General features: G+C 48.8%; 11 non-coding genes across 11 annotated transcripts; 3 read left to right on the top strand and 8 right to left on the bottom strand.

Moving 5' to 3' along the window:
* Window positions 1-47,461: 47,461 nt before the first annotated feature.
* Window positions 47,462-47,533, bottom strand: trnaq-uug (transfer RNA glutamine (anticodon UUG)). Its single transcript has one exon. It is a non-coding gene; the product is annotated as a tRNA-Gln (tRNA).
* Window positions 47,534-47,801: 268 nt separating this feature from the next.
* Window positions 47,802-47,873, bottom strand: trnaq-cug (transfer RNA glutamine (anticodon CUG)). The gene has a single exon. It is a non-coding gene; the product is annotated as a tRNA-Gln (tRNA).
* Window positions 47,874-49,932: 2,059 nt separating this feature from the next.
* On the top strand, window positions 49,933-50,004 carry trnae-cuc (transfer RNA glutamic acid (anticodon CUC)). Its single transcript has one exon. It is a non-coding gene; the product is annotated as a tRNA-Glu (tRNA).
* A 1,133-nt stretch (window positions 50,005-51,137) lies between these two features.
* On the top strand, window positions 51,138-51,209 carry trnae-cuc (transfer RNA glutamic acid (anticodon CUC)). The gene has a single exon. It is a non-coding gene; the product is annotated as a tRNA-Glu (tRNA).
* Window positions 51,210-51,955: 746 nt separating this feature from the next.
* On the top strand, window positions 51,956-52,027 carry trnae-cuc (transfer RNA glutamic acid (anticodon CUC)). Its single transcript has one exon. It is a non-coding gene; the product is annotated as a tRNA-Glu (tRNA).
* Window positions 52,028-53,452: 1,425 nt separating this feature from the next.
* trnae-cuc (transfer RNA glutamic acid (anticodon CUC)) lies at window positions 53,453-53,524 on the bottom strand. Its single transcript has one exon. It is a non-coding gene; the product is annotated as a tRNA-Glu (tRNA).
* Window positions 53,525-55,775: 2,251 nt separating this feature from the next.
* trnae-cuc (transfer RNA glutamic acid (anticodon CUC)) lies at window positions 55,776-55,847 on the bottom strand. The gene has a single exon. It is a non-coding gene; the product is annotated as a tRNA-Glu (tRNA).
* Window positions 55,848-58,463: 2,616 nt separating this feature from the next.
* Window positions 58,464-58,535, bottom strand: trnae-cuc (transfer RNA glutamic acid (anticodon CUC)). The gene has a single exon. It is a non-coding gene; the product is annotated as a tRNA-Glu (tRNA).
* Window positions 58,536-60,767: 2,232 nt separating this feature from the next.
* Window positions 60,768-60,839, bottom strand: trnae-cuc (transfer RNA glutamic acid (anticodon CUC)). The gene has a single exon. It is a non-coding gene; the product is annotated as a tRNA-Glu (tRNA).
* Window positions 60,840-63,486: 2,647 nt separating this feature from the next.
* trnae-cuc (transfer RNA glutamic acid (anticodon CUC)) lies at window positions 63,487-63,558 on the bottom strand. Its single transcript has one exon. It is a non-coding gene; the product is annotated as a tRNA-Glu (tRNA).
* A 1,969-nt stretch (window positions 63,559-65,527) lies between these two features.
* trnae-cuc (transfer RNA glutamic acid (anticodon CUC)) lies at window positions 65,528-65,599 on the bottom strand. The gene has a single exon. It is a non-coding gene; the product is annotated as a tRNA-Glu (tRNA).
* Window positions 65,600-71,266: the final 5,667 nt, after the last annotated feature.

Genomic DNA, 71,266 nt, shown 5'->3' with positions numbered 1-71,266 from the left:
CACCCCTCAGTCTCCTACGCTCCAAGGAATAAAGTCGCATCCTGTCCAACCTCTCCCTGTAACTCATTCCCTCAAGTCCTGGCAACATTTTCTTTGTTGCAACGTCTCTTTTCTGAGGCAACAAGTCTCTTTTTAACAACTTGTCAAGTGTTTTTCCAGGGTTTGGAAGAAAATAGAGAATAAGCTGAGTGGGAATATATTTACCATAACCAACAGTACCTGTCCCATAGCCTGTGGAAGAAACAGATCAGGGTCAGTATTGTTTGCAGAAAATAATTCTGAAGTACAGTTTTCACGCAACTAGATGCTGTTGACTTGTTCCAAACATTTCCTCCAATTTTGCCCTTGTGGCACTCGGCACCAATCAATGAGCAACGGCTCCCCTCCAATTGCAGCTCCCTCCGCTGCTGCACATCCTGGGAGGGAGGTGGGGTGCGGGAGGGGGTTGGGAGTGAATCATTTTTCTTGTTGCAATATACACACTCGTGCTTTGATGGCTCACGGGCTTTTGCCTCGGGCCTTTAGTTCACACATCAGATGGTGGGAATTTCAAAGTATTTCCCTCTGTTGGGTGCCCTGAGTGGGATCGGTGATCCAGTGAGCGTGGAGAAGTTGAACATTTTTGCAGTTAGAATAACAAAGATCGCGCCTCCATTTATTTGCATTCTTCAGGGGGTTGGAAGAACAAATTCATTGAAAAAAATACTTACTGGAGCTTTTGTAAGGCCAATTATCTGTGGACGTAACAGATCAGTGTCAGTATGGTTTGGATTGAGCTTTGTATCTTAGCTTTTCTTTCCCCTGTACCCAAAGTCAGAGGGTCATAGAGATTTGTAGCACAGAAATAAACCCTTCTGTCCAACAGGTCCATGTCGACCAAGATGCTCTATGCAAGCTGAGACTGTTTGCCAGCGTTTGACCCATAACCGTCTCAACCTTCCCAATCTTCCAAATCCCAATTACAATGATATTAGTGAGACTTAGTTGCAGGAGGGGCAGGCCTTGCAGCTTAATGTTCGGCTGTTCCGTTGTTTCAAACGTGATGGACGGGGAGGGATGAAAGAGGGAGGAGTGACATTACTAGTCAGGGAAAATATCACAGCTGTGCCTAGACAGGTCAGCCTGGAGGGCTCCTCTACAGAGGCCATATGGGTGGAGCTGAGGAACAGGAAAGCTTTGACCACACTAAAAGGGTTGTACTATAGACTGCCCAATAGTCAGAGAGAATTGGAGGAACAAATCTGTAGAGATATAGCAGACCGATTTAAGAAACTGAACGTTGTAAGAGTAGGGGATTTTAACTTTCCACATATTGACTGGAACTCCCAACCTGTGAAAGGGCTGGATGGCTTGGAGTTTGTCAAATGTGTTCAGAGAGTGTTCTAAATCAATATATAGAGGTACCAACGAGAGAGGATGCAATACTTGATCTCCTATTGGGGAACCAGACAGGTCAGGTGACAGAAGTATGTGTAAGTGAACATTTTGAGTCCAGTGTCCATAATGTTATTCCTTTCAAGTTAATTATAGATAAGGATAGATCTGGTTCCCGAGTTGAGGTTCTAAATTGGAGAAAGGCCAATTTTGTGGAAATGTGAATGGATCTCGGAAGAGTGGATTGGAATCAGTTGTTTGCTGGCAAGGATGTGTTCAGTAAGTGGAAGGCCTTCAAAGGCTAAATTTTGAGAGTGCAGATTTTCCATGTACCTGCCAGGATTAAAGGCAAAGTTAACAAGCATAGGGAATCTTGGTTTTCAAGGGATATTGGCGATCGGGTTAAGAAAAAGTGAGAGGTGTATAGCAGGTATAGGCAACTAGGAACAAATGAGGTACCTGAAGAGTATAGAAAATGTAAGAAAATACTAAAGAAGGAAATCAGGAAGGCAAAAAGAAGACATGAGGTTGCCTTGGCAAATAGTATGATGGTAAACCCGAAGGGTTTCTAAAGTATATTAAAAGTAAAAGGATAGGAAGGGACAAAATTGGTCCCCTAAAAGATCAGAGTGGTCGTCTATGTGCGGAGCCTCAAGACATGGGGGAAATGTTAAACAGTTTCTTTTGCATCAGTATTTACTCAGGAAACTGGCAGAGTCTATATGGAAAGAAGGGAAACAAGCAATAGTGTCTTGGAACACATAGAGATTAAAGATGAGGAGGTGCTTGCGGCCTTACAGCGAATGAAGGTAGATAAATCCCTTGGGTCTGAGAAGATCTTTCCTCAGACCTTGAGAGAGTTTAGAAATTTCAGGGGCCCTGGCAGATATACTTTAAATGTCCTTAGCCACGGGTGCGGTGCCGGAGGACTGGAAGATAGCTCATGTTGTTCCGTTGTTTAAAAAAAGCTTTAAAAGTAAACCAGGTTTTTACAGGCCGGTGAGCCTGACATCAGTGGCAGGTAAATTATTGGAAGGTGTTCCAAGAGACGGGATATACAAGTTTTTGGAGGGCTGACTGAGGATAGTCAGCATGGCTTTGTGCGTGGTAGATCGTGTTTAACTAATATTGTAGAGTTTTTCGTGGAGGTTACCAAGAACGTAGATGAAGGAAAGGCTGTGGATGTTGTCTACATGGACTTTTGTAAGGCCTTTGACAAGGTCCCACCTGGGAGGTTAGTTCAGAAGGGTCAGACACGAGGTATCCATGGAGAGGTTGTAAACTGGATTCGAAATTGACTGTGTTGGAGAGAGCGGTAGTGGATGCTTGTTTGTCAGACTGGAGGCCTGTGACTAGTGGTGTGTCTCAGGGATCCTGTGCTGGGACTATTGTTGTTTGTTGACTATATCAATGATCTAGATGATAATGTGTTAAATTGGATCAGCACGTTTGCTGATGACACTAAGATTGGGGGCGTTGTGGACAGCGAGGAAGACTTTCAGAGCTTGCAGAGGGATCTGGAACAACTGGCAAAATGGGCCAGAAAATGGCAGATGGAATTTAATGCAGACGAGTGTGAGGTGTTGCATTTTGGAAGGACAAATCAAGGTAGGACATACACAGTAAATGGTAGGGCACTGAGGACTGTGGAGCTGAAAGGGATCTGGGAGTTCAGATATATAATTTCCTGAAAGTAGAGTCACAGGTAGACAGGGTTGTAAAGAAGGCTTTTGGCATTCTGGCATTCATAAATCAAAGTCTTGAGTACAGGAGTTGGGATTGTACGGGTGAGGTTGTAGAAGACATTGCTGAGGCCACATTTGGAGTATATTTTGCAGTTCTGGTCACCTAACTATAGGAAGGATATCAGTAAGATTGAAAGAGTGCAGAGGAGATTTACTAAAATGTTGCCGGGTCTTCAGGGAAAGATTGAACAGGTTAGGACTTTATTCCTTAGAGCGTAGAAAAATGCGGGGTGATTTCATAGATATTTACAAAGTTATGAGGGGTATAGACAGAGTAAATGCGAGCAGGCACTTTCTACCTAGATTAGGGAAGATAGGTACGAGAGGACATGGCTTTAGGGTGAAAGGGGAAAGGTTTAGGGGGACCATTAGGGCAACTTCACTCAGAGTGTGGTGGGAGTGTGGAACGGGCTGCCATCTGATGTGGTAAATGCGGGCTCACTCTTAGGTTTTAAGGATAAATTGGATAGATACATGGACGGGAGAAGTCTGGAGGGTTATAGACTGGGTGCAGGAAAATTGGACTAGCGAAATAAAGTTTCGGCACAGAGATGGGCCTATACTATTGTTATGGTTCAATGCTTCTAATCCATGTACCTTTCCTACTGCCTTTTAAATCTTGTTATTGTACCTGCCTCAACCATTTCCTCTGGCAGCTGATTCCACATAGTTACCGTTACCCCACAAGGCTTCGTCCTCAGCCCTCTACTCTACTCCCTATACACTCATGACTGTGTGGCCAGATTCTGCTCTAACTCCATCTACAAGTTTGCAGATAATACCACTGTTGTGGGCCGTATCACTAAGAGCGACTCGTCGGAGTGCAGGAAGGAGATAGAGAGCTTGGTGGAATGGTGTCATGACAACAACCTTTCCCTCAATCACAACAAAACAAAAGAGCTACTCATTGACTTCAGGAAAGGGGGCGGTGTACATGCACCTGCCTACATTAACGGTGCAGATGTCGAAGGGTTGAGAGCTTCAAGTTCCTGGGAGTGAACATCACCAACAGCCTGTCCTGGTCAAACCACGTAGATGTCACGACCAAGAAAGATCACCAGCGCCTCTACTTCCTCAGGAGGCTAAAGAAATTTGGTTTGTCCCCTTTAACTCCAACCAACCTTTACCGATGCACCATAGAAAGCATCCTATCTGAATGTATCATGGCTTGGTATGGCAACAGCTCTGCCCAGGAAGGCAAGACACTGAAGAGAGTTGCAGACACAGCCCAGCGCATCACAGACACCAGCCTCCCCTCTTTGGACTCTGTCTTTAACTTTCGTTGTCTTGGTGTAGAAGCCAGCATTTTCAGAAACCTCACCTACCCAGGTCATTCTCTCCTCTCTCTTCTTCCATCGGGTAGAAGATACAGGAACCTGAGGGCATCTACCACCAGACCTAAGGACATCTTCTACTCCACTGTGATAAGATTATTGAAGGGTTCCCCTATAAAATGAGATAGACTATGACCTCAGGATCTACCTTCTTGTGATCTTGTACCTTTTTGCACTGCACTTTCTCTACTGTTACTCTGCTGTAAAGATTTGTGTCTCTTTACTCTCTACTGTTATTGTTTTTACCTGCTCTTCATCAATGTGCTGTGTACTAACACAATGTAACTGCACTGTGCAATAAATTGACCTGTACGAGCGGTGTGCAAGACAAATTTTTCATTGTACCTCGGTACAAGTGACAATAATAAACCAATACCAATGCCAACACTAATCCACTGGGTAAAAAAAAGTTCTTATATCCCCAACACCAGGAAAAAGTCTGAGTGCATTCACCCTATCTCTGCCCCTCATGAATTCATACACCTCGATAAAATCACCCCTCAGTCTCCAACGCTCCAAGAAATAAAGTCACAGCCCGTCCAACCTCTCCCTTATGTCCCAGCAACACCTTATAAACACTTTCCGCACTCTTTCCAGTTTAATTACAACATTTCTACACCAAGGCAACCAACATTGAACGCAATTCTCCAAGTGCGGCCTCCCCAGCACTCTGTACAATGCACCGTGACCTCACAACTTTAATTACATAAGATAAGATAAGGTATCTTTATTCGTCACGTGTACATCGAAACACAGTGAAATGCATCTTTTGTGCAGTGCTCTAGGGGCAGCCCGCTTGTGTCGCCACGCTTCCGACACCAACATAGCATGCCATCAACTTCCTAACCAGTACGTCTTTGGAATGTGGATACAAACCTGCTGAGTACTTCCTGCATTTTCTGTCTGTTGTTAACAATTTGTCAAGTGTTGCTCAGAGTTTTGGAAGAAATGGGAGAACAAATTCATTGAAAAAAATACTTACTGTAGCTGTTAAAATAAGGCCAAGGCCAATTGTCTGTGGAAGAAACAGATAAGTGTCAGTATGGTTTGTATTGTACTTTGTTTCTGAGAATTGCTTTGTCCCTGTACCCAGAGTCAGAGAGTCAGAGAGTTTTGTAGCACCAAAATAGGCCCTTCGGCCCAACAGGTCTATGCCGACCAAGATGCTCCATGTAAGCTGGGCCCATTTGTCAGCGTTTGTCCCATAACCGTCTCAACCTTCCCAATCCATGGACCTGTCCAACTGTCTTTTAACAGTTGTTACGGAGCCTGCCTCCACCACTTCCTCTGGCAGCTGATTCCATAGTTACTATCCTCAGGGTAAAAAACTTGCCCCTCAAATTTCACCTCTCACATTAAATCTGTCCCCTCTAGTTCTTTTGTCCCCAACCCCAGGAAAAAGTCTAAGTGCATTCACCCTATCTGTGCCCCTCATGAATTCATACACCTCGATAAAATCACCCCTCAGTCTTCTACGCTCCAAGGAATAAAATCCCAGCCTGTCCAACCTCTCACCGTAACTCATTCCTTCAAGTCCTGACAACACCTTGTAAACACTTACTGCAGTCTTTCCAGTTTAATAACAAAATTTCTACACCGAGGCAACCAAAACTGAACACAATTCTTCAAGTGCCGCCTTCCCAGCACTCTGTACAATACACTGTGACCTCCCAACTTTTATTAGATAAGATAAGATAAGATAAGATAAGGAATCTTTATTAGTCACATTTCCATCGAAACACAGTGAAATGCATCTTTTGCTTAGTGCTCGGGGGGCAGCCCGCAAGTGTCGCCACGCTTCCGCCACCAACATAGCATGCCATCAACTTCCTCACCCATACGTCTTTGGAATGTGGGAGCCAACCGGAATACCCGAGGAAACTCACGCAGACACGGGGAGAACGGACAAACTCGTTACAGACTGCCGCTGGTTTTGAACCTGTGTTGATAGCGCAGTAAAACGTTGGGCTAACCGCTGCACTACCGTGCCTGCCTTTTGTACTCAGTACCCTCTCTGATGAAGGCCAGCGTGCCAAAGCTTTCTTCACCAGTCTACCTGTGACTTCACGTTCAATGAACCATGTATTTGTACCTCAAGTTCCCTCTGATTGTTCTACACCACTCCCCAGCGCACTGCTGTTCACTTGGAAAGTCCGGCCTGCATTGAACTGTACAAGTATAACACCTCGCACCAATCCGAATTAAACTCCATGTGTCATTCTTCGGCCCGCTTTCTGCGCTCATCAAGATGCCTTTGTAATTATTGATAACTTTCTTCATTGCCCACTATACCACCTATTTTAGGATCAATTCTAAACTTACCCGCCATGCCTTGTACATTCTGATCCAAATCGTTGATGTAGGCTACAAACAACAATAGGCCCAGCACCAACCCTGAGGCACATCACCAGTCACCGGAATCCCGTCCGAGAAACAACCTTCCACCATAGTCGTGGAAGCCTTCTTACAGAATGGCGGGGGGGGGGGGGGGGTGGTGGGGGGGTGGGGATGGGGCAAAACGAAAATTAAATCCTCTGTTTAAGAAAGGAGGGAGAGGGAATGAGACACGCTCGCTTTACCTTGAAGGAATCCTTCTCCTCTCACTGACTGGTTTCCATTCGGCCCATTTTACCTTGCCTATCCCGATTGTTGATAAAAGCATTTCGACATCAAACATTATTCTGTGTGTCTGGCCTGCTGAGTATTTCCTGCATTTGCTGTCTGTTGTTATTAATTTGTCAAGTGTTCTTAAAGGCCAGTCAGCAGTGGCAGCGCTTACGTGATATAACGGGCTCCAAAATGAAGTCGGTCAGCATAGTAAAGAACAGTGATGAACAAACTTCCTGATGAGCTTAACGCATTCTATGCGCGTTTTGAACGGAAGGGAAATGAATTGTCACCATCCACCCTGACAGCCTCTGATGCAACTGAACCCGTGGTTACCATCGAGGAGGTAACATCAGTTTTCTGGAGTGTGAACCCGAGGAAAACATCGGGCCCAGATGGCTTCCTTGGCCGAGTGCACAGATCTTGTGTTGATCAGCTGGTGGGAATATTTGCAGACATATTTAACCTCTTCGTGATTGAATCTCAGGTTTCTATATGTTTTAAGAAGACCACTATCATCCCAGTACTGAAGAAAAACAAGGTAACATGCCTCAATGACTACCGACCGGTGGCTCTGACATCCACCATCATGAAGTGTTTTGAGAGGTTGGTCATGGCACGCATCAACTCCAGTCTCCCAGACAACCTCGACCCACTGCAATTCGCCTCCCGCCGTAACAGGTCTGCAGTGGACGCCATCTCCCTGGCCCTACACTCAGCTCTGGAGCATCTGGACAGTAAAGACACCTACATAAGACTTTTGTTTATTGACTCCAGTTCCGCCTTCAATACTATAATTCCAAGCAAACTCATCACCAAACTCCGAGACCTGGGACTCAATACCTCCCTCTGTAACTGGATCCTTGACTTTCTGACCAACAGACCACAATCAGTAAGGACAGGCAGCAACACCTCCAGCACACTTTTTCTCAACACTGGTGCCCCACAAGGCTGCATCCTCAGCCCTCTAACTCCCTATATACTCAAGACTGAGTGGGCAGATACTGCTCTCACTCCATCTACAAGTTTGCAATTGATACCATTGTAGTGGGCCATATCTCAAATAACGATGAGTCAGAGTACAGGAGGGAGATAGAGAGCTTAGTGACATGGTGTCAAGACAACAACCTTCCTTCAATGTCAGAAAAACAAAAGAGCTGTTTATTGTCTTCAGGAAAGGGGAGGTATACATGCACCTGTCTACATCAACGGTGCTGAGGTCGAGAGGGTTGAGAGCTTCAAGTTACTGGAAGTGAGCATCACCAATAGCATGGCCTGGTCCAACCACGTAGACGCCACAGCCAAGAAAGCTCACCAGCGCCTCTACATCCTCAGGAGGCTAAAGAAATTTGGCATGTCCCCTTTGACACTCACCAATTTTTATGGATTCACCATAGAAGGCATCCGACCTCAATGCATCACGGCTTGGTACGGCAACTGTTCTGCCAGCACCGCAAAAAACTGCAGAGGGTTGTGGACACAGCTCAGCACATCACGGAAACCATCCTCCCATCCATGGACTCTCTTTACCTCTCGCTGCCTTGGTGAAGTAGCCAGCATAACCAAAGACCTCAACCACCTGGGTCATTCTCTCTTCTTCCCTCTCCCCTCAGGCAGAAGATACAGGAGCCTCAGGGCACATACCACCAGGCTCAAGGACAGCTTCTGTGATGAGACTATTGAACGGTTCCCTAATACAATGAGATGGACTCTTGACCTCACAATCTACATTGTTTGACCATGCACCTTATTGTCTACCTGCAATGCACTTCCCTGTAGCTGTGACACTTTACTCTGTAGTGTTATTGTTCTTACCCTGTACTAGCTCAATGTATCTGTACTGTGTCATGAATTGATCTGTATGAACATTATGCAAGACAAGTTTTTCACTGTACCTCGGTACAAGTGACAATAATAAACCAACACCAACACCAATACCAACACCAATACCAAGTGTTTGGAAGAAAAGGGAAAACAACTTCAGTGGGTCAAAGTATTTACCATAGTCATGAGACGAAGTCGAACCTCCTGTGGAAGAAACAGATCAGTGTCAGTATTGTTTGCAGAAAATAATTCGGAAGTCGGCAGTTGTCAGTCAACTGGATGCAGTTCATAAAATCGGAGAATCAGAGAATCGTACAGCAGGGAAACAGGCCATTCGGCCCAACTTCTCCACACCGAGCAGTTGGCATCCTTCCGTATTCATCCCATCGCCCAGCACTTGGTCCATGTCCCTCGATGCCTCAGTGATTTGTTCACGTTCTTATCTGGGCACTTCTTAAATGCTTTCAGTGACCCAACTTCAACCCCTCTCTCAGGACCTGCATTCCAGGTACTTACCGCTCTCTGGGTGAAGAAGGTCCCCCTCAGATCCTCTACAAATATTTTACCCCTGGCGCTGACCCTATTTCCTCGAGGTTTATCTGCTCTGAAGTGGGGAGAGGTTTCCTGCAGTCTACACTGACTAAACCCCCCATAACTTTATGTACCTCAGTCATGTCCCCTCTTAAACTCACATCCTTCCCATCGCATGGTGACCAGAACTGCAGCAGTGCTCCAGCTGAGGTCTGTCCAAGGTTTTATAAAGTGGGAGCACACTTCCCGGCTCAATGATGTGCCGGGGATGTTGAAATGGATTGTGAATATTTGGTGACAAGTTATTTATCTTTCCCCTCCCCACCCATTCACCCTGCCCTGCAACGCCTGGAACAGAATGAACATGCTGAGAACAAGTTCAGGCAGTGAAACACGACTTCCGTTCATTCTCTCTGGGGAAGGAGCAGTTCATTCAATTGAAATGGGGCCGTGAATAACCTGAAATGGAATAAAATGGGATATTCGTTGAAGTCTCACATATTTCCTAAATTTGACGCATCTTAGCCTGGCAGTTGAACGACAACAGACAGTAGTTTTCCACTTTCCATGTCTATTTCCCTTAAATTCTGTTGCATGGCGATCGGTGAATGGAAGCCTTGTCCATTGAGTGGACAACTGAGGAATGTGTTGCAGCATCGAACATTCATGGATCTCAGTGACACTACTGAAAGCTCACAGGATGTGAGGAACAGGCAAACATGGGAACAATGGAAGACCACTCAGTCCTGGGAACCCATTCCACAGTGATAGATGTATATAACATCACCAGAGGCATGAAAGTTGCATCAAAATGCATCAACATGGACAGGAAATGGATAAATAACATGGAAAAAATGACACTCCTATGGGGCACAAACTTCTAATGGGGAAAGTTCACAAATCAGGGAATACAGGAGATATTAAAGAATCCATTAAATTTAGGGAAAAGCCTTAAGCCTTGTCAGGAAAGGACAGAAAACTTGCAGATGGCGATGTTTCAGAATTCAACAGAGGACGACCAAGAAATTGGTTCAGGAAGAAAGATCCGAAATCTCACGTAAGTCAGCAAGAAACATCAAAGTTGACTGTAAGAGCTGCTGACGGGGAGCAGAAAGTAAAGGAGGTGGGAGGGCAAATGGGCTCCTTCACAGATCGAGATGGGAGAACTTGTATTGGGGAGCAGAAAATGGCAGTTGGATCAGATGAACACATTGTTGCTGCCTTCGTGGGAGAAGATGCAAAAATCCCTCCAGAAATCCCAGCGAACCACGGCTTCCGAGCAATTCTAGAAAAGAAGAAATAACTATGGAAGGCTGTTTAAAGATTGAAAGGAGAAAAATGTGGCCCAACTATTGAAGAAAGGAGGGAGAAGAAAATGGGGAACTGCCAACGTATTAGCCTGACATTGATAGCAGGTAAAATGCTGCAATCTCAGGTCATTCCGAGAAAAAAGCTATGACTGGGCAGCTTCTGCACAGATTTACAAAGGTAAACCGTGTTTGCCCAAACTTCTGACTTCCGTGAGGAAGTAGTTAATGGATTAGATGAGGGGATAACACCAAATATTCACAACCCATTTCAACCATTGTCTGAAAGGACCAAATCTAATATTTCTGAGTGTGCTGAGAGTGAATCTGGGCTGTGGTCTCAAACAACACAGTGACGTTTGTCACTGGTGTGAATGTGGGGTGTTGCCTCCATGGAGAATGTGTTGGTAAAGTGTTTGACCAGTGGTATCATGGACACATGTAACTCCATTCTTTTTGTTGTTGCCAAGTGTGCTCGATTAATTTGCATCGTTCTCAGGTTTGCCATCATTGGTCACTATAATTCTGATAAGGTTTGGGGTGAAACCAGTTTAGGGAAGGTCTATGTGGTGGATGGCAGAGTGCCTGAGGAGCAGTGTTTCAAACCTTGGCTGCAGTCATACTGTGAGATCACAGAATCTGGTACCACCGGGAGAGAAGGGGGTTTCGCAACTTGTTTCCTGAGGTCGGGCAGGACTGAGTCCAGAAATTGGGACGTTGTGTTATCGCAGTACAGGACGTTGGTAAGGCCATATTGGGATGTCTGCATTCATTTCTGGTTGTCCTGCTATTGGAAAGATATCATTTCAGTGGAAAGAGTACAAAAACGATTTACAAGGATCTTGCAGGGACTGGAGGGCTTGAGTTATAAGCAGGATAGCCTGGGACATTTTTCCCTGGGGTCTTGGGGGTTAAGGGGTGACCTAATGGAGGTTTATAAAATCATGAGGGGCACAGATAAGGGGAACAGCCAAAGTCTTTGCCCCAGGGTAGGGGAGACCAAAACATGAGGCATAGGTTTAAAATGAGAGGGGGAAGATTTAAAAGGGACCCGAGGGGCAACTTCTTCACACAGAAGGTGGTTTGTATATGGAAGGAGCTGCCAGACGAGGTGGTAGTGGTGACAATTACCACATTTTACAGACAGTTGGACAGGTCCAGGGATAGGGAAGGTTTCGAGGGATATTGGCCAAACACAGGAAAATGGGACGAGCTCAGATTGGCAACTTGGTCGGCATAGACGGGTTGGGCCGAAGGGCCTGTTTCTGTGCTGTACAGCTCTGTGACTCCAAGTGGACCTGAGGTTCCCATCGGCATCACAGGTCAGGCTGTCCCATTCTGAGACAGCTGATGCTGTGGGGTGTGGAAGGGGGGAATCAATTCACTGTCAACCACTCCTCACCCCTCTCAAAGGCAGATTCATCCTCAGCTTGGAGCAGCTCAGGTGTTCAATCTGCCAACATCTTGGATTGATGACTAATTGTGGAGGGAGCTGGATTTTGATTTGAACTGAATTGAGTAAAATGATATTTGGGCAGTTTCCCTTCTGCACTGTCCATCCTCAATTCAGGGAGTTAAAACTTATCACCGTAACTCAGGGGGAGGTCCAAACCTTAAAGGAAAACAACAAAATCTACGGACCAATATTCTGCTCTGCTGAAAGTGAAAGACATAGTGAACGAAGAACTTTACCTCCTTTTCCTGTTGGAGCAGAAGCTGTGAAATAAACAGAACTGTGTTACCATTGCCTTTAGTAAATCCTGTAAACAGTCAGTGTTTGAGCACAAGGTCAGTGGTTTGCCACTTTGCCATCTCTCTATTTTATCAATGTTAAATGCCTGGGTAGGAAATGCCGACCTCCCCACGCAGAAATGGAACCTCCCCAACCAGGCTGTGGACAGACTGTGGCATTGAAGATCACCTCATGCAATCCAAGTCGCTTTTCCTGCTCTCAGTCTACTCATTTAAGGGAAACCACTGCACTTTCGCTTCCCGTTCAATCCCCGCCTCCCATAATATCAGAATATAGAACAGTAGAGCTCGGGAACAGGCCCTCCGGCCCACGATGTCTGATGCCAAATGAAACTAATCCCATCTGCCTGCACAGGATCAATCTCCCTCCATTCCCTTCATGTTCATCTGCCTGGAGAAATGCCCTTAATCACACTGTCGTGTCTGCCTCCACCACCACCCCTGGCACGTTCCAGGCACCCACCACTCTCCGTGTAAAACACTTGCCCCGCACGTCTCCCTTCAACTTTCGCCCTCTCACCTTAAAGCTGTGCCCTCTAGTCTTTGACATTTCCACCCTGGGAAGGAGACTCTATCTCCTCGATCTGTACCTCTCATCATTTTATAAACTTCTATCAGGTCTCCCCTCAGTCTCCGACGCTGCAGAGAAAACAACCCAAGTCTGCCCAACCTCAGTTATATGTTCTATTGCACTGGGACAGATAAAGAGCTGTTGCAACAAACAACCTGCTGGAGGAACTCAGCGGGTCGAGCAGCGTCTGTGGGGGGAAAGGAATTGTCGATATTTCGGGTCAAAACCCTGTGTCAGGTCCTGATCATCAGGACTCAATTCATGCGGAGCAGCAGCGGCAGCAAATCAAATCACGTTTGGGAAACGGGGCAAGTGAAGGGGGGCGGAAGTTATTGGCTGCTCTGTGTTGCTGAAGGAATTGATGTGAATTTATCATTCAGTGTCAAAGATAATTAAACCTATTAATAGTAGTTGTAGTAACAACTAGACAAAATTACAACTCCAAAATTATGAACAGCCAGTTGTAAAAATGTAATTGCAACTGGGTTTTTATTGTCACAGGTACCAAGGTACACAGAAAAACTTCGTTTACCTGCCGTCCAGACAGATCGTTTCAAAACATCAGCACATCGAGGTGGTACAAAGGGACAAGCAAGAACAGAATGCAGAATGCAGTGTTACGGTTCCAGTTACAGAGAAGGTGCAGTGCAGACAGACAATAAGTGCAAGGGCAAGAATTACCACTGAAGTAAACTTCAGAGTCCTGGGCAGTGTTGCAGAACAGAGACTTCGGGATACATGGACATAGTTTGTAGAAAATGGCAACACAGGTAAATAGGGTGGTGAAGATGGTGTCCGGCATGCTTGCCTTTATCAGCTGTGGCACTGAGTACAGGAGTTGGGAGGTCATGTCACAGTTATACAGAACGTTGGTTAGACCACACTTGGAGTATTGTGTGCAGTTCTGGTCCCCACGCTGTGGGAAGTATGTGATTAAACTGCAGACTTTGCACTGACCTGCTGCCACTAAACAACACATTTCACATCATCTAAGTCAGTGATAATAAATCTTATTCAGATTCTGACTTATCTTTGACTTCGCCTTGTGCTGTTGCTGCAAAACGCTCATTTTCACGGCATTTATACCCTGTGTGGTGCCGATGGCAACAATAAACTTGAAAAGATTCACAAGGATGTTGCCTGTTCTGGTGGGCTTGAGTTACAGGGAAGGACTCGAGAGGCTGGGACTGTTTTGCCTGGAGCGAAGGAGGCCAAGGGGTGACCTTACAGAGGTTTATACAACCATGAGAGGCATAGATAGGGGAGTCCAAAGCTGGAGGGCGGAGGTTTAAGGTGAGAGGGGAAAGATTTAAAGGGGATGTGAGAGGCAAGTTTTACACAGAGGCTGATGGGTGAATGGAACCAGCTGCCAGAGGAAGTGGCAGAGGTGAGTACAATTCCAGTCTTTAAAAGACATTTCGACAGGTCTGTGGATAAGAAATTTTCAGAGGGAAACGGGCCACACACAGCGAATGGGATTAGCTTCGACAGGCATCTTGGTCGGGATTGGTGAGTTGGGCCGAAGGGCCTGTGTCCGTGCTGTATGTCGATGACTCTGTGATCATTGAATGGGTGGGCGAGCAGGGATCTACTTGGGGACCATCAGTGCGCCCACATCAACAACAGATTTGTGATTGTGGCGTTACAAGTGTTCCTTACAGCGAGCTCTGTCTGCCTCTGTCCCTGATGAATGCTCCCCCATTCTTGGCTCTCACTGGGGTGGGCCTTGGGTGCTGGGGACGCAAGGTGGTCACAGAGAGACACAGTAGGGAAACAGGTCCTTCGGCCCACCGAGTCTGGCCCAACCATCAGTTCCCCATTTACGACTGCTCCAACATCAATCCCACATTCCCATCCACACCCCGCAGACTCTACCCCTGAGCTACACACTGGGGGCAATTTACAGCGGACAGTTAACCTACCGACCCACACGTCTTTGGGATCTGGGAGGAAACTGGAGCACCCAGAGGACATGCACGTGGTCACAGGGAGAACATGTAAACTCCACACAGACAGCGCCGGAGGTCACGATTGAACCAGGTCTTGAACACACATCTCATGTGCTAAAGATGAACTCTTGATCTCCCAATCTTCCTTGTCGTGGCCCTTGCACTTTATTTGTCCACCTGCACTGCACTTTCTCTGTAACTGGAACACTGTTTTCTTTATCCTACCCTGATGTATTTGTTGGGCTTGATCTGTCTGGATGGCACGCAAGCAAAAGCTTTTCACTGTATCTCGGCACCTGTGACAATAATAAACCAGTCACAATACCACCTCCTCCCAGAGGCCAGGTGCTGCTCCCCAAACTATTGTATGGATTCCGTTCATTCACAAGCCCAGTGAAAGTTATCTTCGTTGCGTGACAACTCCAGGAGAAACCAGAGAGCAGCCACAGCCGGGATACGTGGCCTTCTTTGAACTTCACCGAAACATTTCACTCAGAGGCCAAGTTCCAAGCTCGCACTGAAGTGGAAATGAGGATGGTCCTTACAATCAACATCTACAAGACGAAGGTCCTCGACTACCCAGCCGTCCAACAATAAAGGTTCACACTGAGGCCCTGGGAAACATGTACCACTGCCCATATCTCTGGCACAGGCAGGTATTGATGATGGAATTCACCACGGCTTCAATGTTCCAGCACAGCCTTTGGTCAATAAAGGACAAGGAGATTTGAAGATCAAGGCTCAGATATGGCAGAAAACTCATGGTCTACCGGGCAGCAGTGATCCTTGCTGCCCGATATACCTGATAGGTTTATAGTGTTATACAGCACCGAAACAGGGCCTTCAGCCCAACTCCTCCATGCCAACAAGACGCCAATCTAATCTAATCTAATCTCATCTCATCACATTTGCCTGTGTCCGGCCCATCTCCCTCTGAACCTTTCCAATCCGTGTCCCTGCCCCAACATAATGCTGTAATTGTCCCTGCCTCTACCACCTTCTCTGGCAGCTTGTTCCACAGACCCACCTCCCTCCCTGTGGAAAACATGCCCCTCAGGTCCCCTTTAAATCTTTCCCCTCCCACCTTCATCCTTTGCCCTCTGGTTTTAGACTCCCCTACCCTGGGAAAGGGACTGTAACTCTCTGTGCCCCTCAGAATATTATAAACATCCATAAGGTCACCCCAGACTCCTTCGCTCCAGGGAAAACACTCGCAGCTTATCCAATTTCTCCTTGTAACTCAAGCCCTCCGGTCTCGGCAACATTCCTGGGAATGTTGTCTGCACAATCTGCAGCTCAGTCACATCCTTCCTATCGCATGGTGACCAGGACTACACACAATACTCCAAGTGTGGCCCAACCTACGGTTTGTACCTCGGTCACATGACGTCCCCACTCCTGCCCTCAGTGCCTCGGCCAATGAAGGCAAGCGGTCCATTCACCTTCTTCACCACTCTGTCTCCCCGTGTCGCCACGTTCAGGAAACCATGTCCCTGTGCCCCAAGGTTCTGTTGTTCAGTAACACACCCCAGAGCCCGGCCATTCATCTGGAGACCTGTATTACCTCCAGGGGCATCTCAAGCCACTGGGAAAATACCACCAATGCTGTCTCCAGTACTGGGGCGCCAGTTACACTCAGTCCGATCTTGTGGGCTGGCGACGTCATTCCCATTCCTGACACCACATTCCCAAAGGGAATACTCTTTTCTGATTTCTGCCACAGGGAGCGATGGCCAGGTGGACAGAGGAAAAGATCCAAGAACAGACTCCAAGCTTTTTGAGGCCGTGCATTGGAAGTGCACAGAGAGCCCGTGGAAATGGCAGAAGGTCGGGACGACCTCACGAACTACCTCCCCACCTGCCCTGCCAGGCACCTCCTGCCCCATCTGTGCAGAGTCTGCCGTTTCTACATTGGTCTCCTCCGCATCCTCAGCACCCACAAAACCTTGGTGGAAGAGAGTCACCCTCGACGCTGAGGGAGCACCAAGAAGAAGACTTACCGACCATGGTGGCTACGAGCAGGGCCACGAGGCTGAAGAGACACTGGCCTGACATCCTTTCGATCAGCCGTCAGACTCGGGCGCTGGGTGCCGTGGATCCAGCCTTTTTATTCACTGTGAACACCCAGAACCTGCTGACCAGAAGTTGGCTCCATTTGCAACCTGTGACATTTTGCCAAGCAATGAATCAACAGTCGAATCACTTTGGACAAGGATCAATAAACATGTCATGTCGTGGTTGTCAAAGAGATTCAAAACAGACAATACTTGGATGGCGGAGGCAATTTGATCTTCACGACTTATCGCTTCCTGCCAGTTGGACGTCTATGAACCACTGACTCCTGCTTGTTGAACCCTCCCAAGCCGGTGAGCCCAGGCTGTTCTTATCATTGTTTTTGGGATGTGTGCACTGCTAAAGGCGCAGCATTTACTCCCATTCTCAACTGCTGGTGAAAAGATAGTTGGCTCTTGTCCTTGTCAGGGGCAGGGGTCAGGGGGTCTGAGCTGAGAAGGGATGTTGGAGCAGTCTTGGCATTGCAGAACAGTGTAGATAGTACAGATCAGTGGTGTAGTAACTGGACACTTGGGTTGATGAATGAGATGCCAATCAAATGGTCGACATTGAACTGGTGTTGAATTCATTGAGTGGTGTTTGAGTTGACAAAGGCAGTGACAATCACTTCACCTCCAGTGTCCATGTGAGGAACAAAGCCTTGAGAAATTACGTGGCCCTGACAAAACTCAGACATGTTCGTCTGTCCTGGTCCCTCAATGTAGGCGATGGCCGTTTTTGAGGACGGGAATGTTCCTCTTCCCTGTTTAATGCCCACAGGTGCATGTAGCAGGTCTGCAGAGATGTCATCGGATTGTGGGCTCACACTATTGCACGGTGATGCAGCTGTTGAACGTGCACCCTCACCTGTTTCCCAGTCCTGACACTTGGAGACTCACTTTTGTCACATCCGGTGCTGCTGCTCACTCTCCCTTCCGTCAGCTGCACTGAACCGCAGTTGGCCCTGGCTTAACAATAATGGTTGTGGGATGGAGATGTTGAGATTGGTGAAACCATGAACTGCTGTCAGTTCAATGTGTGTGAAACATTAACTGCTGTGTGTTGACCTTTTCACACCATGGCCGTACTTGTGATGTTATCTGTGCTACTAACCCCGGTCTTTGGGCCCTCTGAACCCTTAGCCCACGCCTGTGGAAGCTCTCTGAAGCATTAAGACCCAACTGTTGAACCTGCCTCGGCCACTATCCCTCCGTCTTTAACCACTGGACCATTTAACCCTCGCCCATTGAACTGGTTTAGCCAATAATGTTCAATGAAACATTATTGGACATTCCCAGTGACCATGTCTGACCCATCAGTCATTCAACCCCAGAAACCATGAAACCCACCCTTGAATCTGCTTTAATCATTAAATCCTTCCTTCAATCCTTCCTTTCCAGGTGAGCAGGTTGTTGATAAGTGGGGGGTGACGGCACTGTTGGTGACTGCTTTCATCACTTTGGGGATGACTGAGAGGAGACTGGTTTGCTGGTAATTAACCAGATGGGATTCGTCCTGCATTTTGTGAACAGGGTGTGTCAAGGCAAACTTCCACGTTACCGGATAAACGCCAGCGTTGTATCTGTACAACCCGGGCCCGGCACTGGTCATCAGTACAACAGAGACACAAGAGACTGCCGATGTTGGAATCCGGTGCCAAAGTACAAACTGCTGGAGGAACTCAGCGGGTCAAGCAGCATCTGTGGAGACAAAGAGATGGTCGACATTTCAGGTCGGGACCCTGCGTCAGGACTGAGGGCGTCGAGGGAGAAGAGCCGGTATTAAGACTTGAGGGGGAGGGATGAGCCAGGGGCTGGTAGGAAAGAGGTGGAACCAGGTGAGGTGGGGGATGATGGGAAGAGGAAGCCAGGGAAGGGGAGGGGCCGGGAGAGACAGAGGCTGAAAGGTGATGTGGAACCAGATGGGGGAGGGGACAGGAAGGGTCGGACAAAGTTTAGAAACCTTGTTGGTTTCCCTCCTGGTGCGGGAGGGAATGTATTTGGGGAAATCTTCCCCTCAATGTTATAATGTTGAAGAACCATCTGTATTTTCCTGAATGCTAGAAGTCCATTCTCCCTGTTTACTTACCCTCAAATAATCCCATCACAACACAGAATTCCTGAACCAAATCTCCCCGTCAGAAGTTCATGAATCCTGTTGGAACACTTGAAATTGGCAAAATCAATAAAGGGCAGCCTGTTCTGTGATCATTCTTCAGAAGTGAAACATCATGTACTACATTGTTCAGTCTGTTCCTTTGTAGGTTCCGTCATTTGCCAGGCTTGAAGCATTAACGTGACATGTAGAGACTGCCAAGAGCGCAAGAAGGCAGAGGTCACGCGTGTCAGGAACAGATGGGCTTGGACCAATATTCCATGGCTCCCACCAATGGGTGAGTCCGCACTTGATGGGGCTCTGGGGCCGTTTCATTTTCACTGGTAGAACACCAGCAACTTTCTGTGTGAACCAGAGGCTCCTTGATAATGTTGCATGAATGTGGTTAAGGCGAAGTGGACAATGAAAGAACGGGTCTCTTCAAAACGAGATAACAGAGAAAGTGCTCGATATGTTCTCAGTGTGTGTGATGTTACCAGAGCCACATTTGATGCCCACCTCTGTGGGCCCTGTAAGCTTGGCAGTAGAAACCCAGTTGAGTTTACCTCAACTCCCAGCCAGTGGCGTTGATGTTGTGTTGGGCAGTGTGGGACTGCTCCTTCATGGGTCAAACCATCAAGGCCGGAGAGGTTTCCTTCCCCTGATGGGCACAGGAACTTGAGTTGGATCCCTGCAACAGTCCGACCACTTCCATGTAGATTTGTTTCTTGACAAATTACCTTATTTATCCCCCAGTTACACCAGGGAACACGGGGGCGGGTGGGGGGAGTAATTGGGGTGTCAGCTTCATTGGAGAATTCAATGATTGTACCATCGGGTTGTAGGTGACCCAGGTAGAACATGAGGTGTTAGAGTCACAGAGTTCTACAGCACGGAAAGAAGACCTTCGGCCCAACTTTTCCGTGCCGACCAAGGTGCTTCACTGAGCTAGTCCCATCTGCCTGCCTTTGGCCCATATCCCTCTCGTCCTTTCCTATCCACGCACCTGTTCAAATGTCTTTGAGACATTAGAATGGTCTCCACCTCTGCCACTTCCTCTGGCAAATCGTTCCACATCCCCACTCCCCTCAGGTCCCCTTCCATCTTTCCCCCTCTCACTGTGAACAGCTGCCCTCTAGTTCTCGACTCCCCTTCCCTGGGAACAAAGAATGTGGCCATCCACCTTATCCCCCTGTGATTTTTAAACCTCCATTAGATCACTCCTCAGCCTCCTTCGCTCCAGGGTAAACAGTCCCAGCCTGTCCAGGCTCTCCTCGTAACTCAAGCCCGCAACTTCCAGCAACATCCTTGTGAATCTTTTCTGCTCCCTCTGGAGCTTAATCACATCCTTCCGATAGTCTGGTGACCAGAACGGCGCACAATACTCCAGGTGCAGTATCACCAATGTCCAGTACAGCAGGAACATGACGTCCCAACTCCTATACTCAGTGCCCTGTCTGATGAAGGCAAGCATGCCATATGCCTTCTTCACCACTTTGTCTACCAGTGTCACCATTTTCAGGGAACAATGTACTTGTACCCCGAGGTCTTGTTGAGCACATATTTGTTGAGCCTGACCTGAAGTGGTGACTTCACACTTGGAAAGATTGTGAGCTCCTTTGGGGAATCCATTCAGTCTTCATGGAGTTCAGTGAATGCTGGTTTTTCCTGAATTTTTCTTCTGCGTTTTGGAGATATCTTTAACAGGCACATGACTTCCGTGATGAAAGTTTTCAAACCTTTCCCAGTAACTCCATCTTGTCCCAGTGAAATGGACCAAAGTCTGGGGGACATGTGAAGATGGTCCGAGATTCAAGAGGAGCCTGCTTCCTAATGGGACACGAATCCCATCTAAATGCAAGGTGGTTGGAATAGTTGTTATCCGTGACATTCCTGCACTACCTGGAACAGATGGACACCTGCAATGAGATGGGATTCGTGTCCAATAAGAAAGCAGGTTCCTCTTGAACGTCAGACAATCTTCTCACCTACCCCAGACTTTGATCCCTTTCACTTGGACAAGACGGAGTTACAGAGAAAACTTCATCAAGAAAGTCATTTGCATTTTCAAGCCACGGCCACTTCCTCAGACCTGTGACTTTCCAGGCTCATGGGACATTTTGGAAATGTGAACACTGTTGTAATTTAGACAAACATTCGGAGAAATCGCTTCACAATGTGGTTTCACAACCAGCAATGTGCGCGATGGTTCACAGAGTCGTACATCACAGAAATGGGCCTTTCAGCCCACCTTGTCCCTGCCGACAGTGATGTCTCTCTGCACTGATCTCATTTGCCTGCATTGGTACCGGAGCGCTCTGCACCTTTCCTATCTGAGGACCTGTACAAATGCCTTGAAATGGTGAGCACTCCCTCTGTACGGAAAAACTTACCCCTCATATCTCCTTCAAATTTTTCTCCTCAAACCTGTGCCCTGTAAACTATACTGCCCTGCCCTGGGTAAAAGACTCTGACCACCTCCCCTGTCCATGCCCCTCATAGTTTTATGAACCTCCATCTGGTTTATATGTTCCAATGATAATAAACCCAGCCCATCCTATCTCTCGTTATAACTACAGCCCTCCATTCCATGCAACGTCCTGGGGAATCTCTTCTGCACTCTCTCTTGCTCCCACATCCTTCCCGTCTTGTGGTGGCCAGAACTGTACCCCCAACACTCTCAGTGCGATTTAATCAATTTATTCTACAGCTGCAACATGACGTCCCAACTCTTATACTCAGTGCCTGGCTCCATGAAGACAAGCGCACCAAATGTCCTCTTTGTATACCATCGACCTGTGTCGCAACTTTCAGGCAGCTCTGGGCTTGCAACCCAAGGTCTCTCTGTACATCAACACTGCTGAGGTCCCTGCCATTGAACTCAATACATCCTCCCAGAGTGTGACTTCCCAAAGTGCATGACCTCACGCTTGTCTGGATTAAATTCAATCCGCCCAGTTTTCCAGCTGTTCCATGTCCTGCTGTATCCTTAGACAACATCCTTCACTATCTGCCACTCCCTGGGCACGACAACACTCATGGGCCATTCAGTCTCTGTGGCCATGAAACACAGAAACAAAGTAGGGGCAGGAGCGGCAATTTGCCCCTTCGGTCACACTCCCTGTGTGTGGAGTTTGCACGTTCTCCCTGTGACCGCGCAGGTTTCCCCCGGGTGCTCCGGTTTCCTCCCACATCCCGACGACGTGTGGGGTCGGTGGGTTAATTGGCCACTGTAAATTGCCCCCCTGTGTGTGGGTGAGGGGTAGAATGTGGGGGGAGTTGATGGGAATGTGGGGAGAATAAAATGGGATCAGTGTAGAGGGCAGCTTGACGATCAGTGCGGACCCAGTGGGCCAAAGGTCCTGGTTCGTGCCGTTAGACTCTCTGACTCCGGGAACAGAAAGAAAGAGCTGAACTAATTAAAATAATACAAGGCAGATTCAATGGTGGCACACACCTTCAGCAATCACTCAGGCTCCAGGCTGAAGCAGAAACACTCCAGCACTAATTTCCACAATGAACTGAAACAAATAACAAATTTCTCGCGTGCTTTATCTGTGTTCCATTCTCCAGGAATCTTTTCCAATCATCACTTGGCAATCTTAGTCCGAGAAAACCTTTGAACCAAATACATGGTGGAACGGATCACTGAGTGTAAAGGTCGACTTATCTGATAAACGGCTATTGCCAAGGGACTGGACCTTGGTTAAATAAGTGAGAAGCTGCTGTAATAATGCAGGATAAAGTGTTATGGCAGAACGTTTGCCAGAGAGGAAAGCATTCAAGCTTGCAGTGTGTAAGACCTGAAGTCCATAAGGGACAGGAGAATAATTAGGCCATTCGGCCCATCAAACTTGTTCCAGTATTGTTTTCTCAACCCCATTCTCCCACCTTCTCCCCATAACTCTTAACCCCCTTCCCAATGAGAACCGATAAATCTTAGCCTTAAATACATTCAATGACTTGGCCTCCACAGCCGTCTGTGCCAATGGATTCCACAGATTCACCACCCTCTGGCTGAAGAAATTCCTCATCACCTCAATTCTCAAAGGCACTGATGGAAACATCCTCTCCACATCAACTATATCCAGGCCTTTCACTATCCGGTAGGTTTCAGTGAGATCCCATCTCATCCTTCTGAAGAGTGCCGGAGGGAGCCTGTCCATTCCCCACCTGGTGCAGGGGAGACATTTGCCGCCCTTACCTCGCTGACACTTCAACCTCCTGTGAAGTGGCCCCGCACACCGCTCTGTTCATGAGCAACTAGGGATGGCAATAGATGCTGCCCTTCCCAGTGATGCCACATCCCCAAACATGAATAAACAGAGAAGTTCCCCCCACACTCTCCTCAAAACCCTGCAGGTTCTTTCATCTGTCAACTTTCCATTTGACTTTGGAATATCTTCATTGATCTCCCCTGCAAAATATTCTGTGTCCCAACTCTTCCTCAGATTTTTCAAGGATAATTTGGATTTATTTTGAATATCCCTTCCTGATTCACTGAAGGAAAACACTTGCTAATTTTAACCCTTTATGAAATCCCCTTTAAACTAAATCTGCTACTGTGAAAATTTCGTGCATAACCACGGCCTCCCAATCCCGGTGTGAACGTTGTTCAATCTCTCTTACTTTCCCTCTGATCAATACTGTTGAAATTCAAGGTTCCTGTCACAGGAAGACATCCCCAGGGTATAAATGCCATGAGAATTCGCTTTTTGCAGCAGCAGCACAGAACATCACCACGGCAACGGACACTTTGTTCAGTCTGATCACTGGGTTCAGGAAGAATGAAAATTGTCGGTTTGTTGCAACAGAAGCTTTTCTGTGATGATTTAATTATCCTGACTACAGGGAGATTGCATTACTCGGAATATATTCCAAACCCAAATGCTGAAAGTAATATGTAGGTGGTGTTGTGGACAGTGCAGAAGGTTTTGAAAAGTTACAGGGGGATCTTGATCAGCTGCGTGTGTGGGCTGAGGATTGGCAAACGGCTTTCAATTCAGATAAATGGAAGGTGTTGCACTTTGGGAGATCAAACCAGGGTCGTACTTTTACAGTGAATGGTGGGGCCCTGGGGAATGTTATAGAACAGAGGGACCTAGGAGTGCAAGTGCATAGTTCGCTGAAAGCAGTGTCACAGGTAGATAGGCTGGTGAAGAAGGCATTTGGCACACTGCACTTATCAGTCAGGGAATTGAGTGTAGAATTTGGGAAGTTATGTTGCAGTTATAGCAGATGTTGCTGAGGCCGCACCTGGAGTATTGTGTGCAGTTTTGATCGCTCTGTTATAGGAAAGATGCTATTAAACTGGAAAGGGTACAGAAGAGATTCACCAGGATGTTGCCTGGATTTGGGGGCCGGAATTACAAGGAGAGGTTGTGTAGACGAGGACTTCATTCCCTGGAATATCGGAGACTGAGGAGTGACCTGACAGAGACATATCGGATCATGAGGGGCATAGACAGGGAGAAAGCATATAATCTTTTTCCCAATTGGTGAAGTTCAAGCTGTGAATGTTGTCCACGGGGATTTTATAAGGCATTTGACAAGGTCCCTCATGACAGGCTCATACGGAAGATTACAGTGCATGGGATCCACAGTGACTTGGTTGCTTGGATTCAGAACTGGCTTGTCCACAGAAGACAGAGGGGAGTGGTCGATGGGACTTATTCTGGCTGGAGGTCTGTGACTCGTGGTGTTCCGCAGGGATCCGTACTGGGACCTCTGCTGCTTGTGATGTATGTAAACTACCTGGATGCAAACGTGGATGGGTGGGTTAGTAAATTTGCAGATGATACAAAGATTGGTGGCGTTGTGGATAGTGCAGGAAATTGCCAGACAATACAGTGGGACATAGATCAGTTGCAGATATGGACGGAGAAATGGCAGATGGAGTTTAACCCGGCCAAGTGTGAGATGTTGTACTTTGGGAGATCAAATGTAAAGGGACAGTACACCGTTCATGACAGTGTTGATGTATGGAGGGATATTGGGGTCCAAGTCCATAGCTCCCTGAAAGTGGCCGCACAGGTAGATAGGGCGGTAAAGAAGGCAATGACATGTTTGCCTTCATTCGTCGAGGCACTGAGTTCAAGTGTCAGGAAAGTATGCTGCCGCTTTATAAAATTCCGGTTTGGTCACATCTGCAGTATTGCATTAGATTCTAGTCGCCCCATTACAGGAAGGATGTGGAGGCTTTGGAGAGGGTGCAGAAGAGGTTCACCAGGATGCTGCCTGGATTAGATGGCATGTGCTATAAGGAGAGGTTGATATTTTCTCTGCAGTGGCAGAGGTGGAGGGGAGACCTGATAAGTTTACAAAGTTATGAGAAGTATAAATAGGTTAGACAGCCGATATCTTTATCCCAGGGTCGAAATGTCCAAGACTAGAGGGCATGCATTTAAGGGGTGAGGGATAGGTTCAGGGGAGATATGCGGGACAAGTATTTTGGTTTACACAGAGAGTGGTGGGTGCCTGGAATGTGCTGCCAGGGCTGGTGGTGGAGGCAGATACGATAGACGTGTTTCAGAGGCTCCTAGGTAGGCACATGAATGTGCAGAGATTGGAGGGATATAAACTTTGTGTCGGCAGAAGGGATTAGTTTATTTAGGCGCTTAATTAATAGTTCAATTAGTTCAGCACAACATCATGGGCCGAAGGGCCTGTTCCTGTGCTGTACTGTTCCATGTTCTATGTTCTGTGGATGAACCTACAAGTTGTTGACCCTCCATGTTCTGAACAACTTCCTGAGAACAATGTGATCTTTCACTGTTTTACCCAGAAGTAAGAGCAAGAGGTGTTGTGGAACACACAGTCACTCTGAGCCCAACTGTCCGTCCAACGTGGACAACTCTTGGGAGCTGGGAGCAGCAAGCTGGATGACAGAAGCACATGGAGGAGACAACGGTGACGGCAGATCCCCAACAGCAATGGCACTGGCTTCACCGTGCTGGGACTCACCACCAGGGGATACCAGCTTAGGTACCCGGACCGGGCACAGGGACAAGTTTACATTCACCGTGGGAAGACTTGGGCACAGCCACTGACTGTAGTTATGTGACTGAATCCACAGAACAATGAGTTTGAAGATTGCATCAATTAATGTGCGCAATGTAAAAACATTTCACAATGTGTTGTGACCTTGGGAAACCTCGCCAAGGTCAAGGCCAACCTGCTGCCTTTGCAGGAATACAGCTGACTGCGCCTCTGCCTCCAACAGCTGTGGTCTCGACTGTATAGCTGTACCTACAGGCCGTCCCGGGTCACGAACGTCCCACCTACGGACACCCCCACATACGAACGAGCTCCCGTAATATTAAATTCAAAGGTCCGATGTACGTACATCCCTTCGTTCCACAACGGCAGAACTAGTTTCCTCTCTCTCTCCTCTTTTGGGAAGTGTTCTGTCTCATCAGACTGATGTGCGTTTGACGCCATTCATTGCAGCGCTGTGGAGGGACGGGGACTACATCGAGGGAACTTTGGGCATTTTCTGACTTACGGACAAAATTGACATGTGGACCTCTGTAAAAACGGAACCCGTTCACTACCTGGGACGTCCTGTGTTAGGACTGTATTTCACTTGTTGTGTGAAGACATTTATCCTAATTTCAGCCAGAATCTGCCCGCCCCTTTTCCTGAGAAGGTGACTCCTGGTTCTAGACACCTCAGCAGGGGAAACATCCTCCCTGCGGCCACCCTGTCACACCCTGGGAGAAGGTTGTAATGGGATCACCTCAAACCTCGAGGAGACACGTCCCGTCACTCACTATCTCATCATGTGGCAGACCTTCCGTCCCAGGAACCAGTCAGGTGAAGCTTCACTGCACTCCCTTTATGGCAGTCGGATCGGATCGGATCGGATCGCATTAGTTTATCGTCATAGACACCAGGGTGCAGTGAAATTCCGTGCTGGCGTGAAGCTCACAGAGTAAACAGTGTGCAGGGGAATAATAGATACAGGAGTAAATACGGCGACGAACACAAAACAGCGGAATGGTGCAACGATCGTCGTGGAAACTGAGGCAGCGCAAAAGGAAATGCTGAAGTGACAATAACGGAATAACCGAGAGAGGAAGAGTTCAGAGTCCGAGAAGGTGGCAGCACCACCGCGAAGGGGACGAGAAAGAGGTGATTGGTTCGGGAGTCTGTAGGGAAGAAGCTGCTTTTGAGTCTGGAGCCAAACCTGCACACAGTACTCCAGGAGCGGTCTCACTGAGGTCTAGATAATTGCTCCACGAGATGTTTACTCCGACACTCGAGGTTGTCGACTATTTCGTACTTAGGCAAGTGCAGAAAATCCAATGACCCCCAGGACAACATTTTGATTGAGAGTCATAGAGTCACACAGAACGAAAACAGGCCCTTCGACCCAACTCGTCCATGCTGACCAAGATGCCCATCCATGCTAGTCCCATTTGCATGTGTTTGTCCCATATTCTTCTAAACCTTTCCTATCCATGTACCTCTCCAACTGTCTTTTAAAAGCTGTTATTGTACCTGCCTCGACCACGTCCTCTGGCAGCTCATTCCACATACGGACCACTCTCTGTGTAAAAGTTTGCCCCTCAAGTTACTGCTAGATCTTTCCCCTCTCACCTTAAATAGATTCCCTCTTGTGCTCGACTCCCCAACCCTGGGAATAAGACTGAGTACATTCACCTACTTCATTTCAGTGTAAACTTTCTTCAAAGTTCTCTTATCTTCAAAGCCAGAGAAATACCTGGGAAAATGAGGCACAAAAGGTTAACTAATCCTGTTCCCATTGGCCCAGATTATCCCCAACCAGGAGCCCTTCCATTGGACCAGCTCCTGATGACTAACCCAGCCTCTGGGTGGAAGCTTCCTGTAAACCAGCCAATCAGTGAGTTGTTGGATGCAATGACATCATCAGCTTGTTGAGTTTCCCCCTCCCTGGTCCAATCAGTTTCAGGAGTCACTGGGGTGTGTGTATTAAAGGGAGTGAGTGGGGGGCTGAGCTCTCACTGAGTTGCAGTGGTTTGTATAATGGGGGTGTTTGGTGAAGGGCTTGGTCCCTCTGTTCGTTTTGCTGGGAGCTGTTTGCTGCTCTGATACTTGGCAGCAGTTTGGAAGCAGGCATTTCCCAGGGAACATTGAGAAGGCCACTGGTAGCCCTCCTGGGCCTTCCTTTGGGTCTTGGTTCCGTGTGTCTGAGGGGTGAATTGTGTCTCCACTGCAGACTGTGAGGGTGCAGTGTGGGGAGCACAACCTACTGCTCAGGGTCTACAGGTATTTATTTGGAACTGGACACTGATTAAAGCTGCTGACCTGACCCTGGAGGCAGCAGGTTGTAGACCAATGGGGATCCTCTCCCAGAACCACACGGTCCTCTTTGCAGGTTGCAGGTGAGGGCCCTCTCCAACTCTTGCCCTGAGCCTGGTGTCTGGATTGGTCCCACATTGAACTCCTGAACACTGGGTGATCAATCTTCTCTTTGGGCTCTGGAAATGTAACTTGCTCTTGTTTCGGTGGTTGTTTGAAGTTGACTCCTGCTTCCTGACCTTGTAGTTCCTTCCAGTCTTGGCTCCCTTCAGCCTCATCCTGTGCTTCTTGACACTGAAACCTGTTTGTGGCGATGGAATGATTGAAGCCTGAAGCCCCACACCTCAAGGTTCAACAACAGCTTCTTCCCCACTGCCGTCGGGTTCTTGAACGCACCTGGAAACCCAAATTGTATCCTGGACTATATTTGTTTTTACTCCTCTTCAACCTGCACTAATGTCATTGTGTTTATTTTGTTGTGTATGTTGTGTGTAATTTGTTAAAGTTTGGAACAAACTTGTGTTTGTAATGTACTGTGCTGCTGCTGTGAAGAGCTAATTTTGATGGACTTTATACCCTGGGTACGTATGTTCATGACAATGAACTTGAAGGTGATGACCTTTGCATCCTCACTCGCCGCAGATGATTGTAGGGTGGCAAATGTTGTTCCTTTAAGAAAAGGAGTAGCGATAACTCTGGGAATTACAGACTAGTGAGTCTTACTTCAGTGGTGGGCAAATTACTGGAGAAGATTCTTAGAGACAGGATTTATGAGCATTTGGAGAAGCAGAGGCTGATTAGAGACAGCCAACTTGGTTTTTTGAGGGGCAGGTCGTGCCTCACAAGACTGATTGAATTCCTTGATGTGACAAAGCACATTGAAGTTCGATCAGTGGGTGTGGTATACATGGATTTTAGTGAGGCTTTTCATAAGGTTCCTCATGGAAGGCTCGTTCAGAAATTCAGGAGGCATGGGATCCAGAGAAACTTGGCTGCGTGGATTCAAAATTGGCTCACCCATAGAAGGCAGAGGTGGTTGTAGATGGAGCGTATTCTGCCTGGAGGTTGGTGACCAGTGGTATTCTCCAGGAATCTGTTCTGGGACCCCTGATCTACATTTATATATCGATAAGAATACAAGGTTAATGGCAGGATGCTTTGCAGTGTGGAGAAACAGAGGGATCTTGGGGTCCACGTCCATCAATACCTCAAGGTTGCCGCGCAGGTCGATAGGGTTGCTAAGGGGTGTGGTGTTTTGGCCTTCATTAGTCGGGATATTGAGTTCAAGAGCCGCGAGGTGATGTTGCAGCTCTATAGAACTCTGGTTAGACGACACTTGGAGTATTGTGTTCAGTTCTGGTCGACTCATTATAGAAAGGATGTGGAAGCTTCAGAGGGAGCAGAGAAGATTTACCAGGATGCTGCCTGGATTGGAGAGAATATCTTCTGAAGATAAATTGTGAGCTAGGGCTATTCTTTGGAGAGGAGGATGAGGTGACTTGATAGAGGTGTACAAGATGCTAAGAGGCACAGATCGAGTGAACAGTCAGACTTTTTCCCAGGGTGAAAATGGTTCACACAAGCGGACATAATGTTATGATTGGAGGAATATACAGGGGGATTTCAGAGGCAAGTTATTTTAGTGGTGGGTGTGTGGAAAGCACTGCCGGCAGAGGTGGTGGCGGCAGATACATTAGGGACATTTAGAGACTCTAAGATAGACACAGGAATGATAGAAAATGGAGGGCCATGTGGGAGGGAAGGGTTAGATAAATCAGAGCAGGATAAAATGTCAGCACAGCATTGTGGGCTGAAGGGCCTGTGCTGTAGTGTTCTATGAAAGGACAATTTAATCTGACAAGTAGCACCTCCTCTAGTTCTGCATTGAGGGTCTTGGCTTGTATCTGGCTGCAGTCTCAAGAGTGGGACCCTGACCCATAAACTTCTCACTCGGTGGGATTGCTGGCAACCCTTCCCTAAAGGGCACTGGACAAATAGTGAGGTTGTGGATCCTGGTGACTGGCAGCCCAGAAACCTTCTGATTAGTTCAATTAAATTTCCCTTTCCAGTGATGGAAGGAGTGAATGGTGGTGTTACTGGGCCAGTGTCAGACCTCCCCACACCACTGCACCCCATGACGGTTCCCACATCACAATGAACTGTAACTGGGATCTGTCCCTGTTCCACAGGATCAGTGTGAATTGGGCAGGATCTCATTGTTCTCCCCCACTGGGATGTTTCCATCACAAATGGTGATGTGGTGACCAATTTCACAACCAAACTGACCACTCTCCTCACTCAGACCTGCTCCCCTGGGTAACCTTGTGTCTTTCAGATGGTTGGAGATTTCCTGGTCAACACCACCCACCTGAACTACACCCCCCCCCCCCCCCCCCCGGTTCACGGATCTGTCATTGTGCGAACTAATGGAGCCATCGTTCCCATTGAGCGCCGTTATTTCAGGTAACCACTAGGTGAATTCACTGGTGAAATCTCGGGCTAATGTGTTCCCTGAAGTTCTCCTAAAATGGCTGCTCTGTCCCTGCAGGAAGGGCAACGTGAGCAGTGACCCCATCAAACCCACCTGGATCCTGTTCAGCTCCACCAAGGCTGGAGAAGGGCATTTGTCATTCTCACTGCATCTGATGAATGGTGTGTGCTGGGTGGATGGGGAGGGGATTTCTGGAACCTCCCACTGGGAGTTAGACCCACTGTCTCCAACCCTTGTCCTCTTGTTCTCCAAATGACTGGGTCACAAAGCACACCTCCACTGTCTACTACCTGGGGGACCTCATTCACATCGAAGCCTCTGTTTCAATTACAACCACATTTCCCTGAAGCTCTGCATTGCCCGGTGTGTAGCCACACTGAGCCCAGACAAGGACCCCACCCCGCAGATACCCTATCATTGACTACAATGGGTAAGGAGCTGTCTGCTTTCTCCAGCTGCTCCTGTCTCAGTGGCTTCACTCGATTCAATTCATGTCCCTTCATCCCCAGTTGCCTCCTGGACAGCAGAGCTGAGGACTCCTCTTCAACCTTCGTGCTGCCAAGAGGGGACCGTGAGCTGGACAAGCTCCGGTTTGACCTGGACGCATTCTGCTTCTTTGGAGATGACCGTTCCTCGGTAAGAGGAACCCAGACATCAGGTTCTGGATTGTCAACAGCATTGTGAAAGGGGAGGGTGAGCATCCAGTCGTGGTACACATTGGTACCAGTGACATAGCTGGGATAATGGATGAGGTCCTCTAAAGTGAATATGGGGAGTTAGGAATGAAACTGAAAAGCAGGCCATCAAGGGTAGTCATCTCCTGATTACTGCCTGTGCCAAAATATGAAGATATGGCAGATGAATATGTGGCTGAAGAGTTGGTGCAGGGTTTGTGTATCATAGGGATCTCCACTGGGGAAGGTATTCCCTGTACAAAAGGGACAGGTTGTACCTGAACTCGAGAGGGACCAATGTCCTTGTGGGATGGTTTGCTGGAGCTTTTGGGGAGGGTTTAAACTAGGTTGGCAGGAGTATGGGAACCAGTGTTGGGTCAGATGATGGTGCAGTTGGTGTAAAGGTAGATGCAATGTGCAGAGAGTATGGAGGGATAGGCGGTGGATAGGGCATTAATGCAGTCAGTTAGATGGGTTGAAATGTGTTTACTTTCATGTGAGTAGTTTTAAGAGGAAGGGTGATGAACTGGGAGCATGAATCAGTGCATAGAATTACGATGTTGTGGCCATTTAAGCGATCTGTCTGTTGCAAGGGCAGGATTAGCTGCTTGATGTTCTGGGATTTGAATGTTTCAAAAGGATGGGGGGGGTGGGGGGTGGCATTGCTAATGAGGGATAGTACCACAGCTGCAGAATGGGAGGACATCATGGAGGGATCATGTACTGAGTCAGTGTGGGTGGAAGTCAGAGACAGGAAGGAAGCAATCGCTCTACTGGGAATATTCCATAGTCCCCCCCCCCCCCCCAACCCCAGCAATAGCAACTGGGACACCGAGGAGAAGATAAGTAGGTGGATTTTGGAAAGGTTCAGAAATAACAGGGTGGTTGTCATTGATGACTTCACCTTCCCTAATGTTGGTTGGCACCTCCACAGTGCAAAATGTTTAGATGGGGTAGAATTTGTTAGGTGTCCAGGAAGGCTTCCTGACACAGTATGTGGACAGGCCGACTAGAGGAGAGGCCGTACTGGATCGCGTACTAAGCAATGAACTTGGTTAGGTGACTGACCTCTCGGAGGGCAAGCATCTCGAAGATAGTGACCATAACTCCCTGACCTTTAGCATAGCCATGGACAGGGATAGGAGCAGACAATATGGGAAGTTTTTAATTGGGGGAGGGCTAATTACAATGATATTAAGCAGGAACTTGGGGATGTAAATTGGGAACAGATGTTCTCGGGGAAATGCAAAGAAATGTGGAGGCTGTTCAGGGACTACTTGCATGGGGTTCTGGATAGGTTTGTCCCACTGAGATGGGAAGGATGGTAGAGTGAAGGAAACATAGTTGACAAGGTGTAAGGTTTCTTCAAGAGCAAGAACTAAGCATACGGAAGGTTTAGCAAACAAACCAGACAGGCCACTTGAAAGGTAGCCAGGAAGGAGCTTGAGAAGGTACTCAGGAGAGCTGGAAGGGGACATGAGTTGGATTGAAGAAAACCCCAAGGCGTTCTACAGGTACATGACGAACTGGAAGGTGACTGGGGTGAGGGTAGGACCACTTGGGGATAAGGAGGAAATGTGCTTGTAGGTGGTAGGGTAGGTCCTTAATGAATACTTCAGTGCTCACCAGAGAGAGTGTATTGGACAAATGTGAGGTCAGTGTAGAACAGGCTAATGTGCTGGAGCATCTGAGGTTAAGAAAGAAGCTTGTTGAAGCTTCTGAGAAACATTAGGATAGGGGATTCCCTGGGGCCAGATGGGATGTACCCCCCAGGTTACTACAGGAAGCAAGGGAAAAGATTGCTGGGTTGTTGACGATTATCTTTTCAACCTCCCTAACCACAGGAGTGGTACCAGATTATTGAGGATGACAAATGTTTTGTTCAAGAATGATAACGGGGATTATCCAGGGAATTATAGACCAGTGAGTCTTGCATCAGTGGTGTGCAAACCATTGGAGAGGATTATCAGGAACAGGATATACAATCATTTGGAGAAGTGAGAGCCAGGTCGTGCCTCATTGTTTTTTCAAGGAGGTGACAAAACAAATTGAAGGTGGAGCAGTGGATGTGGTGTATATGGACTTCTATTAAGCATTTGACAACATTCCCCATGGTAGGCTCATCCAGAAAGTCATGAGACCCATGGAGACTTAGCTGTGAGGAATTGGCTTTCCCACGGAAGGTACTAGTAGATGGAGCATATTCTGCCTGGAGGTTAGTGACGAGTGATGTTCTGCAAGGATCTGTTCTGGGACCCCTGCTCCTTGTGATTTTTTAATATATAAATGACTTGGATAGGTTAGTAAGTTTCAGATGAAATGAAGTTCAGTGGTGTTGTAGATAGTGTAGAAGGTCGTTGTAGGTTACAACAGGATACAGACAGGATGCAGAGGTGGCAGATGGAGTTCAATCTGGAGAAGTGTGGTGATATTTGTAAGATTAACCTTGTACAAGGTTAATGGGAGGATTGTTATCAGTGTGGAGGTCTTGGGATCCAAGTCCATAGATCCTTCAAAGTTGCCACACAACACAAGTTGATAGGGTGGTTAAGAAGGCAGATGGTGTGCTGGCCATTGGTCGGGGTATTGAGTTCAAGAGCCGCAAGGTAATGTTGCAGCTCTATAAAACTCCGGTTAGACCACATTTAGAGCATTGTGTTCAGTTCTGGTCATCATTATAGGAAGGATGTGGAAGCTTTAGAGAGTGCAGAGGAGATTTACCAGGATGCTGCCTGGATTAGAGAATGTCTTCTGAGGCAAGGTTCGGTGAGCTAGGGATTTTCTCTTTGGAGTGTAGGAGGATGAGAGGCAACTTGATAGAAGTGTACAAGATTGAGGAGCATAGAGTGGAGAGTCAACACCTTTTTCCCCAGGGAAACAATATCCAATACCAGAGGACATCTGTTTAAGGTGAGTGGAGGAAAGTTTAGGGGAGATGTCAGGTGTGTTTTCTAGTGGTGTGTGCCTAGAGTACACTGTCAGAGGTGGTGGTAGAGGCTGCTACAATAGGGATAGCTGCTTTTGGAAACTGTTGAGGGAGATGACCTGCCGAGACCTAGCAGCTGTAGCCAGGTCAATGACACTGGGACCGGTCCTGCTGTTTGGAAGGGAGGAGAAGAGGAAGGCAGTAGTGATAGGGAACTCGATAGTCAGGGAAACAGATAGTAGCTTCTATGGCAGTGAGCATGAATCCCGGATGGTATGTTGACTCCCAGGTGCCAGTGTCCGGGATGTCACTGCTCGGGTCCACAGGATTCCAGAGCGGGAGGGAGAACAGCCGGAAGTCGTGGTTCATGTTGGTACCAACGACATAGGTGGGAAGAAGGATGAAGAAGTCCTGAAAAGGGGAGTTTCGCAAGTTAGGCAGAAGGCTGAAGAACAGGACCTCGAGGGTAGCGATCTCGGGATTGCTGCCACTGCCACGCGATAGTGAAGGGAGGAATAGGATGAGATGGCAGATAAATGCGTGGCTGAGAAGTTGGTGCAGGAGGGAGGGTTTTAGATTTTTGGATCATTGGGATCTCTTCTGGGGAAGGTGGGACCTGTACAGAGGACGGGTTACACCTAAACCTGAGGGGGAGGGGGTCAATATCCTTGCAGCCAGGTTTGCTAGGGTGGTTCAGGAGGGTTTAAGCTAGATTGCGAGGGGGAAGGGAACTAGAGGAGTAGGTCGGAGGAAGAAGGGGATGAAGAAAAGTCAGATCTGACAGGTAGAAAGGCTTTGAGGAAGGAGAAGCAGAGTACAGGCTACAAAAGTAGTAAGGAAGTTGGGCTAAAGTGCATTTAATTAAATGCAAGAAGCATCAGGGATATGAACTGAGAGCTTGGATAAGTACATGGGACTACAATATTGTAGCTATTACAGAGACATGGCTGACATCAGGGCAGGAATGGATATTGAATATTCCTGGTTTTTAGTGTTTTAAAAGGGATGGCGGGGGAGAAGAAGAGGAGGGGTGGCGATATGGGTCAGGGACACAGTTACAGCTGCAGAAAGGGTGGATAATGTAGAAGTATCCTCTCTAGTCAATATGGGTGGAAGTTAGGAACATGAAAGGGGCAGTTACCCTCCTGGGAGTATTCTATAGGCCCCCCCGGTAGCAGTAGGGATAGAGGAGCAGATTGGGAGGCAGTTCTTGGAAGGATGCGAAAAGAACAGGGTTATTATAATGGGAGACTTCAACTATCCAAATATTGATTGGCACCTACTTAGTGCCAAAGGTTTAGACGGGGCAGAGTACGTGTGTCCAGGACAGATTCCTGACGCAGTATGTTGACAGGCCGACTAGTGGAAATGCCATATTAGATCTCATTTTAGGTAATGAACCAGGACAGGTGACAGATCTATCGGGTGGGTGAGCATTTGGGGGACAGTGACCATTGCTCCATAACCTTTAGAATTGTCATGGACAGTGATAGGAGCAAAGAGAACAGGAAGATATTTAATTGGGGAAAGGCGAATTATGAGGCTATAAGGCGAGAACTTGGGAGTGTAAATTAGGATGATATTTTTGAAGGGAAATGTACTATGGAGATGTGGTCGATGTTCGGGGATCTTTTGCAGGATGTTAGGGATAAATTTGTCCCGGTGAGGTAGAGAAGGAATGGCAGGGTGAAGGAACCGTGGGTGACGAGAGAGGTGGAACAACTAGTTAGGAAGAAGAAGGCAGCATACATAAGGTGTAAGCAGCAAGGATCGGACAGGGCTCGTGAGGAATATAGAGTAGCAAGGAGGGAGCTTAAAGGGCTGAGCAGAGCGAGAAGGGGACATGAAGAGGCTTAGGCGAGTAGGGTTAAGGAGAATCCCAAGGCTTTCTTCTCGTACGTGAAGAGCAGAAGGATGGCTAGAGTAAAGTAGGTCCGATGAAAGACAAAGGTGGGAGAATGTGCCTGGAAGCTGTGGAAGTGGGTGAGGTTCTCAATGAATACTTTTCAGAATTCTCCAAGGAGAGGGGTCTTGATGATGCTGAGAACAGTGTAGGTGAGGGTAATGTTCAAGAGTATGTAGATATTTAGAGGATGTGTTAGAGTTGTTAGAAAATATTAGGACAGATAAGTCCCAGGGGCCTGACGGAATATTCCCCAGGCTGCTTCGGGAGGTGAGGGAGGAGACTGCTGAACCGTTGGTTAGGATCTTCGAGTCCTCGTCCACGGGGATGGTACCGGAGGATTGGAGGGTGGCGAATGTTGTCCCCTTATTCAAAAAAGATAGTAGGGATAGTTCAGGGAATTACAGACCGGTGAGCCTTACGTCTGTGGTGTGTAAGCTGTTGGAAAGGCTTCTATGAGATAGGATCTATGAGTATTTGGAGAAACATGGACTGACTGGGGACAGCCAGCATGGCTTTGTGAAGGGAAGATCATGTCTCACAAGTCTGATAGGGTTCTTTGAGGAGGTGAGCAGGAAGATTGAGGGTAGTGCAGTGGATGTGGTCTACATGGATTTTAGTAAAGCGTTTGACAAGGTACCGCATGGTAGGCTTCTTCAGAAGGTCAGAGGCCAATGGATCCAGGGAGGCTTGGCAGTGTGGATTCAGAATTGGCTTGCCTGTAGAAAGCAGAGGGTTGTGGTGGAGGGAGTGCATTCGGATTGGAGGGCTGTGACTAATGGTTCTGCAGGGATAGGTTCTGGGACCTCTACTTCTTGTGATATTTATTAATGACTTAGATGAGGGGGTGGAAGGGTGGGTTAGCAAGTTTGCAGATGACACAAAGACCAGTGGTGTTGTGGATAGTGTGGAGGGTTGTCGAAGCTTAGAGAGGGATATTGATAGGATGCAGAGCTGGGCTGACAAGTGGCAGATGGAGTTCAATCCAGAGAAGTGTGAGGTGGTACACTTTGGAAGAACAAACTCCAAGGTGGAGTACAAGGTAAATGGCAGGATTCTGGGCAGTGTAGAGGAGCAGAGGGATCTGAGGGTTCATATTCACAAATCACTGAAAGTCGCCTCATAGGTAGATATGGTAGTTAAGAAAGCTTATGGGATGTTAGCTTTCATAAGTCGGGGAATCGAGTTTAAGATCTGCGAAGTAATGATGCAGCTTTACAAAACTCTGGTTAGGCCACACTTACAGTACTGTCCCGTTCTGGTCGCTTCATTATGGGAAGGATGTGGAGGTGTTGGAAAGGGTGCAGAGGAGATTTACCAGGATTCTGCCTGGATTAGAGTATGGATTGAGGAGAGACTAAAGGAGCTGGGGCTTTACTCATTGGCGAGAACGAGAATGAGAGGAGACATGATAGAGGTATGCAAGATATTAAGAGGAATAGATAGAGTGGACAGCCAACGCCTCTTTCCCAGGGCACCAATGCTCAATACAAGAGGGCATGGCTTTAAGATAATGGGTGGGAAGTTCAAGGGAGATGTCAGAAGGAGTTGTTTCACCCAGAGAGTGGTTGGTGCATGGAATGTGCTGCCTGGGGTGGTGGTGGAGGCCGATACATTGGACAAGTTCAAGAGATTGTTAGATAAGCATATGGAGAAATTTAAGGTAGAGGGATATGTGGGAGGAAGAGGTTAGATAGTCTTAGGTGTGGTTGAAGGGCAGCACAACATAGTGGGCCGAAGGGCCTGTATTGTGCTGTATTGTTCTATGGTTCTATATCTAAGTGAATCTTGGATAGGCACATTGATGTTAAAAAAAAAGGGGGGGGTTATGGGCTGTTTAGGAGGGAAGGGTTAGATTGATCATGGAGTAGGTTAATAAAGGTCAGCTGAAGGGCCTCTGCTATACTGTTCAGTTCTCCATGTTGGGAGGGAGTCACTAAATGAAGAGTTCATTGTGTCCTCGGGTTTTCATCAGTTGTCTCCTGAGAGTTGCTGCCGTGGATCGGAGAGATTCCATGAACAAAGGTTGTACTTGGTAGAAGATGCAGAATATATGAGTACACCTGTCACTATGGGTGGGTTCCTTGTGAAGTGATGCCCCACCTGACTGATGGATTGGTTCTCTTGTTGAGCTGGAGCCCACTGGAAGAATCAAACACTGATGTTTGTGCCTGTTGTCACGTGGGCAAATGTAGTGCCACAGGGGAGTTCTGATTCCCTTCCAGAGGAAGGAGGGAACTTGTGCCTGAAGCTAGTAGGATGTTGGTGGTCTGGATGGTAGAACGTGACCTCTCTCCTTCCTACACCACCCACTACCTGGAATGTGTGACCCTGCAGGGAGTGACGCTGCAGTGACTTGGGAGGGGAAGGCATCGTTGTGACCCCTGGTCATTCTGGACACTGCCACCCACTTGGAAACGGAGTCCCTGAATGAGATTGAGCATCGGAGACTGGAGAGGTCTCCAGGGGGTGAGTTGACCCGCTGCCAGTTTCCACTTGCTCCTCGGTGTTTCCCTCACTGACCACTGGATTCTCATTGCTCTGTACGTGTGGAGACTGAGGTGGTCCTGTCCGTGGCTCTGACTGTGACAGCTCTTTCTCTGATCTCTGCTGTGTTGACAGCCTTATTCCTGTATAGGAAACACCAGCAAACCCTGGTCAGTTGCTGATCGATGAACAATAATGCAGCGGTTGTTTCTACCTGGTGTGGTGTCTCATGTCCCTGAGCTTGGGGTTTGCACCAGTGCTTTTACACACGTGTGCTGCTTGCACAGGGCTGTCACCACGGGAACCAGGAACCAATGGGTGTGTCTCTGACCCCAGCAGTGCTGCCTGGTCATTGACGTCAGAACTGGATGCAACATCGTGACATTTGTAGATCAGTTTGTCACTGGTCACATCTGCTTCTGTGGAAGGGGATGTGGGATTGGTTTTGTCCCACTGGGAGCAGCCTTACCCCCGAGTTTTCTTTTGTGGGTTCCAGGAGCAGCTCCATTCCTGTGTGGAGTGAGCTCAGATGGTCCTGTACTTGAATTGGAGTGAGGCAGTTGTATTGGAAGGTTCAGACTGAGGGATTGGTGAGTTTGTTTCCTCTGGAGTCTAGAACTGGGCCACTGTCACAGGGTCTGAGGCATCAATTCACCAGGAACCCACCTGAGGGGGAGAGAGGCACTCACACATTCTGCATCTTCTGCCCTGGGCCCAGGTGAGATTTCTCTTCTGCTGTTGACTCAATTCACCAACATGTCCAACAGATACAGTGCAGGCACTTTGTGTCTTCTGCTCTTGTCTGTGACCTTTCTGTGTAGATTCCTCCCTCTGTTCCTTCGGACAGGATTTGAAGTTGGTCATTGTTCACCCACCTCATTTCTCCCAGGCGTTCACTGGAAACTCTTTCAGTCCTGGTCCTGCAAAATGTGGATGCTGTGGCAAGGCGAGGGTTAAGATAGTGAGCAGGCAGAGATGGTTTGCGGACAATGTGCAGTCACCCGTGCTGAGCAAGGTCCTTGAGAGCAGAGCTCCTCTTTGTACAGCATGGGGCCCGAGGTCACCAGGCACACCAAGCCAAGATCAGGATGCAAACGAAGGATGCAAGGCACACACTAGCTAATGGACAATTACTTTACCAACTCTGAGGTATTTATGGCCATTAACATGTTTCTATTGGTCACCAACACCTATTAATGGAACATGATTGGTGTTTTATACATGCAAAGGAAGGATTTTAAGGTACACAAGATTTTAATTGGTCAATATCTGCTTGAAAAGACAACTCTTTGCTGAAACTTCGGAATAGGTTGGTAACGGGCTGGGCTGTTCTTTGTGCACAGGTAAATAAAGTGCGATTGAGAAACGAGTGCAAGTTGTCAGTCCAGTTAATCAGCGAGGACAAAAGGTCTGTCTCATTCCTGTCCTGTTCCATGTAGTGAGAGCTCCACATACCCCTCTCCTGCACCCTTCCCCAAGAACTGGGCAATGGAAATTGCTCTGATCTGGGACACATTTGGAACACTCTCATTTGTGTCAGTGAAGTCTGTTCTTGGCTTTCAGCTCAGCCAGGATCTTTCAGCATGAATGTCCCCGGTGTGCATTTGTTGGTTTGGTTGTAATCTCTTGTGCTGTATCGTGAGGAGGAAAAGGTGGGGAGATGGGAGAGAGAATTAGTTGCGTGAAATGATGGAGAGACACGACAGCTCCTGTACACGCACTTCCCAAGGTGGGTAACCCTGACCCTGTAACCACACTTCTTTCAATAAATGAGATCATCTCCTTCCCTCTGCCTGCTGAGTTTACCTGCTGTGTTTCCATCTGCTGGCAGTTTCCAAAATCCACCTCTGCAGATCAAGTGCCCATGAGGGAAGCAGTATCAGTGGGGAATCAGTGACTCCTGCTGGGTTTTCCTTGACTAAGGAAATAATTTTTCATCAATATTTGATTGTGCATCAATCCTGAGCCCAGAGCTGGGAGATCACCACCTCCCCAGTCTCAAAAACAAGAGCAATGATCTAATCTGTTTTCTCTGTATTTCCTCAGTCTTTTACTCGTGAGTTCTTGAGTTTGACAAGGAATCAAAGTGGATCCCTTGAAGAGTAAGATGAGAAGATGAGAGGAATCAGGAGAGCTTTGGCAGACAAGGGAAAGGAGAATCCTAAGTTCATTGAGCAAAAAGGGCAATTGGGATGAGAGGGGGGATCTTAAGCATCAGTGTGGAGCTACAGGGGATGGACTGGGCATTTACTGTGGAGGTCACTGAAGCTGTAGAATTCAGGGAAGAGAATAGCTGTGTCCTGAAACGTCCAGATATTTTTTTTAAATTTAAATTTTATTTAGAGTGTGGTAACAGGCACTTCCGGCCCAACGAGTCCACGCTGCCCATTTTAAACCCAAATTGACCTACTCATACGTCTTTTTGAATGTGGGAGGAAACCGTAGCACCTGGAGGAAACAGACACAGGAGAACGTACAAACTCCTTACAGACAGCGGGAATCGAACCCCGATAGCTGGTGCTGTAATAGCGTTGCGCTAACAACTACGCTACCGTGCTGCCCATCAGAGGCGCTGGTTGTCTTCAACTGCATAAAGGTGGATAAATCTCCAGGGTCTGACCAAGTATATTGTGGGAAGCTAGGGAAGAAATTGCTGGGGTCCTGGTAGAGATTTTGAATCTTTGTTTGTTATTCAGATTCTGGGAGACTGGAGGGTGGCGAATGCTGTGCCTTTTATTGAAAGTTTGCAAGGACAAGCCAGGGAACTACAGGCCAGTGCACCCAGGATCAGTGCTTGGAATGTTATTGGAGGGGATTCTGAGAGACGGGTTCGATCTGCATTTGGAAAGGCAAGGACTGATTTGGGACAGTCAGCATGGTTTTATGTGGGAAATAGTTTCTCTTGAATGTGAGCTTTTGATGAGATGACCAAGAGAATTGACAAATGCAAGGTGATGGGTGTTGTCCAGATGGACTTCAGGAAGACATTTGACAAAATCCCACCTGGTAGGCTGGTCTGGAGGGTCAGATCACATAAGCTAGAAAATTGGATACAAAATTGTTTTGGTGGAAGGAGTCAGGGCAATAGAACAGCGCAGGAAGAGTCCATTCAGGCCACAATCTGTGCCAAACACACAGCTAAGTTAACGTAAACGCCTTCCAGCTCTACCTGATCCACATCCCTCCATTTCCCACGTATTCATGTGTCTACCTAACAGCCTCTCAGATGCCAGGATCATATCTGCTTCCACCACTACCCCGGCAGCCTGTTCCAGACACCTGTGTGTGTACGTAAAAGGAAACTTGCCCCACACATCACCTTAAAGCTATGTCCTCAAGTATTTGACTCAGGGTGGGGGGTGAAAGACTGACTGTCTATGCCTCCAATCTTAAACTTCTATCAGGCCTCCCCATGGCCTCTGCCACTCCAGAGCAAACAACCCAGGTTTGTCCAACCTCTCCTTGTATCTCATCCTCTAATCCAGGCAGCATCCTGCTAAACCCCTTCTGCACCCTCTCCAGTCTCCATCCTTCCTGTAATGGGGCAACAAGAATTGCACACAATGCTCCAAGTGCGGCTGAACCAAAGATCTGTGCAAATGCAACTTGACTCTACTTTTGTACTCAATGCCCTGACCGATGAAGGCAAGTGTGCCACATGCTGTCTTTACCACACTATTACTTGAGCGGCCACTGTTAGTGAGCTATGGACCTGGACCGCAAGATCCCTCCGTACGTCAATGCTGTTCATGGTCCTTTCCCCTGACCTATGACCACCCAAAGTGCAACACCTCACACTTGCTCAGATTAAACTCATCTGCCATTTCCCTGCCCCGTATCTGTAACTGATCTATATTCTGCTGTATCCTTTAGCCCGCTATATTGTCCACAACCCCACCAATCTTTGTCTGCAGTGGTGGAGTGTTTCCAGGGTGAAGGTCTGTGACCAGTGGGCTGCCACAGGGATTGGTGCTGGGTCCACTGTTTGGCAGCTATGTTAATGATTGGGATGGGACTGTAGTCGGCATGGTTAACAAGTTTGTGGATGGTATATTGTGCACAGTGTAGATTTATCTAAGGTTAGCACAGGATCTCAATCAACTGGGAAAGTGGGCCAAGGAATGGCAGATGCAATTTAACTTGGACAAGAGTGAAGTTTTGGATTTTGGGTTGTTAAAGCAGGACAGGAACTGCACTGTACATGACAGGGCCCTGCGGTGTGGTGTAGAACAGAGAGGGGTACAAAGTTCCCTGACAATAGTGATACAGGTGGATGGTGGTGAAGGCATTTGGCACATTTGCCTTCATTAGTCAGGGCACATAGTACAAGAGTTGAGATGTCATGTTCCAGCTGTACAAGACATCAGTGAGACCGTGCTCGGAGTTTTGTGGGGTTCTGGTCACCAGGCTACAGGAAGGATGTCATTTGTCTGGAAGAGGTGCAGAAACGATTCCCAAGGCTGTTACCGGGACTGCAGGGCTTGAGTTACAAGCAGAGCCTCGACTTTCTTCTGGAGCTTTGGAGGTTGAGTGGAAAGATTTAAAGGGGACCTGAGGGGCAAGTTTTTAGTGGTGGGTCTGTGGAAAGAGCTGCCAGAGGGAGATCAAATTTGAGGGCAGACCATAACATTAATAGCAGGCCTCTGAGCAGTGTAGAGGAATAGAGAGATCTTGGTGTCCACATCCACAGATCCCTCAAGATTGCCATGCAGGTCGATAGGGTTGTTAAGAAGGTGTATGGTGTGTTCTTTAGTCGGGATATTGAGTTCAAGAGCCGTGAGGTGATGCTGCAGCTCTCTAGAACTCTGGTTTGACCTCACTTGGAGTATGGTGTTCATTTCTGGTCACCTCATTATAGGAAGGATGTGGAAGCTTTAGAGAGGGTGCAGAGGAGATTTACCAGGATGGGGGTGTGGAACGTGCTGCCTGCAGAGGTGGTGGGGGGAAGATTCATTAAGAGATAAGATGCATTTAAGAGACACATAGAAAAATAGGGGGCTATCATGCATGTGTCTATGTGGGAGGGAAGGGTTGGATAGATCTTAGAGCAGAATAGAATGTCGGCACAACATTGTGGGCTGAAGGGCCTGTACTGCGCTGTAGTGTTCTATGTTCTAAATGGTGGAGGTGGGAAAAATGACAACATTGAAAAGGCATTTCGACAGGTGAATGGACCGGAAAGGTTCAGAGGGATAGGGGCCGAATGCAGGGAGATGGGACAAGCTCAGTTGGGCAGCTTGGTCAGCATGGATGAGGTGGGCCAAAGATTTTGTACCACTGAGGGGATAACATGATACCTTTATTCAGATGTGCAACAAAACACAGTGAAACGCATCTTTTGCATAGTGTTCAGGGGGCAGGCAGCAAGTGTCGCCACGCTTCCGGCGCCAGTATAACATACCCACAACTTCCTAACCCGTACGTCTTTGGAATGTAGGTGGGGAACCCATGCAGACACAGGGAGAACGTACATGCTCCTGACAGACAATGACTTGAATTAAAGCTGGGTCGCTGGTGATGTAGTAGCATTGCGCTAACTGCTGCACTACTGTGATTAACTTAAATGTTCTTTCCATATAGAACATAGAAAAACTACAGCACAATTCAGGCCCTTCAGCCCACAAAGCTGTGCCGAACATGTCCCTACCCTAGAAATTACTAGGCTTACCCATAGCCCTCTATTTTTCTAAGCTCCATGTACCTATCCAATAGTCTCTTGAAAGACTCTATCGTATCCGCCTCCACCACCGTTGCCGGCAGCCCATTCCACACACTCACCACTCTCTGAGTATAAAACTTACCCCTGACATATCTATATCTACTCCCCAGCACCTTAACCCTATGTCCTCCTGTGGCCACCAATTCAGCCCTGGGGAAAAGCATCTGACCATCTACCCGATCAATACCTCCCATCATCTTATACACCTCTATCAGGTCCCCTCCCCCCTCATCCTCCGTCTCTCTAAGGAGAAAAGGCCGAGTTCCCTCAACCTGCTTTCATAAGGCATGCTGCGCATTCCAGGCAGCATCCTTGTAAATCTCCTCTGCATCCTTTCTATGGCTTCCACATCCTTCCTGTAGTGAGGTGACCAGAATTGAGTACAATACTCCAAGTGGGGTCTGACCAGGGACATATATAGCTGCAACAATACCTCGCGGCTCCTAAATTCAATTGATGAAGGATAATACACCATATGCCTTCTTAACCACAGAGTCAACCTGTGCAGCAGCTTTGAGTGTCCTATGGACTTGGACGCCAGGTCCCTCTGATCTTCCACACTGCCAAAAGTCCTACCATTAATACTATATTCCGCCAACATATTTGACCTACCAAAATGAACCACTTCACACTTATCTGGGTACTAAAGGAGGTGGCTCTAGAAATTGTGGATGCATTGGTGATCATTTTCCGATGTTCCTTAGATTCGGGGTCAGTTCCTGAGGATTGGAGAATGGCTAATGTTATCCCACTTTTTAAGAAAGGAGGGAGGGAGAAAACGGGGAACTATCGTCCAGTTAGCCTAACATCTGTGGTGGGGAAGATGCTAGAGTCCATTATTAAGGATGAAATAGCGGCATATTTGGATAGCAATGATAGGATTGGGTCGAGTCAACATGGATTTACTAAGGGCAAATCATGCTTGACTAATCTACTGGAGTTTTCTGAGGGTGTAACCAGGAAAATAGATGAGGGAGATTCAGTGGATGTTGTGTACCTCGACTTTCAGAAGGCATTTGATAAAGTGCCGCACAGGAGATTGGTGGGTAAAATTAGGGCTCATGGAATTGGGGGGCGGGTATTAACATGGATAGAAAACTGGTTGGCGGATAGGAAACAAAGGGTAGGGGTGAATGGATATTTCTCAGGATGGCAGGCCTTGACTAGTGGGGTGCCACAGGGCTCGGTGCTGGGACCGCAGCTGTTTACGATCTATGTTGATGATTTAGATGAAGGCATTGTGAATAACATTAGCAAGTTTGCTGATGATACAAAGTTGGGTGGCAGTGCGACATGTGTAGAGGAAGTTAGGAGAATTCAAGGTGATTTGGATAGGTTGGGTAAGTGGGCAGATACCTGGCAGATGAAGTTTAATGTGGATGAGTGTGAGGTTATCCACTTTGGGAGCAGGAACAGGAAGGCGGATTATTATCTGAATGGTGTGGAGTTAGGTAAGGGGGAAATACAAAGGGATCTAGGAGTCCTTGTTCATCAGTCACTGAAAGTGAATGAGCAAGTGCAGCAGGCGGTGATGAAGGCTAATGGAATGTTGGCCTGTATTACAAGGGGAATTGAGTACAAAAGCAAAGAGATTCTTTTGCATTTGTACAGGGCCCTGGTGAGACCACTCCTGAAGTATTGTGTACAGTTTTGGTCTCCAGGGTTAAGGAAGGATATCCTGGCTATGGGGGGCGTGCAGCGTAGGTTTACGAGGTTAATTCCGGGGATGTCGGGACTGTCTTATGCTGAGAGGTTGGAGAGACTGGGATTGTACACGCTGGAATTGAGAAGATTGAGAGGGGATCTGATTGAAACATACAGGATTATTAAGGGATTAGACAAGATAGAGTTAGGAAATATGTTCCAGATGTTGGGGAAGTCCAGGACCAGGGGGCATAATTTAAGAATAAGGGCTAGGCCATTTAGGACAGAGGTGAGGAAAAACTTCTTCTCCAAGAGGGTTGTGAATTTGTGGAATGCACTGCCTCAGAGGGCAGTGGTGGCCAATTCTCTGGGCACTTTCAAGAAGGAGCTAGATAGGTTTCTTATAGATAGGGGAATCAAGGGATATGGGGACAAGGCAGGAACATGATATTGATTGTTGAGGATCAGCCATGACCTCAAAATGGCGGTGCAGACTCGAACGGCCGAATGGTCTACTTCTGCTCCTATTGTCTATTGTCTATTGTCTATCTGGGTTGAACTGCATCTGCCACTTCTCCGCCCAACTCTGCATCCTATTTATGTCCCTCTCTAACCTCTGACAGCCCTCCAAACTATCCACAACACCCCCAACCTTTGTGTCATCCGCAAACTTACTAACCCACCCCTCCACTTCCTCATCCAGGTCGTTTATAAAAATCACAAAGAGTAATGGTCCCAACACAAATCTCTGAGGTACAGCACTGGTCACCGACCTCCACTCAGAATACAACCCTTCAACGACCTTTCATCTTTTAATGAAAGACTCTCAGCACAATAGGCAAAGCTTGGAAAGGAAGCGCCTGCTTGATTCTCCTGTACAATCAAATTACACCGTGAATACAGGTGCAGAGAAAACATCATGTCCCAGATTAAGGCCACATTGCTGTTCTCCACACTGGGGGTGGGGGGGAATGGTGGTGACCTCCCAGGTTTGGGGACCATTACTCTTTAATATCCCAGGTTACTCTTGGCAACAGTGACTATGAAAGTGCTTGGTTTGTAACCCAGGACCACACCAACAGCAGGCCTGTCTTCTGCTGATTCAGCAGCACAGAATGCTGCATGAGGTTATTAACTAACATTTAATAGATATTTAGTCAGGTACATGGATGGGAAAAGTTTAGAGGGATTATGGTTCCACCGAGATTCGAACGCAGATCACTGGATTCAAAGCCCAGAGTGCTCACCATTACACCATGGAACCTGCACACCCTCAGTCAATGTCACACCACCTCCCCACCATCAGACCCTCTCATTCCAGCTGGAGGGGATTGTCACCGGGTGCAAAGTCAAACCAAGAATGAAGAACCTCAGCCAAAAAGGGAACGATCTCAGGACCCATGGAGTTGAACTGAGACCTTGAATAAAACGAATTGCAGCGAAAGCTCAGATGGCTGCTTTGGTTCATCAAAGGTTCTCCCTTTTGACCTCTGGATGCATCCGCAAGGGCAGCACAGCACTTGACAACAAGTAGGTTCCACCGAGATTTGAACTCGGATCGCTGGATTCAGAGTCCAGAGTGCTCACCATTACACCATGGAACCACAGAAAATGCTGACTGCTTTTCCTGGCCCAACATTGTACACTTGGGCTGAAGCAGCATGAAAGTCTCCCTGTTCTTTTGGGATTACAGGCCAATTCATCCAAGTACTCTTCTACGTTCTTTTGTCCATGTTCTCACCTTCTAACTGCTCCCATTCACCCACTGACCGAAACACTATGTCTACAGCTGATCCCCATGTTCACCCCAGTTTTACCCTATCAGAAACACCCCCACCCCCACCGTCCGTCTTTCTCTCCTCTCTCGCTTCCCTCCCCCAGTGAGGCAGCGACTGTGGAGGCGGAGAACTGGATAAGGCTGGGCTTGTTCCCCTGGAGCAGAGGAGGCAGAGGGGGCCTGATAGAGGGAAGCAGATCTGAGGGGCAGAGATGGACTGGGAAATAGATACCTTAAGATACCTTTATTAGTCACATGAACATCGAAACACACAGTGAAATGCATCTTTTGCGTAGAGTGTTCTGGGGGCAGCCCACAAGTGTCGCCACACTTCCGGCGCCAACATAGCATGTCCGCAACTTCCTAACCCGTATGTCTTTGGAACGTGGGAGGAAACCGGAGCAACCGGAGGAAACCCGCATAGACACGGGGAAAACGTACAAACTCTTTACAGACAGCGGCTGGAATTGAACCTGGGTCACTGGCGTTGTCATAGCGTTACGCTAACCGCTACATTACCGTGCCTGCCCACAAGTAGAGGTGTTTTAAAACCATTTAGTGGAGGTTTGGGGATCTGAGGAAGAATGTTTTCATCCAGAGGGATGTGGAATGAGGAACACACTCCCTGGCAGAGAGTATTTCAGGATGACCACTTGAATCGCCATAAGTGTAGAAGGTTATGGAGCAGGTGTTGGTAGGTGGGAGGGTGTAGATGGCTGGACCAGGTGGCATGGACCAGGTGGGCCAAAGAGCCTGTTTCTGTGCTGTGTGACCGACTCTGTGACGCACACATCACGACCACCAGAGTGGTTCCGAGGCTGCGTGTTCTGTGGGCAGTGACTCACCTCCTTCCCCCATCTACAGGGCACATGTCGCGGATGTGATAAAACGCTCAGCACCAACAGCCCACAGGAAACTCGCCCCCACTCAGGACAAGCCAACCAAAGCGAACAATTTTTCCTCTCACCGCTGGTGCACCACCTACAAAATGCATTGAGGTAGCCGCCCAGGATACTGCGCCAGCACCTCCCAATCCACGGCGTGTATGACTGAGCAGGTGGGTAACAACACCAGCGGGAACTCCCCTCCAACTCGCGTCCCTTCCTCACTTGGAAGAACACTGCCTTTCCTTCATCGTCACTGCAACTCCCGACCCAAAGACACTTTGGCAGCACCTTCACCAGAGGGTGGGTCAAGTAAACTCTCACCACCCAGACCCTCCCCCACAACCGTCAATAAATGCTGGCCTTGCCGATGATGCGCAGATCCCAGAAATACAAAATCCATCGCACTGAGTGATACCAGTACAAAGGCAGCAGCTGCCTCCCTGATTATAACAGGATGTTGACAGGATGCAGAGCTGGGCTGAGAGGTGGCAGACGGATTCAACCTGGATAAGTGTGAAGTGATACACTTCGGGAGATCGAATTTGAAGACAGAATACAAGGTTAATGACAGGACTCTTAGCAGTGTGGAGGAACAGAGGGATCTTGGAGTCCAAGTCCATAAATCCCTCAAGGTTGCCGGGCAGGTTGACACAGTTGTTAAAAAGGAATATGGTGTATTGGCCTTCATTAGTCAGGGTATTGAGTTCAAGAGCCGCGAAGTGATGTTGCAGCTCTAAAAAACTCTGGTTAGACCATACTTGGAGTATTGTGTTCAGTTCTGGTTGCCTCCTTATAGGAAGGATGTGAAAGCTTCAGAGAGGGTGCAGAGGAGGTTTACCAGGATGTTGCCTGGATTGGAGAGCATGTCTTATGAGGATAGGTTGAGTGAGCTAGGGCTTTTCTCTTTGGAGGGTGAGACATGACTTGATAGAGGTGTACAAGATGGTAAGAGCCATAGATCAAGTGGACAGTCAGAGACTTTATCACAGGGCAGCAGCTTCCCTGGTGGTCTAGTGGTTAGGATTCGGCGCTCTCACCGCCGCGGCCCGGGTTCGATTCCCGGTCAGGGAACAGTTCCTTTTGCTCTCAGTCCTCGCTGCACTTCAGGGCCGGACTGGTGTTAGCTTCTGGAAGAGTTTGTGTCCTTCAAAATACCTCGCCTGATATCACTGCTGGTAATGAGCTGGTCTTTCTTAGTCGGGGCACTGATTCAGGAGTCAGGAAGTTATGCTGCAGCTTTACCAAACTGTGGTTAGGCCGCATCTGGTGTATTGCATTCAGTTCTGGTCGCCCCATTACAGGAAGGATGTGGAGGGTTTAGTGAGAGTGCAGAAGAGGTTCACCAGGATGCTGCCTGGATGAGAGAGCATGTGTCATAACGAGGGTTGGACAAACTTGGGTTGTTTTCTCTGGAGCGGCAGAGGCTGAGGGGAGACCTGATGGAGGTTTATAAGATTGCAAGAGGAACAAACACGGTAGACAGCCGATATCTTTTTCCCAGGGTTGAATTCTAATACTAGAAGGCATGTATTTAAAATGAGTTAAGTCCAAAGTAGACGTGCGGGGCAAGGTTTTTTACACAGAGTGGTGGGTGCCTGGAATGTGCTGCCGGGGGTGGTGGTGGAGGGAGATACAATAGAGGTGTTTAAGAGGCTGTTCGATAGGTAGGTGGATGTGCAGGGAATAGAGGGATGAGCACATTGTGTTGGCAGAAGGGATTGGTTTGGTTAAGCGTTTAGTGCACACAAAATGCTGGAGGAACTCAGCAGGTCAGGCAGCATCCATGGAGGGAAATAAACAGTCCATGTTTCGGGCCGAGACCCTTCATCAGGATTGGAAAGGAAGAGGGCAGAAGGCAGAATAAAATGGGAGGGGGAGGAGCACAGGCTGCAGGTGACGGGTGAGTTCCCCTCCCCCTGCCTTTTTATTCTGGCTTCTGCCCTCTTCCATTCCAGTCCTGATGAAGGGTCTCGACCCAAAACGTCGACTGTCCATTTCCTTCCATAGATGCTGCCTGACCTGCTGAGTTCCTCCAGCATTGTGTGTGTGCGTTGCTTCAGATTCCAGAATCTGCAGAATCTCTTGTGTCTGCTAATTACTAGTTTAATCAGTTCGGCCCAACATGGTGGGACGTGGGGCCTGTTCCTGAGCTGTGCTGTTCTGTTTGGAGTTGGAGGAGCTGCCGAGTGAGGGAGGCAGCAGCTTCCCTGGTGGTCTAGTGGTTAGGATTCGGCGCTCTCACCGCTGCGGCCCGGGTTCGATTCCCGGTCAGGGAACAGTTCCTTTTGCTCTCAGTCCTCGCTGCACTTCAGCGCTGGACTGCAGGCAGTTTCTTGAAAAGTTTGTGTCCTTCAAAATACCTCGCCTGACACCACAGCTGGTAACGAGCTGGTCTTTCTTAGTCGGGGCACTGATTCAGGAGTCAGGAAGTTATGCTGCAGCTTTACAAAACTGTGGTTAGGCCGCATCTGGAGTATTGGATTCAGTTCTGGTCGCCCCGTTACTGAAAGGATGTGGGGGCTTTGGAGAGGCTGCAGAAGACATTTACCAGGATTAGAGGGCATGTGCTATGAGGAGAGGTTGGACAAACTTGGGTTGCTTTCTCTGGAAATAAACAGTCGAAGTTTCGGGCCGAGACCCTTCATCAGGACTGGAAAGGAAGAGGGCAGAAGCCAGAATAAGATGGGAGGGGGAGGAGTACAGGCTGCAGGTGATGCGTGAGCCCCCCTCCCCCCTACCTTTTCATTCTGCCTTCTGCCCTCTTCCGTTCCAGTCCTGATGAAGGGTCATGGCTCAAAGTGTAAACTGTTTATTTCCCTCCATAGATGCTGCCTGACCTGCTGAGTTCCTCCAGCATTTTGTGTGTGCTTTGCTCCAGGTTCCAGTATCTGCAGAATCTCTTGTGTCTCCTAATTATTAGTTTAATCAGTTCGGCCCAACATGGTGGGACATGGGGCCTGTTCCTGAGCTGTGCTGCTCTGTTTGGAGGTGCAGGAGCTGCCGAGTGAGGGAGGCAGCAGCTTCCCTGGTGGTCTAGTGGTTAGGATTCGGCGCTCTCACCGCCGCGGCCCGGGTTCGATTCCCGGTCAGGGAACAGTTCCTTTTGCTCTCAGCCCTTGCTGCACTTCAGCGCTGGTCTGCTTTTAGATTCTAAGTATTTGTATCCTTGAAGTTGCCTCGCCTTGTGCTCTACACCACAGCTGGTAAAGAAAATTCAGAATGCTGAAGCACTATGAAGGAAGGGTTATTTTAAGATTCTGAGCAACCAGCAGGGTTGGGTGGCTTTTTCAGAACGGTTGGGGAGAGGTTCTAACCGCGATCTGCTCTGGCAGCGATGGTGATTCCGCCTGCCACAGGTATGTGGAATACTGTCGGTGTGGGTGAGGGGAGCTGCAGCGCAAGGAATCTTCCGGAAGGTGGAGACGTAAGAGATGACGGACGCGGGAAGCTGGAGAAGCAGTCCGCTGGAGGAGATCAGCGGGTCGAGCAGATTCTGGGTGAGGCGAGGAACTGTGCTGCTGGGAGCGTGAAGCTTCGGACCACAGGAAGATTCCCCTAACTCTTTGCAACTTGACTCCACTTTTGGGAAGGTGGTTGACTGCGTGAGGACGTTGGCGTCCTTCGCGGACAAGGGCGAGGACAGTCCCATCAGGACTGGAACGGAAGAGGGCAGAAGGCAGAAAAAAGAGGTAAGGGGAGGGGGGCTCACCCATCACCTGCCGGTTTCTGCTCCTCCACCTCCCCCCCAACATCTTATTCTGTCTTCGACCCTCCCTTTCCAGTCCTGTTGAAGGGTCTCGGCCCAAAGCTTCAACTGTTTATTTCCCTTCATAGATGCTGCCTGACCTGCTAAGTTCATCCAGCATTTTGTGTCTGTCAAACTACTAACTAAGAGTTTTACTAAACCAATCCCTTCTGCACATCCCTCCATTCCCTGCATAGCCACTTACCTATCGAACAGCCTCTTAAACACCTCTATCGTATGTCCCTCCACCACCACCCCTGGCAGCACATTCCAGACACCCAACACTCTCTGTGTCTTGGTTGGACTTAACCCTCTCATCTTAAATACATGCCTTCTAGTATTAGATTTCAACACTGGGAAAAAGATACCGGCTGTCTACTCTGTCTGTGCCTCTCATAATCTTATAAACCTCCATCAGGTCTCCCCACAGCCTCCGCCGATCCAGAGAAAACTACCCAAGTTTGTCCCACCTCTCCTTACAGCTCATGCCCTTTAATCCTGGTAAATCTCTTCTGCAGCCTCTCCAAATCCCCCACATCCTTCCTGTAACGGGGCGACCAGAACTGAATCCAATACTCCAGATGCGGCCGAACCACAGTTTTCTAAAGCTGCAGCATAACTTCCTGACTCCTGAAGTCAGTGCCCCGACTAAGAAAGACCAGCTCGTTACCAGCTGTGGTGTCAGGCGAGGTATTTTGAAGGACTGAAACTTTTCTAGAAACTAACAACTGTCCGGTCCTGAAGTGCAGCGAGGGCTGAGAGCAAAAGGAACTGTTCCCTGACCGGGAATCGAACCCGGGCCGCGGCGGTGAGAGCGCTGAATCCTAACCACTAGACCACCAGGGAAGCTGCTGCCTCCCTCACTCGGCAGCTCCTCCACCTCCCGTCACTCACCCTCACTGACGTTTGTGGGGAGTGAGTGACTCACACCGAGAGTCCGTTCCTGCATCACATGACCGACTCTCGTCCAATCACATGGGACTCCCCCTCCACACTCGGGTGACACTGCCGATGGGTTTGACACACAGACCGAGGGTGGGGAGCCTGCGGGCCTCACACTCTCTCCCCACTCTCTCCCCACATTAAGATCCACTGGACACGTTTTGCCCAGTCACTCAGTACATCTCCACCCCGTTACAGAACACAATGTGCTCATCACAACGTGCCCTCCCACCTCGCTTTGTATCCTCGGAAACTTGCAACCTTACATTTCGTTCCCACCTCCTGGTCAGTGATGGGAATAGTGAACAACTCCAGAGGGCCAAGAACTGATCCCTGGGGCACTCCTCGAGTTACATCCCCCCAGCCTGAAAAGGACCCATTTTCAGGTGTTCGGGTATGTGTGTGGTCTGCCCCCACCTGAAACAATCTTCATTTATCTATGAAAATATCTTTTAATCATAAGACCCAGTGTGTAAGACTGAACATTCAAGGCAACATGTTCGCCTTTGAGAAGTTAAACCAGGGCAGGACTTCCACAGTGAATGACATGGCCCTGGCGAGCGTTGTAGAGCAGAGACACCTCGGGGTGCTAGTACACAGTTCCCCAGAGGTGGCAATGCAGGTAGACAGGGTGGTGAAGAAGGCATTTGGCACGCTGGTCAGGATATCAGCTACAAGAGTTGTGATGTCAGGTCTCAGCCATACAAGACATTAGTGAGACTGGGACCACTTTGCACCTAATGGACTTATTTTATTTTCTTCTAATTGTGTTCTTTCAAGCTGAGTTTATTGTCACGTGCACAAGTCCACGTGTGAACAGGTACAATGGAAAACTTACTTGCAGCAGTATCACAGGCACAGAGCATCACATAAGCAGCAGTCACAAGAGAAACATCAATTAAACCAATTATACATGATAATTACAAGAGAAAATGCAAATATTTATGAACACCAACCTCCTTTCATCCTTCCTGAAAGAACCATCCAACCTTGCTGATAACCCTGAGAGCCTTCAAATAGCCTTCAATGTTTGTTCAGCATTTTGAATTGATTTAAAACACAGAACAGCACAGCTCAGGAACAGGCCCCACGTCCCACCATGTTGGGCCGAACTGATTAAACTAGTAATTAGGAGTCACAAGAGATTCTGCAGATGCTGGATTCTGAAGCAACACCCACAAAATGCTGGAGGAACTCAGCAGGTCAGGCAGAATCCATGGAGGGAAATAAACAGTTAACATTACGGGTTGACACTCTTCATCAAGACTGGAACAGAAGAGGGCAGAAGGCAGAATAAAATGATACGGGGAGGGGGGCTCACCCATCACCTGCCGGTTACTGCTCCTCCCCCCTCCCCCCAACATCTTATTCTGCCTTCTGCCCTCTTCCTTTCCAATCCTGATGAAGGGTATCGGCCCGAAACGTCGACTGTTTATTCCCCTCCGTAGATGCTGCCTGACCTGCTGAGTTCCTCCAGCATTTTGTGTCTGTCAAACTGTAATTAAACAACTAACTAAACCAATCCCTTCTGCCTACAAAATGTGCACATCCCTCCATTCCCTGCACATCCTCCTACCTATTGAAGAGCCTCTTAAACGCCCCTATCGTATATCCCTCCATCACCACCCCTGGCAGCACATTCCAGGCACCCACCACTCTCTGTGTAAAGGACTTGCCCCACACATCTCCCTTGAACCTCTCCCCTCTCATCTTAAATAAGTGCCTTCTAGTATTAGATTTCAACTCTGCGAAAAAGATACCAGCTGTCTACTCTGTCTGTGCCTCTCATAATCTTATAAACCTCCATCAGGTCTCCATTCAGCCTCCATCGCCCCAGAGAAAGCAACCCAAGTTTGTCCAACCTCTCCTTGCAGCACCTGCCCTCTAATCCTGGTAAAACACTTCTGCACCCTCTCACCCTCTCCTGTAACGGGGCGAACAGAACTGAATCCAATACACCAGATGCGGCCGAACCACAGTTTTTGAAAACTGCAGCATAACTTCCTGACTCCTGAAGTCAGTGCCCCGACTAAGAAAGACCAGCTCGTTACCAGCTGTGGTGTCAGGCGAGGTATTTTGAAGGACTGAAACTTTTCAGGAAACTAACAACGGTCCGGCGCTGAAGTGCAGCGAGGGCTGAGAGCAAAAGGAACTGTTCCCTGACCGGGAATCGAACCCGGGCCGCGGCGGTGAGAGCGCCGAATCCTAACCACTAGACCACCAGGGAAGCTGCTGCCTCCCTCACTCGGCAGCTCCTCCACCTCCCGTCACTCACCCTCATTGACGTTTGTGGGGAGTGAGTGACTCACACCGAGAGTTAGTTCCTGCATCACGTGATCGACTCTCGTCCAATCACATGGGACTCCCCCTCCACACTCGGGTGACATTGCTGATGGGTTCGACACACAGACCGAGGGTAGGGACCCTGCGGGCCTCACACTCTCTCCCCACTCTCTCCCTTCTCTCCCATCATTAACCTCCACCTGACATTTTTGCCCAGTCACTCAGTACATCTCCACCCCGTTACAGAACACAATGTGCTCGTCACAACGTGCCCTCCAACCTCGCTTTGTATCCTCGGAAACTTGCAAACCTTACATTTCGTTCCCACCTCCTGGTCTGTGATGGGAATAGTGAACAACTCCAGAGGGCCAAGAACCAATCCCTGGGGCACTCCTCGAGTTACATCCCCCCAGCCTGAAAAGGACGCATATTCAGGTGTTCGTGTGTGTGTGGTCTGCCCCCACCTGAAACAATCTTCATTTATCTATGAAAATATCTTTTAATCATAAGACCCAGTGTGTAAGACTGAACATTCAAGGCAACATGTTCACCTTTGGGCAGTTAAACCAGGGCAGGAGTTGCAGAGTGAACGACAGGGCCCTGGCAAGCGTTGAAGAGCAGAGAGACCTCGGGGTGCTGGTACACTGTTTCCCAGAAGTGGCGACGCAGGTAGACAGGGTGGTGAGGAAGGCATTTGGCACACTGGCCTTCATCAGTCAGGGTAACAGGTACAAGAGTTGTGATGTCAGGTCTCAGCCGTACAAGACATTGGTGAGACAAGGACCACTTTCCACTAAAATGGACTTTGTTTTGCTTTGTTCTAATTGTGTTCTTTCGTCAATTTTGTTGGTATTGGTTTATCATTGTCACATTTGCCGCAGTACAGTGGAAAACTTGTCTTGTGTACCGATTGTACAGGTCAATTAATGACACAGTGCAGTTACGTCGAGTCAGTACAGAGTTCATTCAGGTAGCACAGGTAAAAACAATAACAGTACAGAGTAAAGTGTCACAGCTACAGAGGAAGTGCAGTGCAGGTAGACAATAACGTGCAAGGCGGGAGATCGCCAGACCTGTACGAAGATTTAAAAGAACATTATTCGGAATAGTAAGTGACATAGAATTTAAGTTTAAAAGTGTGGAATGATTATAGTCAGGTCAATGAGTAGATCTGTAGAGAGCAGCTTGCAACGAGTCTCCACGCTCTGACGCCAACTTGCTGGGACTGTCCCATGCACAAGTCCATGTGTGCACAGGTGCAGTGATAAATTTCCTTGCAGCAGCATCACAGGCACAGTGCATCAGATAAGCGGCATTCACAATAAAAACGTCAATTAAACATAAATTATGCACAATAATTACAAGAAAAAACGCAAATATGTACAAGAAAACCAACCTCTCTCCAACCTTCCAGAAAGAACCATACAACCCTGCTGATCACCCTGAGAGCCTTCAAATAGCCCTTCCTTCATAGTTTGTTCAACGTTTTGAATTGTTTTAGAACACAGAATAGCACAGCTCAGGAACACGCCCCACGTCCCACCATGTTGGACAAACTGATTAAACTAGTAATTAGGAGACACAAGAGATTCTGCAGATACTGGAATCTGGAGCAACGCACACGAAATGCCAGAGGAACTCAGCAGGTCAGGCAGTATCTATGGAGGGAAATAAACAGTCAACATTTCGGGCTGACACCCTTCATCAGGACTGGAAAGGAAGAGGGCAGAAGGCAGAATAAAAAAAGAGGGGGAGGGGGGCTCAGCCGTCACCTGCAGCCTGTGCTCCTCACCCTCCCATTTTATTCCATTTTCTGCCCTCTTCCTTTCCAGTCCTGAGGAAGGGTCTCGGCCCAAGACGTCAACTATTTATTTTGCTCCATGGATGCTGCCTGACCTGCTGAGTTCCTCCAGCATTTTGTGTGCATTAAACTAGTAATTAAACACCTAACTAAACCAATCCCTTCTGCCAACACAATGTGCACATCCCTCCATTCCCTGCACATCCTCCTACCTATCGAAGAACCTCTATCGTGTCTCCCTCCACCACCACCGCTGGCAGCACATTCCAGGCACCCACCACTCTCTATGTAAAGGACTTGCCCCACATATCTCCTTTGAACTTATCCCCTCTCATCTTAAATAACTGCCTTTCAACTCGGGAAAAAAATACGGGCTGTGTCTGTGCCTCTCATAATCTTATAAACCTCCATCAGGTCTCCCCTCAACCTCCGCCAATCCAGAGAAAGCAACCCAAGTTTGCCCAACCTCTCCTTGCAGCACCTGCCCTCTAATCCTGGTAAAGTGCTTCTGCACCCTCTCACCCTCTCCTGTAACGGAGCGACCAGAACTAAATCCAACACACCAGATGCGGCTGAACCACAGTTTTCTAAAGCTGCAGCATAACTTCCTGACTCCTGAAGTCAGTGCCCCGACTAGGAAAGACCAGCTCGTTACCAGCTGTGGTGTCAGGCGAGGTATTTTGAAGGACACAAACTTTTCAGGAAAGTAACAACAGTCCAGCCCTGAAGTGCAGCGAGGGCTGAGAGCAAAAGAAACTGTTCCCTGACCGGGAATCGAACCCGGGCCGCGGCGGTGAGAGCGCCGAATCCTAACCACTAGACCACCAGGGAAGCTGCTGCCTCCCTCACTTGGCAGCTCCTCCACCTCCCGTCACTCACCCTCACTGACGTTTATGGGGAGTGAGTGACTCACACCGAGAGTCCATTCCTGCATCACGTGACCAACTCTCGTCCAATCACATGGGACTCCCCCTCCACACTCGGGTGACACTGCCGATGGGTTCGACACACAGACCGAGGGCAGGGACCCTGCGGGCCTCACACTCTCTCCCCACTCTCTCCCCACATTAAGCTCCGCCTGACACGTTCTGCCCAGTCACTCAGTACATCTCCACCCCATTACAGAACACAATGTGCTCATCACAACATTTCCACCCACATCGCTTTGTATCCTCGGAAACTTGCAAACCTTACATTTCGTTCCCACCTCCTGGTCTGTGATGGGAATAGTGAACAACTCCAGAGGGCCAAGAACCGATCCCTGGGGCACTCCTCAAGTTACATCCCCCCCAGCCTGAAAAAGACCCATTTTCAGGTGTTCGTGTGTGTGTGGTCTGCCCCCACCTAAAACATTCTTCATTTGAATATGAAAATATCCTTTAATCATAAGAAGACCCAGTGTGTAAGGCTGAACATTCGAGGCAACATGTTCGCCTTTGGGAAGTTAAACCAGGGCAGGACTTACAGAGTGAATGACAGGGCCCTGGCGAGTGTTGTAGAGCAGAGAAACCTCAGGGTGCTGGTACACGGTTGCCCGGAGGTGGCGACGCAGGTAGACAGGGTGGTGAAGAAGGCTTTTGGCACACTGGCCTTCATCTGTCAGGGTATCAGGTACAAGTGTTGTGATGTCAGGTCTCAGCCATACAAGACATTGGTGAGACTGGGACCACTTTGCACGACCATGGACTTTTTTTATTTTCTTCTAATTGTGTTCTTTCAAGCTGAGTTTATTGTCACGTGCACAAGTCCATGTGTGCACAGGTGCAATGGAAAACTCACTTGCTGCAGTATCACAGGCACAGAGCATCATATAAGCTGCATTCGCAAGAGAAACATCATTTAAACAAATTATGCATGATGATTACAAGAAAAAATGCAAATATTTATGAACACCAACCTCTCTCCAACCTTCCTGAAAGAACCATCTAACCTTGCTGATTACACTCAGAGCCTTCAAATAGCCCTTCCTTCATAGTTTGTTCAGCATTTTGAATTGATTTAGAACACAGAACAGCACAGCTCAGGAACAGGCCCCACATCCCAACATGTTGGGTGAACTGATTAAAATAGTAATTAGGAGACACGATATTCTGCAGATGCTGGATTCTGAAGCAACACCCACAAAATGCTGGAGGAACTCAGCAGGTCAGGCAGAATCCATGGAGGGAAATAAACAGTTAACATTTCGGGTTGACACTCTTCATCAGGACTGGAACAGAAGAGGGCAGAAGGCAGAATAAAAAGATAAGGGGAGGGGGGCTCACCCATCACCTGCCGGTTACTGCTCCTCCCCCCAACATCTTATTCTGCCTTCTGCCCTCTTCCTTCCCAGTCCTGATGAAGGGTCTCGGCCTGAAACACCGAATGTTTATTCCCCTCCATAGATGCTGCCTGACCTGCTGAGATCCTCCAGCATTTTGTGTCTGTCAAACTGTAATTAAACAACAAACTAAACCAATCCCTTCTGCCTACACAATGTGCACATCCCTCCATTCCCTGCACATCCTTCTACCTATCAAACACCTCTATTGTACCTGCCTCCACTACCACTCCTGGCAGCACATTCCAGGCACCCACCACTCTCTGTGTAAAGGACTTGCCTCATACATCTCCTTTGAACTTAACCCTCTCATCCTAAATATTAGATTTCAACTCTGGGAAAAGATACGGGCTGTCTACTCTGTAGGTGCCTCTCATAATCTTATAAACCTCCATCAGGTCTCCCCTCAGCCTCCGCCGATCCAGAGAAAGCAACCCAAGTTTGTCCAACCTCTCCTTGCAGCACCTGCCCTCTAATCCTGGTAAACCGCTTCTGCACCCTCTCACCCTTTCCTGTAACAGGGCGACCAGAACTGAATGCAATACTCCAAATGCGGCCTAACCACAGTTTTCTAAAACTGCAGCATAACTTCCTGACTCCTGAAGTCAGTGCCCCGACTAAGAAAGACCAGCTCGTTACCAGCTGTGGTGTCAGGCGAGGCATTTTGAAGGACTGAAACTTTTCAGGAAACTAACAACAGTCCAGCGCTGAAGTGCAGCGAGGGCTGAGAGCAAAAGAAACTGTTCCCTGACCGGGAATCGAACCCGGGCCGCGGTGGTGAGAGCGCCGAATCCTAACCACTAGACCACCAGGGAATCTGCTGCCTCCCTCATTCGGCAGCTCCTCCACCTCCCGTCACTCACCCTCACTGACGTTTGTGGGGAGTGAGTGACTCACACCGAGAGTCCATTCCTGCATCACGTGATCGACTCTCGTCCAATCACATGGGACTCCCCCTCCACACTCGGGTGACACTGCCAATGGGTTTGACACACAGACCGAGGGCGGGGAGCCTGCGGGCCTCACATTCTCTCCCCACTCTCTCCCTTCTCTCCCATCATTAACCTCCACCTGACATTTTTGCCCAGTCACTCAGTACATCTCCACCCCGTTACAGAACACAATGTGCTCATCACAACGTGCCCTCCCACCTCGCTTTGTATCCTCGGAAACTTGCAAACTTTACATTTCGTTCCCACCTCCTGGTCACTGATGGGAATAGTGAACAACTCCAGAGGGCCAAGAACCGATCCCTGGGGCACTCCTCGAGTTACATCCCCCCCAGCCTGAAAAGGACCCATTTTCAGGTGTTCACATGTGTGTGTGGTCTGCCCCCACCTGAAACAATCTTCATTTATCTATGAAAATATCTTTTAATCATAAGACCCAGTGTGTAAGACTGAACATTCAAGGCAACATGTTCACCTTTGGGCAGTTAAACCAGGGCAGGACTTGCAGAGTGAACGACAGGGCCCTGGTGAGCGTTGAAGAGCAGAGAGACCTCGGGGTGCTGGAACACTGTTCCCCAGAAGTGGCGACGCAGGTAGACAGGGTGGTGAAGAAGGTATTTGGCACACTGGCCTTTCATCAGTCAGGGTATCAGGTACAAGAGTTGTGATGTCAGGTCTCAGCCGTACAAGACATTGGTGAGACAAGGACCACTTTCCACTAAAATGGAATTTGTTTTTGTTCTAATTGTGTTCTTTCAAGTCAATTTTGTTGGTATTGGTTTATCATTGTCACATTTGCCTCAGTACAGTGAAAAACTTGTCTTGTGTACTGATTGTACAGGTCAATTAATGACACAGTGCAGTTACGTTGAGTCAGTACAGAGTTCATTCAGGTAGCACAGGTAAAAACAATAACAGTACAGAGTAAAGTGTCACAGCTACAGAGGAAGTGCAGTGCAGGTAGACAATAACGTGCAAGGCGGGAGATCGCCAGCCCTGTACGAAGATTTAAAAGAACATTATTCGGAATAGTAAGTGACATAGAATTTAAGTTTAAAAGTGTGGAATGATTATAGTCAGGTCAATGAGTAGATCTGTAGAGAGCAGCTTGCAACGAGTCTCCACGCTCTGGCGCCAACTTGCTGGGACTGTCCCATGCACAAGTCCATGTGTGCACAGGTGCAGTGATAAATTTCCTTGCAGCAGCATCACAGGCACAGAGCATCAGATAAAAGCAGCGTTCACAAGAAAAACATCAATTAAACATAAATTATGCACAATAATTACAAGAAAAAACGCAAATATGTACAAGAAAACCCAACCTCTCTCCAACCTTCTTGAACGAACCATCCAACCCTGCTGATTACCTTGAGAGCTTTCAAATAGCCCTTCCTTCATAGTTTGTTCAACATTTTGAATTGTTTTAGAACACAGAACAGCACAGCTCAGGAACAGGCCCCACGTCCCACCATGTTGGGCGAACTGATTAAACTAGTAATTAGGAGACACAAGACATTCTGCAGATACCGGAAGCTGGAACAACGCCCACAAAATGCTGGAGGAGTTCAGCAGGTCAGGCAGCATCTATGGAGGGAAAGAAACAGTCGATGTTTTGGGTCGAGACCCTTCATCAGGACTGGAAAGGAAGAGGGCAGAAGGCAGAATAAAAAAAATAGGGGGAGGGGGGCTCACACATCACCTGCAGCCTGTGCTCCTCACCCTCCCATTTTATACCATCTTCTGCAGTCCAGTCCTGATGAAGGGTCTCGGCCCGAAACGTCGACTGTTTATTTCCCTCCATGGATGCTGCCTGACCTGCTGAGTTCCTCCAGCATTTTGTGTGCATTAAACAAGTAATTAAACACCTATCTAACTGAATCCCTTCTGCCAACACAATGTGCACATCCCTCCATTCCCTGCACATCCACATACCTATCAAAGAGCCTCTATCATATCTCCCTCCACCACCAGCCCTGGCAGCACATTCCAGGTGCCCACCACTCTCTGTGTAAAGGACTTGCCCCACACATCTCCCTTGAACTTATCCCCTCTCATCTTAACTAAGTGCCTTCTAGTATTAGGTTTCAACTCTGGGATAAAGATACCGGCTGTCTACTCTGTTTGTGCCTCTCATAATCTTATAAACCTCCATCAGGTCTCCCCTTAGCCTCCGCCGCTCTAGAGAAAGCAACCCAAGATTGTCCAACCTCTCCTTATAGCTCATGCCCTCTATAATCCTGATAAATGTCTTCTGGACCCTCTCCAAAGCCCCCACATCCTTCCTGTAATGGGGCGACTAGAACTGAACGCAATACTCCAGATGAAGCCTAACCACAGTTTTCTAAAACTGCAGCATAACTTCCTGACTCCTGAATCAGTGCCCCGACTAAGAAAGACCAGCTCGTTACCAGCTGTGGTGTCAGGCGAGGTATTTTGAAGGACACAAACTTTTCCACAAACTAACAACAGTCCGTTCTTGAAGTGCAGCGAGGGCTGAGAACAAAAGGAACTGTTCCCTGACCGGGAATCGAACCCGGGCCGCGGCGGTGAGAGCGCCGAATCCTAACCACTAGACCACCAGGGAAGCTGCTGCCTCCCTCACTCGGCAGCTCCTCCACCTTCCGTCACTCACCCTCACTGACGTTTGTGGGGAGTGAGTGACTCACACCGAGAGTCTGTTCCTGCATCACATGATTGACTCTCGTCCAATCACATGGGACTCCCCCTCCACATTCGGGTGACACTGCCGATGGGTTTGACACACAGACCGAGGGCAGGGACCCTGCGGGCCTCACACTCTCTCCCCACTCTCTCGCCACATTAAGCTCCGCCTGACACGTTTTGCCCAGTTACTCAGTACATCTCCAACCCATTACAGAACACAATGTGCTCATCACAACATTTCCACCCACATCACTTTGTATCCTCGGAAACTTGCAAACCTTACATTTCGTTCCCAGCTCCTGGTCTGTGATGGGAATAGTGAACAACTCCAGAGGGCCAAGAACCGATCCCTGGGGCACTCCTCGAGTTACATCCCCCTAGCCTGAAAAGGACCCATTTTCAGGTGTTCGTGTGTGTGTGGTCTGCCCCCACCTGAAACGATCTTCATTTAAATATGAAAATATCTTTTAATCATAAGACCCAGTGTGTAAGACTGAACATTCAAGGCAACATGTTCGCCTTTGGGAAGTTAAACCAGAGCAGGACTTGCACAGTGAATGACACAGCCCTGGCGAGTGCTGTAGAGCAGAGAGACCTCGGGGTGCTGGTACACGGTTCACCAGAAGTGTCGACACAGGTAGACAGGGTGGTGAAGAAGGCATTGGGCACACTGGCCTTCATCAGTCAGGATATCAGGTACAGGAGTTGTGATGTCAGGTCTCAGCTGTACAAGACATTGGTGAGACTGGGACCACTTTGCACTAAAATGGACTGTTTTTTTTGTTCTAAGTGTGTTCTTTCAAGTTGAGTTTATTGTCACGTGCACAAGACCATGCGTGCACAGCTGCAATGAAAAACTTACTTGCTGCAGCATCACAGGTACAGAGCGTCACATACGCAGGATTCACAAGAAAAACATCCACTAAACCTATCATGCATGATAATTACAAGAAAAGACGGAAATATTTTTTGAACACCAACCTCTCTCCAACCTTCCTGAAAGAACCATCCAACCCTGCTGATTACACTCAGAGCCTTTAAATAGCCCTTCCTTATACGAAAGGTACGGGGAGGGGGACTCACCCATCACCTGCCAGTTTCTGCTCCTCCCCCCTCCCCCCAACATCTTATTCTGCCTTCTGCCCTCTTCCTTTCCAGTCCTGATGAAGGGTCTCGGCCCAAAACGTCGACTGTTTATTCCCCTCCATTGATGCTGCCTGACCTGCTGAGCTCCTCCAGCATTTTGTATCTGTCAAACTAGTAATTAAACAACTAACTAAACCAATCCCTTCTGCCTACACAATGTGCACATCCCTCCATTCCCTGCACATCCACCGACCTATCGAAGAGCCTCTTAAACGCCTCTATCGTATATCCCTCCACCACCACCCCTGGCAGCACATTCCAGGCACCCACCACTCTCTGTGTAAAGGACTTGCCCCGCATGTCTGCTTTGAACTTAACCCTCTCATCTTAACTACATGCCTTCTAGTATTAGATTTCAACTCTGGGAAAAGATACGGGCTGTCTACTCTGTGCCTCTCATAATCTTATAAACCTCCATCAGGTCTCCCCTCAGCCTCCGCCGCTCCAGAGAAAGTAACGAAAGTTTGTCCAACCTCTCCTTGCAGCACCTGCCCTCTAATCCTGGTAAACCGCTTCTGCACCCTCTCACCCTCCTGTAACAGGGCGACCAGAACTGAATGCAATACTCCAGATGCGGCCTAACCACAGTTTCCTAAAGCTGCAGCATAACTTTTGAAGTCGGTGCCCCGACTGAGCAAGACCAGCTCGTTACCAGCTGTGGTGTCAGGCGAGGTATTTTGAAGGACACAAACTTTTCAAGTAACTGCCAGTAGTCCAGCGAGGACTGAGAGCAAAAGGAACTGTTCCCTGACCGGGAATCGAACCCGGGCCGCGGCGGTGAGAGCGCCGAATCCTAACCACTAGACCACCAGGGAAGCTGCTGCCTCCCTCACTCGGCAGCTCCTCCACCTCCCGTCACTCACCCTCACCAACACTTGTCAATCAGAGCTTGACATTGTGTCACCTGACCGAGTCCCGTCCAATCACGGTCGACCCCGCCTCCACCCGCTCCGACGCTACCCATCTGTTTCACACTCGGACGAGAGCGGGGACCCTGCGGATCCGCTGCCTTCCCGCACCGGACCCGCACATACCCCGGTCCCTGCCCGCACCGGACCCGCACACACCCCGCTCCCTTGCCGGCACACACTCCTCTCCCGGCCCGCACCGGTCCCGCACACCCCGCTCCCTGTCCGCACACACCCCGCTCCCTGTCCGCACCGGTCCCGCACACACCCCGCTCCCTGCCCGCACCGGACCCGCACACACCCCGCTCCCTTGCCGGCACACACTCTTCTCCCGGCCCGCACACATCCCGCTCCCTCCCCGCACACACCCCGCTTGTCCGCACCGGATCCGCACACACCCCGCTCCCTGTCCGCACCGGAGCCGCGCACACTCCGCTCCATTCCCGCACCGGACCCTCACACACCCCGCTCCCTACCCGCACACACCCCGCTCCCTTGCCGGCACACACGCCTCTCCCTGGCCGCACCCGGCCTGCACACATCCCGCTCCCTCCCCGCACCGGACCCGCACACACCCCGCTCCCTGCCGCACCGGACCCGCACACACCCCACTCCCTGTCCGCAACGGACCCGCATACACCCCGCTCCCTTGCTGGCACACACCCCGCTCCCTGCCCGCACCGGATCCGCGCACACACCCCGCTCCCTGCCCACACCCGACCCGCACAGACCCTGTGGACCCCGCACCGGACCCGCTCAAACCTACCCCACCCACCCCGCGCTCTCTCCGTTCAAGGCGACGGTGCCTCCTACCCCCTCACCTCTGCGCGACCTTTAACCAGTGGAGTTCCTGACCCCACGCAGAAGTTACCGGTGGCGGCGGAGAAGCGAACACTATAAAGGCGCGGGAACCCAGCGGCTGATGCGCTGCAGAAGGCGGCAGCTGAAATCAACACAGAAAATGTTCAGAGAGTCCGGCAGCGTCTGCGGAGACGGAGTCAGCGCTTTGTGGATGCCTGTGACACCACCCCCCCCCCCCCCCCCCCCCCACACCACCCCACACCACCCCACACACACACACACACACTACCCCTCCCCCCGGTCCCACGCCGCGATCTGTGTTGCAGCGGCAGCCGCAACGTTACCTCGGGTTTACTTGTGTCCGGGGTGGAGGGGAGCACCGAGCTGTGACTGATCCGCGGGTTCCCCGGTGGGCCAGCGGTAAGCCGCAGTGAGGTCCGCCGGCGGCGAGCACCGAGTTACCGGGCAGACCACAGATCTTCACGTTGTGGCGTTCAACAACTGCCGAGCACCGGAGTTTACCGGGAACGGCCCTGATGTGCAGATTCTTTACGCTCGCTGTGCGATTGTGCGAGGCCAGCCCGTGGCGAGGAAGAGGGACTGGGGTGTTGGGGGGTAGGCGGGGGGTGGGGTGGGTCGGGTGTGGGGGTGAGAGGGGTGGAGTGGGTCGGGTGTGGGGGTGAGAGGGGTGGGGTGGGGTGAGTCGGGTGTGGGGGTGGAGAGGTGGGTGGGGTGGGTCGGGTGTGGGGGTGAGAGGGGTGGAGCGGGTCGGGTGTGGGGGTGTGAGGGGTGGAGTGGGTCGGGTGTGGGGGTGAGGGGGTGGAGTGGGTTAGGTGTGGTGGTGAGAGGGGTGGGGTGGGTCGGGTGTGGGGGTGAGAGGGGTGGAGTGGGTCGGGTGTGGGGGTGAGAGGGGTGGGGTGGGTCGGGTGTGGGGGTGAGAGGGGTGGGGTGGGTCGGGTGTGGGGGTGTGAGGGGTGGGGTAGGTCGGGTGTGGGGGTGAGAGGGGTGGGGTGGGTCCGGTGTGGGGGTGAGAGGGGTGGGGTGGGGTGGGTAGGGTATTGGGGTGAGAGGGGTGGGGTGGGTCCGGTGTGGGGGTGAGAGGGGTGGGGTGGGTCCGGTGTGGGGGTGAGAGGGGTGGGGTGGGGTGGGTAGGGTGTGCAAAGTGGGGAGTGACCTGGTGACTGAAGCCGGAGTAAACGTCCACAGGGAACATCACTGACGGCAGACACCGGAATCCGGAGCAACAGACAAACTGCTGGAGGAACGTAAGGGGGTCGGGCAGTGTCGCTGAGGGGAGGGGAGTGGGGAGCGGTGTGGAGGTCCTGCCCCACACGAAGCTGCCCGACTCGCCGAGTCCCTCCGGCGGATTCCAGTGCCTGCAGTCTCCTGTGTTTCCCTTCAGGCCTCATTGACGGGAGTCCTGCAGCAGTGTGGGTGAAGCGGAAAGCAAACGTTGGTGCACTTCAGTTAAAAATGTGGAGGAACTCAGCGGGTCAGGCAGCATCTGTGGAGGGAAACCAACAGTCTGTTTATCTCCCTCCACAGATGCTGCCTGACCCGCTGAGTTCCTCCAGCATTGTGTGTGTGCGTTGCTCCAGATTCCAACATCTGCAGAATCTCTTGTGTTTCAGCTAGAACAGCATGGTTTAGTTTTCCCACTTAAATTTCTTCTGACCTCTCCACTGCGTCTGAATTGCCAACCTGCCCATCAGTATGATGAGGACTGGAAGTTTCCTTCAAAAATCAGGAGGAGGTTACAGCTAAAAAGCCAGAGGTGTGGTGTTTTGGCACAGAGAGAGTCATTGGGCCATACAGCATGGAAACAGGCCCTTTGGCCACTGCGTCAGAGAGAGAGAGAGAGAGAGAGCAATCAGAATCGTTTATTGTCACTGACATTTGTTGTTTTGTGGCAGCAGTACAGTGCTAAGGCATAAAAATCTGTCAATTACAAAAATAGATAAAGTAATGCAAAAAGGAATAATGAGGACCGTTCAGAAATCAGATGGCGGAGGGGAAGAGGCTGTTCCTGAATCGTTGAGTGTGGGTCTTCAGGCTCCTGTACCTCCTCCCCGATGGTAGTAATGAGAAGAGGGCTTGTCCCAGTTGCTGAGGGTCCTTAGTGATGGATGCCGCCTTCTTGAGGATTTCCTCAATGGTGAGGGAATTGTGCCCGTGATGGAGCTGGCTGAGTCTACAATCATCTGCAGCCTCTGGCGATCCTGTGCATTGGAGCCTCCATACCAGGCAGTGATGCAACCAGTCAGAATGCTCTCCACCGTGCATCTGTAGAAATTTGCAAGACATACCAAATCTCCTCAAACTCCTAACGAAGTAGAGCTGCTGCCATGCCTTCTTCATGACTGCATCAATGTGTTGGGCCCAGGACACGTCCTCTGAGATGTTTACCCCCAGGAACTTGAAGCTGCTCACCCTTTCCACCGCTGACCCCTCAATGAGGACTGGTGTGTGTTCTCCCGACTTCCCCTTCCTGAAGTCCACAATCAATTCCTTGACCTTGCTGACATTGAGTGCGAGGTTGTTGTTGCGACACCACTCAACCAGCCGATCTATCTCACTCCTGTACGCCTCCTCATCGCCATCTGAGATTTTGCCAACAACAGTGGTGTCATCTGCAAATTTATAGATGGTGTTTGAGCTGTGCCTAGCCACACAGTCATGAGTGTAGAGAGAGTAGAGCAGTGGGTCTTGAGGTGCATCTGTGTTAATTGTCAGTGAGGAGGAGATGTTACCACTGATCTGCACTGACTGTTGTCTCCTGATAAGGAAGTCGAGGATCCAGTAGCAGAGGGAGGTACCAAGGCTCAGGTTTTGAAGCTTGGTTATTCGTACTGAGGGGATGATGGTGTTGAACACCAAGTTGTAATCGGTAACCAGTAGCCTGACATACGTCTTGTGGTTTTCTAGGTGCTCCAAAGCAGAGTGGAGAGCCAGCGAGATTGTGTCTCTCAGAGAGGTGCAGATGTGTAGGCAAATCACAGAGTTGTGTAAAAGAAATAATTAGGAGAGTTCGACTTGCCCAACATCAACTGGGATCACCTCATTGTGAAAGGATTCAATGAGGTGGAATTTATGAAGTGCATCCAGGAGAGCATTTTGTGGCAGTATGTAGATATTCCTACTTGGGACGGGACAGTGTTCAACCTAATCCCAGGGAATGAAACCAGGTAGATGGATGAAGTGTTAGGGGGTGAGCACTTTGGGGAAAAATGCCCATAAATCGGTAAGCTTCAAAGTAGTTGTGGAAAGGGGTAAGGATAGCTCAGAAATTAAGTGCCTGCATTGGAGGAAGGTCTATACCAATATCATTAGATAGGACCTGATCTGGGAGCAGTTACATGCTGCTTTGGCGAAGTGGAAATCTTTTAAAAGTGAAACAGTGGGAGTTTAATGTGTCGCCTTAAGAGTGAAGGATCAGGACTGCATGTCCAGGGAACTCTGGATGTTAAGAGATATGGAGGGTTTGATTAAAATAAAAAGGAAGCATATTTTAGGTATAGAGAAATGAGACTGGGGCAAACCTTTCAGGATATAGACATTTAGAGATTTATTTATTAGTCACATGTACATCGAAACACACAGTGAAATGCCTCTTTTTGTGTTACTGAGTATGTGCTGGGGGCAGCCCGCAAGTGTCGCCACACTTCCGGTGCCAACGTAGCATGCCCACAACTTCCTAACATGTACGTCTTTGGAATGTGAGAGGAAACTGGAGCACCCACGCAGACACCACACGGGGAGAACATACAAACTCCTTACAGACAGTGGTGGGAATTGAACCCATGTCGCTGGCGCTGTAATAGTGTTACGCTAACCGCTACACTACTGTACTGTACAGAGAGTGTAGGGGAGAGCTTATAAAAGAAATTAGGAGGGGCTGTGACATATCACTGTTAAATAAGATTAAGGAAAATCCCAAGGCATTTAAAAATATATTAAGAAAAGAGGGTAACCAGGGCAAGAGTGGGGGCCTTTAGGGACCAAGGGGGCAATCTGAGCATGAAGCCCAAGGACATGGTCAAGGTCTTAAATTCATTCTTTTCAGCATTTTTTCACCAAGGAGAAAGACTTTGTAGTTGGAGATTTCATTTGTTCAACTCTGGCATGCACTTAGGGTAAAAAACTAAGAGGTGTGAGATGTCTTAGTGGGCAGGAAGGTGATGATGAGATGTATCCCAGGCCAGTGTGCGAGGCAAGGGAGGAGTCTGCTGACAGACACTGAAAGATACACAGGTGGGGGAGATCCTGTCTCATAAATTTGATTGAAATTTTCAAAGTGGTCCCAAATTTTATCGCTGAGGGTAGTGCAGTTGGTCTGGCTGACGTGGACTTCAGCCACCTCAGTGAGCCAGGGGCTGCCGAAGAACACTTGCAAAAATAATACAGAAGATATAGCATGATCTAGATCAATGGGGGTAGTGGGCCAAGGAGTGGCAGATGGAACTTAACTTGGACAAGTTGAATTTGAGGAATTTACACCAGGGCAGGACTTGCACAGTAAATGGAAGGGCCCTGGAGAGTGTTGCAGAACAGAGACCCAGGGGTACAAGTTCTCTGAAAGTGGTGACACAAGTAGACAAAATGGTGAAGGCTTTGGTCAGAGCACTGAGTACAAGAGTTGGGACGTCACGTTACAGTTGTATAAGACATTGGTGAGACCATGCTTGGAGTACTGTGTGCAGCTCAAGTTGTTCAGCAATAAAGAGGATGCCAGTAAGCTGGAAAGGGTGCAGAAAAGATCCACAAGAGTGTTAC

This window comes from Pristis pectinata, chromosome 37 (assembly GCF_009764475.1).
Source record: "Pristis pectinata isolate sPriPec2 chromosome 37, sPriPec2.1.pri, whole genome shotgun sequence".
Lineage (NCBI taxonomy): Eukaryota > Metazoa > Chordata > Chondrichthyes > Rhinopristiformes > Pristidae > Pristis > Pristis pectinata.
The sequence above is the reverse complement of the archived record's forward strand: the minus strand, read 5'-3'. Positions and strand labels throughout refer to the sequence as shown.